Below are 60,793 nucleotides of genomic sequence, written 5' to 3'. Positions count from 1 at the left end.
TAATCACGTTTTCTAATTAATATCTCTGAATCGCACTTTTTGAAATCACAAATCTAAACGGACACAAAGTATCTTCACTTGTTCCGCCAACTGGATGGGGTTAAGGGGAGTCTCTCCATTGGTCACACTATTTCTCCGAATCCAAACAAGATCAAGTACAATGCTTCGAACAACAAAAAAGTAATGAGAACATATCTATCGGCAATTCTTAACATCAAAATGTAACAAAGAGATAGGAATGGAGTGGCCAAGGAGAGTGCCATTGATTCCGCCAATTGTAATAACTACTATTGAAATATCTTTTTCAGCAATGAATACTGTCAAAACTTGCTTACACAACCGAATAAATATTGATTTATACAAAATGTTGGTGCTTAATCAAACGTTGATTTATAATGCATCCTTAGATAGCAACAATAAAATGCTTGTGGAATTCTATTTTTTTCTGGTCAAATACAAAGAAAACAAGCACAAAACCAAATAAGAAAGATATATATATATATATATATATATATATATATATATATATGTACTAGAAGTCTACAAATTTAAGTTCTTAAATGGTTGGGAGGTGCTACAAATTAAAATGTTGGTATGAAACCGCACCAAATCCGCAACCAACTAAACCGGCCGAATTTATGACGAAACTAAAAACGCAGCCGTCCGATTCGCTTTGGTGTCTAATATCATCACCGTTAATTCACAAAAGAAAGATGACAAGGGGCCCACCCCAGTCGTCCACGTCAAAGCGGCACACTTGGAGGGAAACCTCTCTCTCAGTCTCTCTCTTCTCAGAGACAGGTTGGGTTGTGGCTGACTGCCTGTCTTTGTGAACATTGTAGTTGTGGTTAGTTAAAACGGCGATGTTGATGCTCGCATCGTAAACATCGAAGCCCCCAAACAAAAAACAAATAGAAAAAACAATCTCTCTTTTTAGATCCCTCAGATTTCTCAGAAGCTCTCTTCGATCTGATCGCCCCACGTTTTCATTTTCCACTCTTCCCATTCCATTTAAACTAACCAAACAATACACTTCCACACCACTCTGTTTTCTGTTTTCTGTTTTCTGATTTCTGCTCTGTTTCCCGAAATGGCGTCGTTTACGGTGCCGTGCCCTAAGACCTTCTCGCTCCCCCGCCTCGGATCGACGGTTCGAGATTCGGATCCTCGCGGGTCCAGCCCCAGACCGTCCGTGTTATTCGGATCTTCGCTCGGTGAGCCGGTATGTTCGTGCTCCTCGATTTGAATCTTTGGCATTTGGGTTTGCCACATTTGTGTTGTTCAACTCAGCTTATGATCATATGGTGGTTTTTTTTTTTTTTGAACATATAATTATTTGATCTTTCCAATTTTCGTCAATACTATTAAACTGACACTTGGGAACAGTATGTACATGTGGGTTTGAACCGTTTTCTTTATTCAGTGTTCTGCGAGCAATGCTCTTTGAGAGAGTCTTGAATGATATTTGAAGTGTCATGTCTGAAGATTATGTAAACTGAAAGTAGTTTTTGGTGCAGAAACCAGTACTCTGAAAGCAATGCTATCTGCTCTGATGTAATAGTGGGTTATACTAATAACGTTTATAGTAGGACCTACTATTCATGTATTGTTCTGGGAGTATTGAATAATCTGTTTATTGTCATGGTCGAAGATTGTGTGAATTAAAAAGTAGTTTGGGGTAAATTTTATCATTCAAACCTATTGTTCAATAACTATGAAATGTTGTAGTTGAAGAGTATGTAAATTAAATGTATTTGTGCTACATACACTAGCAGGCTTTCGATGAAAGAAAAAGAAAAAAATAAATGTTCTTCCATTGTCATGGTGTTCAATGAAGGTAAACTTCATTTTTCAAGAGTGTTGAAAACTCTCAATTGTCTGCTTTTTACCTGTCAATAGGATTTGGTTTTTATGGAAGGTTTTTGAATAACACTAATGCACCTTACATGAAGATTTTAATCGTGTTCAGGTTCATGTTTCATAGACTGTTTTTGCTGCAATTTTTTTTACTCCTGTTGTATTATTGTATTTTGCAGAGGCAATCCAGAGTCTGGAAGGTGTGTGCACTGCTTAATCAGGTAAGATTTTTCTCAATAAGCGAGAATGTCCATATTTAAGTAGATGTGCATTATGGGAACCTACTAAAGCTATTTTAATCCCAGGTTACTGCCGAGAAATCTTCAAATTCGTCACCTGTACTTTCCACAAAGCCTGGAGTTGCATCATCACAAGCGAAAGATGAGTCAGCAGATCAATACAGTACTCCGGATGCATCATCAATCTCAGCATTCATGTCTCAAGTATCAGACCTCATCAAGTAAGTCAGAGAGCCTTTGGTGCATACACATACTCGCGTGTATTATTCACTGCTTAATACATATTAGACACTTCAATCTTGTTGTTGAAGTTTATATCATTTTCATGAGCAGACTTGTGGATTCAAGAGATATTGCGGAGCTGCAAGTGAAGCAATTGGACTGTGAGATTTTAATAAGAAAGAACGGAGCTTTGCCGCCGGCAGCGCCTGTTTCTAGTGTGTCACCACATCTAACCCATCTGATGCTCCCATCACCTCCACCACCAGCTGCGGCAGCTGCTACTGCTTCTGCAAGCCCTCCTCCTTCAGCACCGGTATCCACCTCACCTGCCCCTGCAAAGGCAAGCACTTCATCGCATCCACCACTGAAATGCCCCATGGCTGGGACCTTCTATCGCTGTTCTGGACCTGGCGAACCACCATTTGTCAAGGTAAGTTTCCGTGTTTGTGAGCCTACCCCTTGAGGGCTAGTCCCTCAAAAGACATGCCAATAAGAAATCATGTCTTTAACAAATTACTTGTTCTTATAGCTTGTGCATGTGCATGTGTGTTTATATATACTCCACTATTCGCTATAAGGATAAAACAATACCCCACTCTTATTAAAATTTTGCCATTTTCCAGGTAGGAGATAAAGTCCAGAAAGGTCAGGTCATCTGCATCATCGAGGCCATGAAACTGATGAATGAAATTGAGGTATCCATTCCTTCCTTTATTGTTCAAACCTAAGTGGTTTGGTCCCTACATCATACCTTCATTTTTAATCTTTATTTACCCCTCTTATTGATCATTTTTAGAAGGACAACTTTCTTCATTCTTCATCTTGGATATGGAGAATTGTAACTTCTGTTTGAAATAGAGAACATCGGCTTGAAGTAAAATTCTCAAGTGACTTAAAACTTTCACATATGCATTGTTGTGCTAAAGTCTTTTTCCCCCCATTGAGATTGGAGACTTGTTGCATACTTGGAAAAGGCTTGATGCCCTGCATCTGTAATTACTAATGCTCATTTTTGCTCCTCAGGCTGATCAGTCTGGAACAGTAGCAGAGATTCTTGTAGAGGATGGGAAACCAGTTAGTGTAGACACGGTGATCTCTCTCTCTCTCTCTCTCTCTCTCTCTCACACACACACACACAAGCACATACACCAACAGTTCATACTTGATTCATTTTTACGAATTTCCTGTTTTATCCTCGCAGCCTCTTCTTGTGATTGTACCATGAGTTACTTGCAAGGGCCTCCTACAAACGTGTTGGTGATAGTCGCTCTTTCGAGTCCAAGTTTCATTTTCAGAATTTACTAATGTCTATTACTCTGTAACTTTAATTTAATAATGGTCATGTTTAAGTAAGGGTCTTTTCTTTTGACATTATATTTAACATTTATGATTTACCAAAGGCATAAAAAAGCTCAATGTAAGAGATGGAACATAGTATTTGCTTAGTTCATGGGTGTATGGAAAGTTTGTTATGGAGTTTGTCATTATTTCTTGCATCTCTTGAACCTTAGCTACTTTTTTCTTGGGAAAATTATACTTGCCTCCTTTAAACTTACACCCAAATTGCAATGTCCTTCAAACTCTAAGAATTTGCAATTGACCCTCCAAACTATCTATAACCCTTTCACTTATCCTCCATCTGTCAAGACTTTTTGTTAAATCTGATGGAAAATGGGTAAAATATCTATTATACCCCTATAATTTCTAAGAAACTATAATTACGTCTTTAGATTAAAAAATAATAATAATAATAATTCTCTGGCCATGGAGACCTACGACTTGACCATTGGTTTCCCCTCACGTTAATTTTTTTTTTTTTTTTTTTTTTTTTTTTTATGTGATGCGGAGGTATTATTGTCATCAGTGCTATCCATTTCATGATGGACGAAAATATAGAAGTACTTGAGTTCAAATGGCCACGCTTTTATACACTTGACTGAACACCACAGGAAATTTTGACTGGAGAATGAATGGCGATTAGTGCCGCTCTTCTTATCATATCCTAATTAAATATGGGGGAAGATAATGTTAAAAACTGACTTTTAGCATAGTTGTGCCACAAGACCAATCTGAGGTCAAAATAAGTTTCGAAGAAATAGAAGTCGGACAAATCAGCAAATTCTCCAAATAAGCTTCTTCCACGTCAGGTCTCAACAATCGTCGCACTGTAGCATATTAAATAAGAGAAATGATTAAAACACTCACACTACGTGAACTCCACTCCATTGTGCCTTGGTGTTGTGTCATTGTCGTGTAGTGTGAGTGTAAGGATCACTCCCCTATTAATAAAGGCTATGGGCTTTATTACCATACTGATCATCAGCTTATGAGCTCGAGATATCAAATCTAAGCCATTCTGGATAAAGAAAGTCAACAAAAGCAAACCATGTTACGATGAACCAAGAGTTGAGCTTGGAATGTCAAAGCAATAGAGAATTGACATCTTAAGTTTAACAACACAAAAGAAGCCTATATTATCTCAGCCAGTTTCTCTAGTCACACAACACAAGTTATTCTGCTTGTATCATACCAATCAAATCTAACCCAAGAACAACTGGAGTCAAGCCGATTAATCACAAATAGCTTCCACCAAATATTGCGAATGCATAGCTTCACACTTTTTTCACGTGTTTAATGAAACACCTTCCAGATTCTTGGGAAAAGAATGGATTCATCCTTAATGCAGTGTAAGAGGCGCTAAAAATGAAATTTCTTTCTCCTAAAATAACCTCAAGTTTCAAAGAGTCATTACAGAAGGGAACAAGATTTTTATTATTTTTTATTTTAATTTTGGAAAAACTTCACTTAAGTCTAGACTTCAAAACGTCTCAAACTAAGGTATCAATTCTTCAAAACATCCGTTAAGATTTGCTGTTAAATCCTCCGTCAAAATTCTCAAAATATCCGTGTTTATTTTTATAAAAAAAATTATAAAATTTCTCAAAGATTCAAGCATGAGTATTTTTTAAAATTCCGTTAAATTTTAACCAACACCTAAATCCTAGCAATTTTTTTTCTTCTTAAAAGAATTAGGGGTATTTTGAGAATTTTGACAAGATTTAACGATAAATTCTAACGGAAGACCTGTTATTGAGACGTTTTGAAAAATGGATACACTATTTTGAAACGTTTTTAAGTTCAGGTACCTCAAGTCAAAAAGGACGATAGTTCAGTACCCTTAAGTGAAGTTCTCCCTTTAATTTTTTGTAAGTAATAAGGGTTCTATTAAAATGAGAAGAAGCTCGGGAAAAAGAGTAGCAATAAAAAGATCATATGATGTACAAAATCAATAAAAGGAAATTCTGTTCGACACCTTGGACTCGATCATTCTAAAGAAAGTGGATTTCATTAACAGAAAGAATGCTGTGACTATAATGCCAAGAAAATTACAAAATGGGGACAGCTAGAGAAGGCGCTCCTCAATTAGAGCCAGTACTTACTATCCAAAAGGCCATTAAGCGCCTTTCTTTCCTCTGTTTCCATATTTCTATTCTTTTCTCTCCTATCCAATTTCTATTCCTTTCCTACTTAAATGTACAAGTTAGCCTACCTGTCACATACTTACAACTATTATCGTAGTCTACTTCCTCTACTGTTGTTACCCTTCCTGCCACTATTACTTTGCCTGCGAACCCCACCTGTCCACTCTTCATCATCGTTGTAGTCTTCATCATCCTCACCACCCATGTATCCAGGTTTCCGCCCTTTTCTGGGTGTAGGGCGCTTCCTCTTGATATTTGCTGTATAAATCGAGTAATCAACAGTATCTTCCTTCAGAGAACTCTTGAATTCCTGTGCAGTAAGAAACAGGGTCAATAGAAAATAACAACCACCACCAACTCTCAGCAAGCACGGTCAGTCCAATGAAAAATGCATGCGAGAAAGTGTAACACGGGTCCTCAAATCATAGCCCACCCTACCTGATATCTTTGTACCAATTCTTGGTAAGTGGTAGGCAAACTGGTGGATGTTCCGCCGATGTTAAGGGAAATGTTTTGCCTGGAGAGAACCTCTCCCGGTTTTACAGGTTCATTTGGAGAAAACGCCTGGTTTGAAAGTACAAAATATTGAATAAACACTATGTTCTACAACTCATCCAGATTGAACATACGTATTGCTGTCAAATCATGGAAAAACACGAACTGTATATAGTTTTACCTGGCACCGAGAATCATTCAAGCTATAGACAATTTTTAGGTGCCTCTTTACCTTCAGAAGAAGCTGCAATGCAATAGCTGCCAGACAGTCAGCCTGCATAAGCACCAGGCAGGATTTAAAAGAAATTAAAATCAATGTGTATCCAGCCACAATAACATATAATGAAGCAAACCAAGTACGAACATAGCTTATACAGATACTGGAACAAACATGAGAAAGTTCTTTTTTCTTTTATAAAGTAAAACATTCAGAAAGACACTCGCGCAAACATTTTTATGCTTGTCAGAAACCAATTAACTCTTTCTAGTTCAAAATCTTATGATTCAATTTAGTTTTAATGCTACCTGAACTTTCTGCACGTCATCTTCAGAAAGAACACAAGAAACACCTGAGCCGATACTGCGCGTCTTTTCCCCCCAAGAGGTACCATGATTTGAGACCAACTGATCAGCTGGATCTTGTTGAATACTCTCATTCAAATCCATTGACATCATATGGTTGAAAATAGGCTGACCAGCTGGTTCATGTTGAATTGTCCCATTCAAATCCATTGAAGCCATCTCATTGAAATCAGGATGAACAGCTGGCCCTGGTTGTCCATTCTTATAAGATACCTTCTCTGCATATCTTTGTGACAAATGCATACACAGGGCTTTCATTTTTGCCTCAAGTGCCCCAGCCCTAACTTGTATAACTCGGTTTATAGCATATATCAAATATAGTGGCTCATCAGGTGATGTAAATGGTAGTAAAGCAAGTATTTCAGAACAGTACCTGCCAAAAGAAACAAGCTTATTATTCCACTCTAAACAACTTGCAAAGCAGAACTCTAGGAATGGCACCAACAACAGAAACTCACATCATGAAGGGGACTATAGAATCATTCCAGGTTGGGTTATCAAACTTTCGCACAATTGAGGACATGAATTTATTTCTTGAAACCCGGTTTCCACGGATGAGCTTGTAGATTCTAGAAACTCCAAGTCTTGCTTGAGCCAAAGAGACACCATCAGATTTCCCCTTCACATTTCCTGGGATCTTGGATTGGACTTTCAGGTTCACATTTTCATGAATACCACTAATGGATTGTATAAAAATGAATGATTTTTGAAGGCCATCCCCCAAACGGCTTTCAAAAAATGCAGGGTACCTGAAAAGACTCTAAACTTAGCCAGGACAGAGGAAATTTGACAGGAAAGAGAACTTAAAAAAAAAAAAAGCATTTAAAGGAGATTACTTTTCATTCATATTCATCAGCAAATGGTGAGCCAACTTTGAATTCGCCTCCTGTGGATCTGTTTCAAGTGCAATAAGGTATGGGACACAAGTAATAGGATGAACAAGACCTTGGCGCAGCACAATTTCAACGATCTATTTTGGTAGCATTGCAACAAAAATGGAAGAAAAAAAGAGAGAAAATTAGCCAGTGATAGCAGAAAATACCAGAAAATTATGACTTGAAATTCAACTATTGATTAATCAAGAGAGGTTCAGACAATCACATTTCTTAATGCTCCCTCCATTCCAAATAAGTGAAAACTAATTAAATTAGAACAGTGGAAGAGCAGAACCTTCAAAGCTAGGACAGCTCCCAAACCACAATGGTGGAGGTTCAAGCCATCCATGAAAAATTGAGCTCATTTGGCAATGCTTTTTAGCTAAAAAGCAAAAGCATTAAAACACAACTCAAAACACAACACACTCAAAACTACTTTAACTTTTATGTCACATCACAACCAAAAAGCAAAAAACACCTTCTAAAAAGTTGTCAAATGAACCCATTGTATTTAATTTCAGTTTTACAAAAGAGTGATCCCAACAGCAGGCTACAAAAGTCATTTTTCTGATCAGATTGTAAGCTTTTTAATATGCCACTCTTTGAAACAATTGCCCAAAAATCACATACGAGAAATAAAAAGCATATTCACTTTTAAGACAAGCCATTTGACAGATTTATGCTATTATAGCTCATGAATATACTTTTCAAATACCCTCATTAAGCATACGATATTCTTCCCATTTCTTTCTCTTTTTTCATGATCACCTGCTATAAGTCATTGTGATTCAAGCTCCAGAACATACAGGAAGAAAAATAGAGATGCCAGGTTCTCACCTTAAGAGCCAATTGGCGAACTTGTTCATTGAAGTCCAAACATCTACCTAAAATATTCTCCCAATACAGCTGAACTATACCCCCGCATATGTTGGTATCTCCTGCACCCGCAGCAACAGGCACACTGTGGCCACCTTCTACAGAAGAATGAATTACGTTGTTACTTGCTTTATCTGTTTCCATTTGACTTTCCGCATCAAGAAGATATTCGTACACGTTTTGCAATGCTTGCATCTGGTTGACAGAATGATTTAGCAACATATTGAACATGGTAGCACAAGTTAAAAATTATCATTATTACCTTGATACGAACATCACAGCCAGAAGACAAAGTTGCCTCTAATATTTTCCCAATATCTTTTTCCAACATATATTCAGGCCAACCAATTAGAACAAAGCCTAATGCCTACAAAAGTTATAAGGCAACATAAGTAGAGTTCGAAATTAAAAAGGGGCGCTAGAAGCACCAAGAAGGGCTCAGAATGCGTACCTGCAATGATCTAACCTTTACAATGAAATCCTCAACAAGTAGATATTTTTTGAACAAGCCAAGACTACCGACAACATCAATAATTTTGTTACTATGGTCACTCAACAAAGATTTGCCATAGCGGATAAGCAATCCAAGGCAAAAAAGGGACCGCCCCACTAGCTGCAATAAGAAAAAAGAATCAAATTTTATCTTATAGCATATCTTGATTCCGTTGTCTCCATATCAAATATTTACACATGAAAAATGCAGCAACAATAACATGCTTAAATCATATCATGAAACTTCTATTTTAAATCTAAAGCTGCAAATATGCTACACTTTCAGAAAACAACAAGATGTAAAAAGACATTGAAAACATATTAAAATAAAGATAGTCAACCTTGATTCATAAGCAGGTAAAATACGAGGGTAAGAAGTTGACAAAAATCACACAAATAATTCACCAGTCAAAAGAAAATTTATTAACGTAGGGACTCCCACAAAAGTACATTTATATCAATACCAACAAGGACCACAATCTGGGAATAACTACAAATTCAGGCAAGCATATCCCAACAAACATATGACATCCCAATCTGAAACTAAGAAAACCTATTACATGTTAACCAATTTGTGCATACTATGAGCAAGCAAAAGGCTCGCTTTGTTAAATCTTTGTTTTATGTTCTCAAAACAAAAACATTAAAAAAAACAATCCAAAACACAAACAATTATCACCTTTAAGTCACATCAGATTACTTTTTTAAACCAAAAACAAAAACAAAAAAAAAAACACCTCCCAAAACACATTATCAAACAGAGCATAAACTTTTCCGAAAATGATATTTTATATCCAATGTTATTTATTGAAACCTAAATTCATATACAGACCTCTGAAAATAATTAAGATAATCTCCACGCATACACAAATCCAAAGCTAATGGAAGCCTCTCTTGGGGAACCTCACCACTCCCCAAAATTGTCTACATTCAATAAACGGTATGGAATTTGAAGATGAACTTCAGGTCTTGCTTTGCTTTAACCAAATAGGAGACAGTTTCATCACATCACATCACTGGAATCCTGCCTGGACAAGGATTTGCTAGAAAAACCTTTTTTTTTTGTCATATTTTTCTACATGTCAACTAAATAATGACACAGTGATGTAAACAATCAAAGTTATATTTGATAATACAAAACCTAAACACAAGCCTGGCATTTGAGCCAAGTCAATAACCTAACTAACCAAAACTTCAAAGATAAATCAATAAAAAGTAGTAAGCATTAACAATGCTCTTTATGAAAGTTATTTTGTCAGTTGTTGAGGCTTCTGACTGGGTGGTTCAGAAAGCCAAGAGTTTCCGACATATTAAGGGGTTGTCTTGTGAATGTTTTGAGAAAGAGTTGTCGGCGCTGCTCACTGCCACTGAAGCAAGCAGAACTCAGAATGGGCTGGCTAGTCCCTCTAATCCTCTTACCAAGTCTAGGAACAGAAGACCGTGAGTTGAAGCGATTTGCTTGTTCTGTCAATTATGACAGTAAAGGATGTTAGTACAGCAGAGGAAAAGGCAAGGGAAGAGGTCTAGCGTGCTCCTTAAGAAGCCTAAGATTTTGTTTTGGTACATGTGAGGGTTGAATGAGAGGGATAAAAGGCTGAGGGTCGGGAATAGAGAATGGAAGGCAGAAGGCAGATATTGTCTGTTTGCAGGAAACTAAATTGGAGTGTGTCTAGAGCTGTTGACACGCAGTCCATGGGGTTGTCATCATGTGAATTGGTGTTATTTGGGTTCCTTAGGGGCTTCTAGAAAGAACCTGTTAACGTAGGATAGGAGGGTGGTGGAAAAATAAAAAAAAAATAAAAAAAATTGGGTGGGGGGGATACTCTGGAGTATGTTCCTTTAGAAATGTTGATGACAACTTGGAGTAGGCTTTCGCCGGTGTTTATGGTCCTAATGATGACATTGATAGGGGAGTGTTCTGGGATGAACTTGCTGGGCTGCTTAGTTGGTGGAATGTTTCATGGTGTATCTAGGCCTGGGGTGATTTTAACATCATGAACTTCCTGAGCAAGAAATCTAGCGGTTCCCGTTTGTCCCCAGCCATCTTGGAGTTCTTCGAGTTCATTTTTGAGCAAGGCCTTATGAACATCCCTCTTGTCGGCGGTGGTTTCACGTGGTTTAATAATTGTGATCCTCTGATGTGGTCCAAAACTGATAGGTTTCTTCTCCTTCCTGACTAGGAGGCCCACTTTCCTAATGTCTCTCAGCAAAGGCTCCCTAGAGTTTTATTGGATAATTTTCCTTTATTGCTTGATTGTTTTGATGTTGTCAGGAGCAAAAGGTATTCTCAAACTATGGCTTAAATCTAAGGGCTTTGGGAGAGAGTGAATCAATGGTGGTCGTCTTATAGCATTCAAGGGTCCCCTAGCTTTGTCTTGGCGCAAAAACTAAAAGCCTTGAAACTCAATTTGAAAAAAATGGCATGAGGAGTTTTTGGCAATGTTGAGAAGAAGAAGAATACTCTTTTGGTTGAACTCCATGAGCTTGATGCTATTGCAAAAGAAAGAGCCCTATCAGAAATTGAGGGCCCTTTGGTTGAAGGAGGGAGCCAAGAATACAAAATTTTTCCACTGTGTGGCAAATTCAAATAAAAGGAATAACACTGTGGATTCCCCAGTGGTTAACGACTGTCTCTTCAAATTCTACAAAAATAAGTGAGCTATACTTCAATTTTACACATCTTTATTCAAAACAATTCAATTGGCAGCCTAAACTACGAGGCTACTTGGTTGGAAAGAGCTTTTGAAGAGAGTGAGGTCTTTGAGGTGGTGAAAGCTCTAAACGACAATAAGCCCCAGACCCTAACGGTTTTTCTTTGGCTTTCTTTCAATCTGGTTAGGGGGTTCTTAAAGAAGATGTCAAGAGCATCTTTCATAAGTTCCATGCTCGGGATAAGTTTGAAAGGAGCCTCAATGCCTCGTTTATTGCCCTTGTTTCCAAGAAAGCTAGAGTGGTGGATATCAAGGATTTTCGTCCTATAAGTCTTGTGAGCAACATTTATAAAATTATCTTTAAAGTCCTAGCTGACAAGTTGAAAGCAGTATTGGAGAAAGTCATTTTCAAGTTCACAATGCTTTTATTAGGGGGAAACAAATTTTAAACCCAATCCCTATTGCTAATAAATCTCTTGATAGCAAAATTAGATTAGGCGTCCCAGGTGTGATTTGCAAGCTAGATCTAGAGAAAGCTTACGATCATATTAATTAGGACTTCCTTTTGTAAATATTGAGGAGGTGTGATTTCAACGAGAGATGGCAAGAATCGATAGCTCATTGCAACAATACGGTGCACTTCTTTGTCTTGATTAACAAAACTCTCTGCTTTGATATTTTTTTTTATAAGTAAGAAAACTTTATTAAAAAAGCGAAAAGCGCCCTTAAGTACACAAGAACTATCAAGGCTTCTTTGATAGTTCTCATAGCCTGAGACAAGGGGACTATATCCCCTTTGTTGTTTGTTGTTGTCATGGAGGTGTTGAATAGAAATGATGTCTGTCACTGTGAATAAGGACCTCTTATCAAGCTTTTCAGTGGCATCAAGGAATACTTATGTGATCATTTTGTCTCATCTCCTTTTTGTGGATGACACTTTGATTTTTGTGGGGCTAATCTCAAGCATCTTCGTAATTTGCGGTGTCCCTTACGTTTTGAAGTTGTTTCAGGGTTGAACTAACTTGGCTAAACCATTGTTAGTCCCCCGTTGGTGCAGCGGATGATGTCAAAGGCTTGGTCAGTATCATTGATTGTAAGGTGTCATCTTTGCCTATAAAATATTTGGGACTTCCTTTGGGGGCTCTACTTAAGGCAAAATCTATTTGGAATGGTATTATTGAAAAGATGGAATGACGTTTGGCAGGTTGAAAGAGGCTTTATCAGCCAAAGGGTGGTAAGATCACATTGATTAATAGCATTTTCCAATTTGGATCACATTGATTAATAGCACTTTCCAATTTGTCTAATTATTGTCTGTCCCTTTTCCCCATCCCAGTTGGAGTTACTAACCATATTGAAAAAATTCAAAGGGATTTCTTGTGGGGAGGAGTCGGTGATGAGTAAGTTGATCGAAGATTTGTACTCCATTGTATTTAGGAGGTTTGGGTTTAGGAATCTGATGTTGTTCAACCGAGCCCGGTTAGCGAAATGGCTTTGGCATTATGTCACAGAGAGGAAGGCTTCGTGGAGAGCGATGATGGAAGCAAAATACAAGAGCTTGTGGAGTGGGTGGTGGCCCAATGCGGTGCATGGGTCCTACAGGGTGGAGGTGTGGAAAAACATTAGAAGGGGGGGTAAGGAGGTTTCTTTAGATCTGTGAGATTTGAAGTGGGAGACGGGCCTAGGATCCAATTTTGGCATTACATGTGGGTTTGAGATATGACTTTGAAAGGAGCATTCTCGGTGTTGCTTAATTTGCTCGCTTTAAGGAGGCTTCAGTAGCATACCAATGCAGTTTTCAAATAACACATCAGTGGAATGTTACCTTTATCGGGGAGGTACATGATTGGGAGATGGAGTTGGTCACCTCACTTTTCAACTTCTTGTACTCTACTAAGACGTGGAGGCAAGGATAGGATTTGTTGATCCCCTTCCAAAAGATGAATATTCAAAGTAAAATCTTTTATCATGCGCTTAGTCCCCCCGCTAACTATTCTTTCCCTTGGAAGAGCACTTGGAGAAGCAAGGCGCCTTTGAGAATGGCTTTTTTTGTTTAGACAACAGCATAAGGGAGAATCTTGACCTTGGATAATCTAAAAAAAAAAAAGGCACTTCATGGCAATGAACTGACGTTGCATGTGTAAGAAGAGTGTGAAATCCATTGATCATCTTATGCTCCATTGTGAAGTAACCAAACAAGGTTTTGGTTTTCCGCCTTTTCATAATAGAGTGGGTAATGCCGCAAAAGATGGTAGAATTATAGGCAAGTTTGAGAGATCGGTTTGGTAGTCACCATTTGTTTGATGCGATGAATCTAGAGAGAAAGCAACTCCTGAAACTTTGAAAATTACGTGAGAACAATGGCAGAGTTAAAAGTTATTTTGTCGAAAACCTTTATGGGTGGTTTATTGCTACAAGTAGTTCTCGCTTTTCTAATTTTCGGATTTGTGTTCTTTTTCCTTCCCCTAAATGGGTCTCTCTTGCATACTCTATGCACTTTGGTTGCGCCCCTTTGCACTTTCTATAAAGATTGAATTACTTATTTAAAAAAAAAAAAAGCATTAGCACTGCATAGAATCCAAATGCTAACCCTCATAAGAAAAGTCAGGCACTCTGCATTGAGAACTTTTAAATGCATTGAGAGCATCAATTAGAAAATCTCAACTTAAACACTCCTCTCAGATACACCTATTTCTGCAATTTTCATGTCTCACTCCAACACTGCACCCAACAGATGAAGCTATTTTTCTTTGTTCTAGTATTCTTAATAGCTCAAAATCTTCATCAAATCTAATCCAGTTTAACTCGTACACGGGTATAAAACATGAAAAAATAAAAGGTTAAAGCTATTTGTAACAACGAACATGCAGTCAAAATGATTGAAGACATAAAATAGTAATTTCACCACCAACCTGCTTGTTATCAACCAGCTGAGCATCCAAACGTTTGAAGAACACCTGAATAAGATGCTCAATCACAATAGCACCTTTTCCTGCAACTTTGCCCGCAGAGCAAAGACACCTGTGATGGGATACGATATTAGCCATAGAAGACATTCAAAACTGCAAAACTTTCTCCAAGGAAGAAATGACACAAACAACAAGCATAAATATTCCCAACTCAAAACAATAAAAATATCTCCCAACCACTTTTTCTCTACAAAAACTATTTTAAACCAACTCTAATTGGCCAAATCAACTAAATACCAAAACCCCAAAACATAAATCTTATACAAATATATATTATATAGAAATAACAATTTGTCAATGTTATGGACGTGTTGGGTAAGATGGTCTCTGCTGCAGTGAGTGAGGGGCTTTGTTGTTTGGCTTTTCCGTGGGGATGAAGAATGATGGTGGGATTGATATCTCTCACCTTTTGTTCACGGATGAAACCTTAATTTTCTATGGGGCTGTCCCAGATGATATCCGCCTTTTGCATTGTTTGTTCTTATATTTTGAAGTTGTCTCAAGCTTGAAGATTAATTTGACTAAATCAGAATTAGTTCTTGTTGGTAATGTCAACAGTGTAGAAAGTTTGGCAAGAATTTTGGGTTGCAGGGTTTCATCTTTGCCTATGAAATACCTAGGACTTCCGTTGGGTGCTTCTTTAAAAGTCAAATCTATCTGGAATGACATTATTGAGAATATTGAACATCGGTTAGCTAGTTGAAAGCAGTTGTACTTGTCCAAAAGGGGTAGCCCTGATCAAGAGCACATTGTCTAACTTGCCTACTTGCTTCATGTCACTATTTCCCATTCCGGCTAGTGTTGCTAACCAAATTGAGAAGTTACAACGGGATTTCTTGTGAGGTATGGGTGATGAGGTTAAATTTCGTTTGGTAAGCTGGTCCAAGGTATGTTCTCTGATTTCTAAAGGGGTTTGGGGATTCGAAAGTTGCTCTTGTTCAACCGAGCTCTTAGGGGTAAGTGGTTATAGCGTTAGGCTTTTGAGAGAGAGGCCTTGTAGAGAGTGGTGGTGGACCATAAAGATGGAAGTCAGAGGGGTGGGTTTCTGGAAATACATTAGGAGAGTTTGGAAGGAGTTTTCTAGATTTACTAGATTTGAGGTGAGTGACAACTCCAAGATTAGTTTTTGGAAAGATGTGTGGTGTGGGAAGCTTCCCTTTAAGGAAAGTTTTTCAGAGTAGTTCAACATTGCTTGCTTAAGGTATGCTTCTATGGTAGATCTTCTTCAGGTCGTTAATGGCTATCCTCAGTGGACAGTAAATTTTGTAAGATCAGCGCTTGATTGAGAGTTGGAACTCTTTACTTCGTTCTTTGATCATGTGTATACCATATGCTTGAAACAGGACGATGTAGACAAGCTTTGTTTAAACCCTCCAAGAAAGGGTTGTTTGAATTAAGATCGTTTTACAATGTCTTAATTCCCCATAAGAAGTTAAGAACACTCATTTCCCTTATTTGGTAGAGTAAGGCCCCTTTGAGAGTAACTTTATTTGCTTGATATGCCACTTTAGATAAGATTCTCACATTGGATAACTTGGGGAAGTGGCATATCATTGTGGTGTATTGGTGTTGTTTGTGTAAAAAAAAGTGGGAAAACCGTGGACCACCTGTTACTCTGTTGCGAAACAGCTAGTGCCTTATGGAACTCTATCTTCGACTTGTTCAGTTTAGCTTGGGTCATGCCTCGTCGAGTGAGAGATCTCTTCGCTTGTTGGAGAGGGTAATTTGGTAGTCCTCAAAGCGAAGCTGTTTGGAGGATGATTCTGCTATGCTTGATGTTGTGTATTTGGAGAGAAAGAAATGAAAAAAGCTTCGAAGATAATGAGAGTCGAAGATAGTAAGAGGACGGAGGTGGAGTTGAAGGCCTTTTTCTTTAATAGCCTTTTCCTTTGGATGATTGTTTATGATTGCAATCATATTTCTAGTTTTCATAACTCTTTTGCTCTTTTTTCTTTTTCTGGTTAATGAATTTCGATTACTTATTATTATTATTATTATTATTATTATTATTATTATTATTATTACTATTATTATTATATATCAAGCTAGAAAAGCTTCAAACGCGTTATAATCCTAAATCAGAATAAGCAATCAAACACTTTGCCATAAAAGAAACATGTATTGAAGTAATAAACAAGAGTACAAATAGAAAAAAAAAAATATATGCAGTGTTTACATTGATATAAAAATATATGCACACAATAGACTAGCACAGCTAACACGTAGATAAATACAGGCATGCATGACTTTGTAAATAAATATATATTACTTATCAAAAAAAAAAAAAAAAAGCTAGAAAAGCTTCAAAAGCGTTATACTCCTAAATCAGAATAAACAATCAAACAATTTGTCATAAAAGAAACATGTATGGAAGTAATAAAGGAGGTTAAAGATAGAAACAAGTTTGCAGTGTTTACATTGATATGCAAGCAATAGATTAGCACAGCTACCACGTAGATAAATACAGCCATGCATGCCTTTGTAAATAAATAAATATATATAATGCTGATGCAAAGTCATCGCTGATAGTTTTTGATAAGTCAATAGTCGGAACAGCTTTTTGAGCCTTTCTGTATTCCATCAAACTAATTCCACAGTTCCAGAATGGGTTAAAAATGCGAGATCACATGTGAGTATGCAACCAAAAATTTAATAATGCAATTGCAATCAAAAAAGAATTAACAAAGAACTGAGAACTTGACGCTACTTGATGCAAGCATGGACAACTGTCAGGAAGGAATGCCGAACGATCATGTGCTTCAAGTCTTGCTCAAGTTCTTCAACAACACTTTGAGGTAATTTTCGAAGCAATGGCAACACAGAATCAATTATAAAAATTACACTCTCCAGTAACTGAGCAACCATTCGATTATCAACCTGAACACAAGCAAAAGCAAGTTAGAATACAGGCATGCTGTTTTTTCCATTCTTAACTTACTACATAATGCACATTTTTCCATTAAAAGAAAACAGAAATGGAAAACATTGGGAAAATCAAAGGTAAATTGACATGGTTACATTCTAAATGGCTCTTGCAAATAGAAATGTCTAACATAGGATAAGTTGCAAGACTCTCATTATAAAGCATGGTTGTAAAGGTAAAGCCAGAGATGCTTCCAGCTATCTATTGACTGGTGACTCTTTTGAATCAACAGCATTAGTAATAAGCAATAAATACAGAGGAACTAAATTCTGACACAACACACACACATGCACACACAAATAGCTACTGAAAGTTCGAACTTCTAACTCTTATTTAGCTCTCTAAAACATGTAACTTGAATTCATATTTGAAAATCCTATTCAAGGCAGACTCTAGAGAGCCATTTCATAATTTTAAGAGCCAAACAAAAACAAGTGATTTACAGGGAAAAAAATAAATTGACCCTTATATCATTAGGTAATATTGGCCCCACATTTTTTTATTTAAACAAATCAAAAAGCGGGGGATAAAGGCAGCTCCTCAGGCTACCCATACACTACATCTAATACAGACATGAATTTCATTAACACTACCCAGAAACAGACTAGATTGAATATGAATATTTGCAACAGATAGATAACCTGAGTCTTAAGATATGGCTGTAAAGTAACCACAAACTGTGAAGGATCAGAGGCAGGGGCACAGAGCGTTGGATCCACAACACAAAATGCATGCAAGACCAGCACATAAGGAAGTGCACGCACCTCCATTTCCTCATTGTTCATTTCCTCAACCTGTCCAAGAGTGAATGTCTCAACGTACTTTTAACAAAGTATCAAAAAGTTTAATGTGTCAGTAGGCAATAAAAGTACCTGCAATATCTTTTCCAGTAAGCACTTGCACATCAACTCACAACGCTTGCGCACTGATGCAAGGGACACAGGGTTGATACCAGCAGCTTTAGCTGATTGTGGAAAAAAATCAAGAGCTAAGTTGCGCTTAATGACAGCGACAAGAAGTTGGTGATTTGGCATCCTTCTCAACATCTCAACAATCTGCTCGGTTTTTTTAGCCACCTCCAGTGGAACAGAACTACCATCTCCAAAAAACTGAGTCTCAGAACCAGAAGGTTCCTCGAACCAGAACTCATAAAATGTCTTGCAAACAAGATCCTGCAGAAGAGAGAATAATAAAAGTAGGAACTAAATCCAAACAAATAAATGATAGTTTAGTATATAACTCAATAACCACTTCCCTATGCAGATATGTAATAAATCGAATGGCATAATATCTCATATTCACAGTGATATGCCTAGAAAATACAACAGAGTTGTCAAAGGAACAGAAAAATATGCAATCTGAACTTATTATCTTTTTCAAGCATATTTCACTTTTTTCTGGTTGATAAGGCAAAAGATAGCTAAATCATTATGAAAAAAAAATCATTCTTCTCAAATCACGGTTCAAAAGCATCTTCTTATATGATCTGCAAGTATATTCATCGATACTTCGAAAGGGTCCATACAGGTTTTCATAAAAATATTAGCACCCAAACAAAATCAACAGTTGCAGAATCAATTATCAAGCACTACAGAAAAATCATTCAAAGCTATCAAGTAACAGTCATGTAAAAGTTTAGCACCAGAAGGAATAAATAACAGGTCTAAGCATAGCATCCTGCTAGACATAAGTTCTAAGGTCTATGACTCACATTCACTACACGGCCAAGAGAATACAGTGTCTGGGTGGCTTCTAAATTAGGAGTCATCAGCGGAAACTTGAGAGGCCTCAGGTGAAAGATAACTGTTTCTGCCCTAAGGAATGGCTGCTTTAATTAATGGCTGGCTATTCAATTAGATCATCAAAAAGGAAGCCTAAGAAAACCCCAGTAATTGAATCTAGAGACCATTTTCTTTTTGCCCATCAATGTGCTCATCCAAGCAGATTTGATCAATTATTTTAAGAATGGAAATTCACAATGAACCATTTGATGCAATGAACCACTTGATGTAGGCATTAAAAAAGTAAATAATGCTTTCAGGGCAAGCAGCTTTCCATTTGTGGCAGCTAATAATAGCACAGGCTTTTAGATATATCATTTACAAAAAGGGAGAACCGCTGGAGCCCATAAAAATGTTTTTTAGCATTAAAAGCATGTAATGAATGGGATTGGTGCAGATGTCAGAGCAAAAAAAATAATCAGAAACATCATTCTTTTGTTATAAATATGAATCCATCCATTCAAAGGTAAGAGTGACTTATTGAATATTGAGCACAAGGTCAGGAGAGTCGCTTGACATGGTTTGGACATGTGCAACAGAGACCAGTTGAAGCACAAGTGAGAAAGAGTGATTTAATTCAAGTTCATGAAGTGAAAAGAAATAGAGACCTAGAAGAATATTGGTAAAAGTAATAAAATATATATATATATATATATATATGTCAACTAGGAAAACAACAAAGAGTGATTTTAGATAGGATAGAATGACAGAAAATATTACATATGACTGATCCTAATTAGTTGACAAGGATCCAAAGTCAACACTGATTTAACTGGGATTAAAGCTTAGTTGAGTCGAGTTGCATTTAGTATAGAAATTTGAGCTGCTGTTTGTGCTTGCCTTGCTATGTTTTCTGTTAGTTGAGTGTCAGTAGAGTGCATGCAGAGCAGCATGATGGTCTTGTGGAAGGCCTTAACTTTTATACTGTCATTAGATAAAGTAGTCCATTCCTCCCATCCCCACGTCCCAAAAAAAACACATAAATTATTGTTTTGAAGTTACCTGAATACTTGATTCATCGTCACTAACACGAGAAATGATCTCAATGCATGCACTCGTAAATTCAGAGAAGTTTCCATTTGAAGTGCACATATCTCGAATAATTTTGATCGCTCGTTTTCGAACACTGACTCCAGTATCTTTGATTCTTTCAGCAACCTTCTCAAAGTACTACAAAAAACCACCAACTTTGGATTAACAACAAAGCAGAATGCAATGAATAAAGAGACTTAAAGTAAACATACCTGCAAACCAACATCAGGATGTGAAGCAATATGCCTGCCTACAAGTTCCAAAGCTGCTTCCCTTACAGATATTGCAGAGTCACAAAACCTTCCTTCAACAGCCAGCTGAACACGTTTATCACGCAATACCTCGGGATCAGCTTCTACAATAATACTAACCTGCTCATAATATCAAATTTTATTAGAAGAAGAAGAGCAAAACGGCAAAAAAAAAAAAAATGTTAACATAACCTCACAAATTACTTAATTTCTATTAAAGGCTCAAAGTTCAAAAACGAGAATTTTCCACTTACCGCTTTTAGAGCCTTAGCCCGAATCACAGGAGAGTTCTCCCTCAAACTTGCCTGGAATCAATCATATTGTTAGAATGACCTTGTATTACCTGATAAATCATCAAGGAAATAAAATATTTGACTAACCAGAAGCATATGAAGAATCTTATCAAACCCTCTGGAGAAAGAGTTATTTTGTCCCAATGCCAAAGTAATCTTCCTGACTGAATCCCTTGTCAACAATGAAGAAGCAGTTCCAGAATCACGCACTATTGCTTTTGATTTTAATCTAGCAAGATAGTAAATGAACTTCTCCTGAGATTTTGGATCATCCTTGTACCACAAACAGAGATAAAACCTGCACGTGTATATACATGTATCATCCCTTTGGTATCAATGCAACCACAAACTCAAGGAAAGAGATCTAATGGCTACAAACCAGCGAACAAAGAGATGCACGTCATCAGAAGAACCAACATCTTGGAGGTAATTCAGTAGCAACTGTTGAACGATTTCAACTTTTGTAATTGGATCAGAGGCTTCAGGATTTTTTTCTGAGTATTTGCGACTCTTTTTCCCATCATCCTTGCACTGCGACTTGCAATATGATTGTAATACGAGAAGTTCTTTCCTGCAAAGGCAAATCTGACACTGCCAGCTTCTGTTAGGAACTTCATGTTCTGTTACTCCCATGCAATCAGCATGAAACAATCTCTGACAACTTTGACATATAAAGAACAATTTTTCAACCCTTCCGTCCAAACAGATAGAACATGCATCTTTTGGATATCTGTGGTCAACACCATCAGCATTGACCAACTCCTGTAATACCCAAAATTTGTCCCTCCTGCAAACGACAGCATCACGCTTCAATCTCGCCGCTATTGTACCAAGAAGGTCAATGGCCATTGTACGTGCAGAGATGTCTTTAGATTTCAGTCCAGCATTCTGGAGTAGCAAGACACACAGAACCTGCAAATCCACAAATTCCTGCCTTAGCATGGAAACAATCTTGTGCATTAACAAAAGTAATAATATCAAAATAAATGGTACCTCCAAAACCTGAGCTGAAGCCGGATATTCAGGTAAATTCAATGTTGTCAGCAAATCCATAACAAGATTCTCCATCATTACTTTCATCTCAGACGCATCTTGAGTCTTCAGAGTTGCAAAACGCTGAAGCACACGGGTCCAAAAAAGACAACATGCCTCTGTGGCCGCTTCATGGCATTTGGTTGGGTAACTACAATCAATTGAGACTTCTAATATGGAATTGCCACTTGATACCTGCCTTAAAGCTTCAGGAAGGTTTGCACTACAGTGAACCAACTGAATCAGCAAAGCAGTTACCATCTGAATCTGTCTCTGTTCTTCTTCAGGTAGGTGATAGGATCTTAGTGCTCGCTTTGAGGATGGTAACTTCCAGAGCAGCTGAAGTATTTCATCCATCACATAAGTACGATGCTGAGTGTACGAATAGAATATCTGTATCACAAGTAAAGAAACCAGGATAATGTTGTATGCAGTAGTATGGAGGTAAGTAAATCACAAGCTGTCAAGAAGAAACAGAAGGTACAGAAATGTACCCCACTGATTAAACCAATCGCTTTCAGTTGCAAGAGCTGGATATTATCCACCAAGAATGTTGTAAAGCTCGTCTTCACAAGTTGTAAGATGCAACTATCAGATAACCTCTCTATTAACAACAAATCCTTGAGTAAACCAAGAATAGTGCACATTTTCTGAAGAATAGTATTCACAGCAGCGGAGACCCTATCAAAGCAAACACATGAACTATAAGAACACACCTCAATTCAGTTACACTAAAAAACTCGCCTTAATATTGAATGCAGAGGAACAGCATATTGATAAGCACACTTGTTTAATGACGATTTCTTCACTTTAACAGTCTTAGTAATCCGTCGCTTCTTGCTTGCTGAACCAAAGTCAGCATCAAGCTCTTCATCTTCATCACCTGAAATAACATGTGAAGAAATGTAGCTCAGTTAAAATAGTACCAAAGGAGCCAATGGAATGTAGAATGATAGAGCGAGGCACGAAATCAGTACAATACCAACTTCTATGAAGAAAGGATGGAGATGCTGGTATACCAACTAATATGCTGAAAATTACCCCAATTTCAAAATAAAAGGAATAGGAAAAGCAGGTTAAAAACAAAATCCAGCTTTCTTATAAAAATCTAAAGCTAACCTTCAAGTTCCCCATTTTCACTTGGTTTATGCAAAGCACGATATGATGGATCATAACCACACATGATATCCATTATCTGATGCCTGGAGAACTCCAGAATTCTTTCAATTATCTGGTATTGAACAAACAATAATTAATAACCAATCAATGCAACATATTAAATCACAAGAATACTCCAAGCACTTAAAATATATGAGAAAAACCATCAAGATCAACACTGCGAACAACAAGAAAACTAGATAAGAGCCTTTACCTCTTCTTTATAAAGCTGCTTTTGCATTTGCTCATTGCCCATTACTGCTAAAGCTGCATGAATGGACTCCAGAGCACAAAAAATCGATGAAACTACATCTGAATCTGACTGGAACATTGCAGAAATAATTAATACAAAGAAAAGCAAGAAAACTAAAGTTTCTAATAATTTTAAGAAATGAAAAACAATGACAAAATGTTGATGAATTTAATTAAAGCTACATAGCTTGAGTCCTAATATGGCCCACAAAAGCAGAAATAATAGGAGAGCAGATAGTTGGAGAGGAACAGAGCTCAGACTTAGAAATTATCTGAATGCCCAGCAGTTCCAGTCATACTAAGCAAAAAAACCTAAAGAGGAACAGCAATTCATATATATAGTATCTTTTTTTCTTTTTTGCCAACAACAGGTACTGAACCTCAAAATTACACACCTCTACAAATTGACTTTGAGAACATGCTAGGCTTAGGGTCGCACCTTGGATTGAAATGCTTTTATGTTAGGAATGAAGTTAATACAAGAACCAAGATTCCAGAAAATAGATATGGTAATGCAAGCACATCTAGGAACGATCAAGTGATAAAGAGAAGTCAACCAAAGAAACCAAGGAGTAGTAGAAGAAATTAGCAAAACAATGCCTTTCTATCTCATAGTAAAGAAACAAATTAGGAATTAGAGCTCTTAATTACATAGGAAAAAAAATCCAAAAAACATTAATTCCAGACTTCAAGTCAATCTTCAAGATATGTTAAAAAGTATCATGTTTACGCATAAAGAACTAGAAGCATCATAATTCACCAGCATGGAGCGTACTACTTATTAAGCTACCAAGACTATTAACGACTTGCTAGCCAAGGTGAAAATTTTGGAAAACATCAATGCATTACAAGGAATTTGCTGTTAGAATTTGATTAGCTGAGATACGTTAGCTCCAATTAAAAAAAAATGAAGGAGAAACAAAACTAAACACAATGAGACTGGCAACAAAAATGCAAACATTGAGACTTGCATAAAACCCGCAAAGAGGATGTAAAGTAAACCATCCCAATACAGGAGGAAAATTACATACTCTAAATCACTGCAGAAGAATATAATTATGATAACAGGCTTACATGCTCGCAATCTTCAATGGACAAGCCTTCTGCTCGATGTATCTGATGATCTAGAACCCTTAACAGCCTAACAAGAATATCTACAGGAACCAAATGTAGGAGTTTCTTTGCACGGATAGACATTATTTCATTTACAAGCATTCTAAGATCAGAAAGAGGCAATGATAACCACTCCGCTTCATCCCGATCATCAGTAGGAATTTCGGCTCTGCCACAGAACTCCTCCATCAACTCACTAAAGCTCCCAATGGTGGCGTCTGCACAAAGGCATACACCAAATTATTCACACATATACATAAGAAATGAGAGAGAGAGAGAGAGAGAGAGAGAGAAGTATATGAAAAAACAGAAAACCAGAACAAAAATCAACCTTGAAGCTCAGCGGGATCCACTCCAACCGATGATGAGAAATCATTAGTACCTTTCTTCCTGACTTTTGGTTTTCTAGAAGACGGAGTTGATACACTCTGCAATTTCATCTTCTGGATCAGTTTAAAAAAAGAACAACAATCAATAATCAATTTCTAAAACCAAATTCGTACATACATTAGGAACAACATAGTCAGGATGATAATTCTGAGTTGCACTATAATCTCTTTGAGCTTGACTTGTAATAGGTACACTTTGCTTAAAGGGCTTCTTTTCTGATACTGTACTGCTAGAGATTTGCTCCTTAATAGGACCTGAGAAACTTGAACAATGCAATAAACAATAAGGATAGCAAAATCAAACTTATTTATGAAATCACCACAACATCAGAAAGCAACGACCTCTGTTATTTTTCTTTAAAGTATGAATCTGAGAGAGATGGCCTATTGAAGAGAAGAAAGTAATTTCAAAGTACAACGCAAAAGAATACTGCAATACAGGATGCATAACAATGTACAATACGGGATGCATAACAACATAGATTGTAAATTCTGCACATTCATTTTCCATCAAGCCCTCCTACTTCACTTCAAAAGATCCGTTTGGAAACAAATATTGCTTAAAACAAACAACAAACACTACAAATAGAGTTATAAATGGAAAAGTAACAGACACATGGGAACAAAATAGCAGGGTTTTTTTATAAGTAATAAATGTTTTATTAAAAAAGCGTAAGGCACCACTAAGTACACAGGAACTACCAAAGTAACCTACAACAAGAAAGAAAACCCAACAACCCTCAAAAACCCAAGCCCTCAAACCCAAAACCATCGGAAGACCCCAACCCTACACCATGTGCACATTGCCTTTCCTACGCGGGGAGGACACGCTAGAATCACCGTACTTGATAGCGCTTACCAAATTCAAAACTTTCCTCCTACCTTTGGTCTTTCGATGCTCTGCCTTAACTCCCCGATGGAAGTCCTCTTCAATGAATTCCATAATTGCCAATGACAGATCCATATCCTCATCACTATCCAACTCCCAATCCAAGGCCAAATCGGGAGGTAAAACACCCAAAGTGTAAAGAGAGTCGCCATCATCCCCATCCCAAATCTCATCGCCCTGTTCCCACACAACCACCTCCCCAGACGAATCAAAACCTACTGGCCGCTTTTGAGATTGGGTCAAACTATTCACCATGAAATCCTCTCCCTTAATGGCGGTAGGAGAACCCGGAGTTGACACACCTTCCTTAACAACCGGATTCGACGCAGATACAACCAACACTTTATGAGTGACAACCGGGCTCAAGTTGAGAAACCCCCGCCGAAGAAAACCCCTCACCGGAGAGGGAGACTTACCCATATCCTGCACGGGAGGCACAACAGCTACTTTCTCGACAAGATCACTCAGAAGCAGAAATAGAAACCCCGGCCCTTGAGCTGGCCTCAAAGCTTCCATAGAATCAGCAAAAAGATTCTCGTCCAAATGCACTTCTCTAGCTTCCCCAGCCTTCCGGTTATATTTCTGGAACGACTTAGAGTTCGACAACACATGAAAAGAGGAACACAACCTCTTTCCCAACTCAACTGCCCCAGAAAAAGACTGAGAGGAGGTGATGCAAGACTGAGAATGAGAGGATACTTGCAGAGGCAACACATCGGAGGACTGAAAAACCGAGCAAGCAACAGCCAAAGAAGAGGCACCCAAAGAAAAAGACCCAACAACATTACTTACCGATGCCGGCATTGAAGACAGAAACACAAGAAAATAATTTTCCAAAATTTGCCTAGTGCAAAGATGGCAATAGGTCCCACACTATGGCATATCCTTAAATCTGTACCACAATGGGTCTACTATACACATCATTTCCAATTCTAAGGCCATGTCTCTTGTTTAGTAACAGGCAACAGCATCTTCTCAAATTACCACAAACGGCTATTTTTCTCCCTTTGTAAGGAGGAATGAGGAGACAATTAAGCGGCAGTGCAGATTTATAACAATTTCATGCACTACAATCATTTCAAGCTTAACAGGACCATGCAATTACAATTTGTGGTGCAGTGACCAAAAAAGATTGCTCTGCAAAAGAAATATGATCACAAAAATTTGAATTTGGTGACGAAATTTTCAGTTAAAAAAATAGTACAGAAATTATATTCCCAGCGTTTGTAAGGGCAATCAGCCTATATCGGTTCCATCCTCGATAACACATTCATTCTTCTTTGTTACACAGAAAAACAAAGACAAACAAACTTTCCTCATCCATCATCAATCTACATGTAGTTCCTCATATCCCATCATTACGTTTTGCTTTATTCAATCCATCTTAGCTTCCCATTTCAACAATTTTTCTTAATTTCCATCACAATCTATCAGAAAGCAATATTATTTTTCATATTTTATTTCTTCCTCTCAAACACAATATCATGGCAAGACCCTGGTCTATGCGTCAATAGCAAATCAAAATCAATGGAAACAGATAAATCACACAATAAACAAAAAGCAGTCTATGATGTTCAACTTCTACTTAAGTTTATGAGCAAAAATGGCAAGAAATTTCGGCTTTTTTTTATGAATAATTCAGATCTTATTGAGAAAAAAAAGGTTAAACCCTCGTACCTATAAGCTGCTACAATGTAAAAAACAAATCAAATCAACTAGATTTGTTGAGACAAAGTTAGGAACATTAACCATCCCAGAGATATCTCAAAAAAGAATATTTTAGAAAGAGCACGTTTGTCTCACTATCCTCGAAAAGACGCTGATTCATTTCTCTCCAAATGCACCACATTAAGAGGGCAGGAATAATTTTCCAGATTGCCTTTTTGGGATGTCCCCTCCCTTGTACTATCCAGCAATGAAGAAACTCTTGGATGTTGCTAGGTATAACCCACGAGACTTAAAAGGTTAAGAATCAATTGCCAGAGAGCCAAAGATATAGTTTAGTTACAAGGTTAATCCCAATACTCTCAAACCCTAGAACCCTAAACACTAGGTTATGCTTTCCTTCACAAAGAGAACTTTCGTCGTACCAAACCCTAAAAAAAAAAAAAAAAAAAAAGAGTAACACCCTCATAAATAGCCTAAAAGAGTGCAAGAGAACGAACCATATGGTAAGGACAGATAGACCAGACTAGAGTCTGTCAACTTGGGCCAAGCTGAGTACGGTCAGCCAAGGGGAAACTCCCAATGGTCCCCAAAAACTGAAGTACGGACATAACATGTGCAATCCAGAACAGGATTAAAACATAAAAACGCCATGACAACAAATCACACACTGCAAAAGCTCTTCCTCACTCCACCAAAATCTCTAAACATAATTATTAGGGTGACATACTCTTCAAATTGCTCCTGGATAGCATATAGAAGATAATGAAAATAATTGCTTTAATTATCTTCTAGAAAATTTTATTCATCAAAAAAAATTATCTTCTAGAAAAGTTAAATGCACTTGCTCTCACATTTTCTACTCCTAGTTTTTACCTTCATTCACTCCTTAACCTAAAATACACATTTTCAAGTATAAGCTTCTTTTTGATTTGTTAATTAGACATGCATCAAACGATCTTGCACCTATGGCCTACTCTCTACCATGTTCTTACAGGCAAAGAGGTGGCATTGCAAAACGGGGTGAAGGGTGAGGCAATTGGTTCAAGACCCACTAGAAAGTTATAAACAAGTCTAACTTACCTGTCAAAGACAATGGTAAAAATGAAAATCAAATTTATGGCAGTTTCTTCCCTTACTCTAACTTATCAATAAAAGTTCTTCCCTTATTCTAACTAAAAAGAGATCACTGTTTGGCCAATTCAATTTAAGAAACAATCCCGAAAGTCCTAACTATAGATAGAAAACATGATAGCGGCATGATGACTGGCCCATCAAATTTCCACCATAAAACATCATCAACATAAATACACCATCAATGAAAGTTGTTTCAATTAACAGATAGTAGCATTACATTGAAGGGAAGAAACGATAATCAAGTACTTTGTTACCTGCAGTACCGCACTCAAATGCTTCTGGATTGCATTGTAGAACTTGGAGATGTAGTTCTAAAGGCTCCACATGGCCATATGGAGCTGCCCTTGCATCGTTTTTTAGATTCCTGTAGATGACGCCAAATATGAGCAAAAGGAACAACAGTGACTGCAATCATAATTATATGAAAAAGGTTACCCTTAAGAATAACAATAAGGGCAAATTACTATCTTATCTTTTGAAAACCGTTAGTTACCTTCCTGTTATTTGGAGTATAATGATATCATCAAAATTTTTAATCCAAGTAAACGAATTCTCCAATTTGAAGTGCAAGTTTCATATGAAATACAAAATTTAACCCTTAGTTGGCCCTCAAAACGGATAGAAAGAAAGTTTTCCATTTCCATATTGAAGAATAGAATTGTTCTGCTAACTCTTTCAAAAAGCATTAAACTCCAACTGTGGACAAATTTGGGGTTTCAAACAATGCCTGTGTGACAGAGAACAATCCATCAATTGGTCTAAAAAGTATGATGATTTCATTTTGGTCCAAACCACATAGAGGTTTAGTGCTGATTTCCAAAAGACGTGGATCTTTTTTGTAACTATCTATAACCACATGGAGGTAATTTGTGATTTGCCCTAACAATAAATACAGGAAACCCACAAACTAATGTGGCTGGGGTGCTTTACACGAAAACAAGACATTGAGTCTTTTGTTCTAAAATCAAGTAGGGACGTACAGTTCCAAGACAATTCCAAGTAAACACAGTTTGTTTCAAGTTGCCAATAAAATCTTCAGGTAGCTTCTTTTCATTAATGATTCTTCTATTACAAGCAACAGCAACTAGATAGCTAGGTCGCATGCAGCATTTACAACCTGAACTAGTTATGAATCAAATATTAATTTATGAAAAATAATTACCAAATATGTCTTTCCCAAACATATCCAACCATTCAACTTTTTTTGTATTCCACTTAAAAACGAAAAGAAATTAAAAATAAAATGAAAACATTAAGAGTACATGCAAAAGTGAAACAATTTCAACTAATATCAGTTGCATTTTCACAAGACTTCAACCACTTTGTAAAATCATGATTTTGAATTACAATCAAAAACGATGAACTAACAGCTAAAAATCTACATTTCTCACACATAATCACCAAACTCACACTTGTAACATACTTTAAACAATGAAAATACGTTAAATTCAAACTGCTTATAAGCTAAGCCACTTCAAAGATTCAAAATCGCGAATTACAAAAACGAAGCACGATATTCAAGCACAGGTATGATAGTGAGCTAAAACTAAAGTTTCAACTACTTCCTCTTACTTCCAGAGACCATATTTTTCGGCAGCAGACATTGGCTGTGAAAAATGTTAACAGGAAACAAAGAAAAAACTTACAAGTAAGACACATCTGTTTGGCGAAGCAGATCGGCGATTCGAATAGACTGAGCGAGAATCTCGCTGCGATTCAGCGACTTCAAGCTACCACCGCCAGGATCGTCGAAGAGCCAGAGGTCTTGATCGGATGCGCCGCAGAACACCGGGAGCGAAGGCAAAGGCAAGCACGGCGCGACCTCCGAGTGTACGGTGTTCGAGAGGCCGATTCCCCGGTTGCCCCAGCCGGAGGAGCCCGAGCTCAAATCGGAACCAATTGGATTGCTCATCGATTGGTGAACCGGTGAGTCCGCCGCAATCGGCAGTGCCAGAGCATGTAGGAGTGGTACGAAGCGTAATAACGTGGAAATCCGGTGGCCTTTTGGAGGGAATTAGGGTCTTCTTTTTTTTGTTTTTCTGAGTTCAGAGAGGTTTGGAGTTTGGAGCCCTAGAGGAAGAAATTGGAAACAGAAAATGAGAGGAATTTGGGGAAGCAAATGGCGGGGAATTTGGGGGGGTAAAATTTTTAGGATTTTTTGGCGAAGTGGATTTGGTTTTATAGGTCTGAAAAATGAGTGTCAGTTTCGGAATCACGAGATTGCCCCCGGAAGACTTTCGAGCTTACGTGATAGCTTGCTCGGGAAGGGTTACTGGATTTGGATTAAGATAATTCACAAATTATAAAATCCAATTATTAAATTTAGATTAAATAACTAAAATTTAATCACGTCAATATTTATTAATTAAACGTAATATTTATACGATAAATTTTAATTATTTTAATTTAAAATTTGTATATATGATTAAACACTTAAATTTTTAAAAAAATTGTACCATACTCCTCGAGAAGAACAAACACAAAAAATAAAAAATAAAAAACGTGTAAAACGTGTCACGTAAATTGAATACGTAGACTCAATAGTAGTTGTCCTGTGCCTTTTTAAACTTGTCGATATCATCAAGACCCCTGTGAAGTAACGGGAACAAAAAATTCACAGATAAGTATTAAACAAAAATTAAGCAAAACTTGAGGAAGATAAAAATAGATTAGTGAAAAGGATGGTTTGATAGTTTTCTCAATTTTCATGTAATAGTTAGATAAGGTAGGTTTAAACCACAACAAGATCGCTATACCCACAAGCAAAACTATCACTTCTGATCTCAAAAGAAAAATAAGCAAACAATCCTATTAAAAAAATAGGGGTAGGCTCCCAAACAGTAGACTAAAACCAAACTAAAACAATGTTTAAATATATACAAATGGTAGGAAATAGAACAAATAAATAACTCAATTCTTTCAAAGAGCCGCACAAGGCGGTTTCAAATGTGAAATGACAACATATCAGGACAAGCCAAATTGCATCCCCACTTGAGACCTGCAACAACCACCAAAAGATGGTAGGAACAGTAAACACGTTGTTAGGGTTCGAAAATAGGATTGTAGGAAAAAAAAAAGATACTAACACAATTTCAAATACAGTAGTTTCCCAAAACGGAAAACAATGATCCAAGTAACATAAAAGAAACAACAGTAAAAATAACAACACAGATCCAGTTGAGGGGAGGGACTGGGAGCCGCTAATGGCGGCGCGTGAAGACCATGCACCGCCCCTAGAAAGCCTCTCTCTAGCAAGGATCGTAAGGGACCACCAAGAGCTATCGAAAATCGAGGTAGGGGAAGGATGGAGGGACATGCGTGGTCACCACGCATTGGAAAATTAGACAAACTCCTTAACGCATGCATGCCACGCTTCGATGCGTGGACAGCAGAAGAGAACGCGGTGACTATCGGTGGAAGCGAAAGACGTCGGTGAACCCATTGAAGAGGTGGGTGTCATTCAAAAATTGATGGAATAGCGTATATCTAAATTCAAATATTTCGACCCAACAACTTAGCTAAAAATCACAGTATATATGGTGGAGGAAGGGAGTAAAAACCAATGATAACTGTGTTGAAGCGGAGGAAAGCAAGTAAAATACCTCGGAGGAGGTGGATAAAGCTAAAGCAAGCTCTAGCAAGATAAAGGCTTCAACAGAGGCGTTAGCAAAGTGAGAAAATGGGAGAAGATAAGGAGAAAAGGGAGAAGAAGATTATGCTTTCCTCCTCCCATGGTGTTTGAGCAGAATGAATTATCAGAGATCAACAGGAAATTTTAGAGAAAAGGTAGAGCTTATCTCTCTAGGACAATGTTAATTCTGTGGTCCTCTCATATTGTCTAGTATATAACATTTCTTAAAGAAAACTAGAAGGGTAAAAAATTAATTTTTAAGAATTTATTTCATAAAAATATATAACCTTTAGAGAATTTATAAAATTTTGGGATAGTATAGTTCCACCCTAGCTATAACAGTCTCTAGTTGATTTCATATACACACTTTTCTCACAAGCACTTGGGCTGTAATTAACCTGGGCCAACTCAACTATTATATAGGATCAATTAATTAGGTAGCTCCAAAAGAAAACAACGTTTAACTCTCTTTCTCACCTAACTCCTCCATCCAGAAGTTTCTTTACTAGTCTGTTGTTCGCGGGGAAGGGAGGCTCTTTGCCTCCCTTCCCCGGTGGTGGTGTCTCCTAGCCTTCAAGGGCTATGGAGTTTTTTGTTCCTCCATGATGTGTATCAGTGGAGGTAGTTTTTCTCCCAGCCATTAGGGCTGTGGAGCTTTGCTTCTCTGAGTCCTTACTGGGCTTTAGAGTTTTGTCTTGGTTTTGTTGGTTTTTCTTTTCCTTCTTTCCGTTTCTCTGACAGGAGGTTCATCTTGAGGAGTCCGGTGGGGAATATTGTTATTGTTGTGCCGCCGGTGGAGCGTTTCCAGACTTTGTTTGTTAAGCTATTTTTGATGTTAGATCTACGCTTATCTATCAGCTTTTGAGAGACACGCGCCATTCAGATGGGTCCACCGGCGTTTTCTGGTTCCACCGTCCTTTGCTGCGGCCGTGTGGGTTACCGGTGACCAGCGCGTAGCTGTCACGCGTCAAGGAAGTCTTCTCATTGAGTTGTGCGTGATGGTCACGCTCTGCTTCTTTTTGCAGAGCAACGGTGGTGTCGGGACTCAGGGAGGCCGATCTGTTGTTTGGTAGCTCCGAGGGAGGCGTGTGTTGTACACGCGCCGGTTTTCGCCGATGGCAGTGTCCCTTCCGACGACTTGAGTTGATTTTTTGTTAGATTTGTTTGTGTATTCCTTAGTTTCTAGGTACAGTTTGCTTATATATGGCTCAAATTTTATTGAAATTTTATTTGTAAATGAGGCTTAATTGTAATTTTAGTAAAGTTTGAGATTCTGCATAGGAAGCTATTTTTTAAGTCAGATTATTCTGGCTTAAGAGTATGGGGGGTATATCCCTCATTTCTCAAGATGTAAGCCTTTTGGCTTTTAGTATTTATAATAGCACATGCTATTAGTTAAAAAAAAAAAATTAGGTAGCTCCAGAAAAGAAACACGTTTGAGGATAAGTCACCCTTTGACCTGTAGTCATTGCTTACTATAAGCTCTAAATTTAGGAGCGGAGCCAACTTTTAGACTTTTGGGGGACAAAATTAAAAAAATAAATAAAATAAAATTGAGAGGGCCAAATATTTTTTATTTTTTATTTTAAAGAAAATTATGGGTAAAATTTATTTATTTATTTTTTTGAGATTGTTTTTCTTTATTTTTTTGGGGAAAACCTTTTGATGTGGGAAGTCGGGAAGCTAAAGGTAGGTTCGCCCGGGCTCTACCGACTACGAGTGTGTTTTGCAAAAAGTTTTAAGAGGAAAAATAATTAAGAAATTGATTGATGTGATATAAAATATAAATGAATTTTAAATTTTTGTTTAGAAAAAAGTAAAGAATATTGTTTGTTAATAAAAAAAAATATGAAATTGACTTTTTAAGGAGAAATGATAAGAAATAGTTACCAAAAAGGCCAAACACCCCTTTGAATTCGTTTAATACAAAAGCTTGAAGACACCATCTTGTCCAACCATAGAAGTGGAGGTAGAAATTAAGCTAAGACAATATAAGGGTGCATTTGGGATTGTGATTTCACAAATAAAAAACGTGATTTTAAACTAAATTGCATAAAATGAATCGTTTGTGAATCACATTTTAAAAAAATTGCAATTTAAAAATGCAGAAATATGTTTTTTTTTAGATTGCAAGTGAATGTTTTTTGAAAACGCATAATTTTAAAGGCTAACATGTAAATTTGTCTAACAATTAACTACATTTTTAAAAATAATTTTTTTTTACATTGCAAACACAAACGACCATAAAGCATATAGAGGTATGAGAGATCACGTTGTTTCTCTTTTTTTTTTTTGGGGGGGGGGGGGGGGGATAAAAGATAGATCATGGCATGGAAATGGTTGTATGAAAACTACTATAAAAGGCGAGTCTCGATAAGGTAAAATAAGCTTTTGGCTTCAGCTCAAAACTCTTATCTAAGCATTTTTCAATTCTCCATCTTAAATACTTACCGACTTAAGTATCAAAATTATCCTCCGCCTATGCTCCGGCATACTCCATTGCTCACAATTTTTATTTTTATTTTTTATTTTTAATCTTTTACAAGTGTAAATACTGTTACAACAATTTTCATCAGCCATCACCAAATGCATGTTTTGCTTTGTTTATGGAGGTGATTCTAGATAGGAATTTGTTATTTGCACAACAAATGCACTGAGCTTTTCCCTTCTAGATAATTGCAAATTTGAAAGTAAAGGGCAAAAAAAGGAGGGAAAACTAGAAAGTAGGTGTACCCTCTCGCAACTGATAATTTTTTTAAACTAGTTAAAAAGCATACGATATTGACGTACTCTCGATTAAGTGTGGAATGGGATGGATTAAATTGTCATGAGGCTGCTGTACCAAGTCATAGCTAGACATCAAACAAGGAAAATAATCACCTGCTCTCAATAATTAATATCATAAAGTTCACATAGGGTTGACTCTTTACACATTTCTTATACCCTCACACTACATGGCCCTACCTCATGTAAGAGGGTGAGTGTATAAGAAATTTGTAAAGAGTATTTTTTTTTTAATAAAAAAAAATCTTTTCCCTATAATGATGGCATCCTAGCGTTTGCAAGCCATGAGGGAGGAACATTTTTATTTTTTGTTGAAACAAATCCGGTGTGGAAAGGACCAAATTCCGAACGTGAGCTCGGACTTCAAATCTATTGATGAGATGATGAAAGCGGTAACAATCATGTGTGGTAGCCACGAAAGGTTGGATGTAAGCTCAACCAATGCAATAGTCAAGCGTGATGTGTAGCAGAATTTCACTGTTAGCCGATTTGGTGATGGCAATTGGATGGTGACAAATGACGATCAACAATGGTGACCAAAGATAGTAGTTGTCTGCGACGATGGTTAGAGATGGGCCGAAAATTGGGCCAACAACAACAATAGGCCAGTAATGAGGTCATAATTGGTCAAAATAGAGTCAACTATAAGCTAAAAAATAGGGTCATCCTGGACTGATAAATGGGCTAATAATGAGCTAAAAATAGGTATAAGCCAACAAACAAGGCCACCAATAGGCCGAATGTCTGACAAAAAAAAACAAAAAACAATAGGCCGAATGACTGGGCCAACAAAGAGCAAACAAATGGGCCAGCAAACATGGCCAAAAGATTGGCCACATGGGCCAAATATAGACCACTTCAGACTCTCTTTTTTCTTTTCTTTTTTCCAACTTATTTGTTTCTCGATTTCTCTCTTTTTTTCTTTCGAGGGAAATTTTTTTTTGAGATAAACGACATGTCGTTTAGGGTTCAAATTTGTTGAAACACCTAAACAACTTGTCATTTACAACAAAGAATGATGAAATTTGCCTGCGTGTGGTGAGCGTGGCATGACTGGGAGAAACTTCTGGTAGCGCTTGTGGGCGCGTGAGACTTCCAATTTAGTTGATTTTGGTGGCCAGGACTGTGTAGATTGACCGATGAACTTTTGATTGAAATAGTCAAAAGCTTGATATGATTTTCAAAAGACATGGATTTGAAGTAAAAGATTATTGAACAACTTAATTTAGGAGTCCCGGGAGGGAGGCATCAACGGGAAAAAGAAAAAGAAAAAAAAAAACAGGAGTCCATAGGACCATTAGGGATTGAAGACCGGCGTTATCCGTCGACTTTAATACTATGAAGATCGAAATTTATAACAAAATAGAAAATTAATGAAATAGTGGAGGAAATTGAGAACATGGAGATAAGAATTTTCGAGTAGTTTGGTGTTAAACATGCATTTAATCCCACACTTAATTCCTTGTTGATATTTACATTTCAAATTACTCATATTTATAAAAAAAAATTAATTAAGAAAGTTAAAAATAAAGATAAGTACGATAATCAAATCAAATCATCAAACATGATTACAATTAATTTTACGAAGTAATTATTCTATAAGAAATATAAACCTAATATTCTTCTTCTTTTTTTTTCTTTTTTTTTTTTATTGTTTTGTTTGAGCGACCATAAATTAACCTAATATATACTTATATTGATATCGTATTCTTTCTTTTTTATTTTATTTTGTGGAAATACTTGTGTTGCAAAGGGGAAAGTTTTTATTAATTGATATTCCATATTTATCGAAACCGGTGAAACGTTGACATTCGAAGTTGGATCCTATTGAATCTCAAAACTATGATCCACAATTAACTGATCACAAACAAGAAGACCAAGTCAGCTAGAGACAACAAGGGTTAACCACTGCAACTGCCAACAGTGCAACAGTTTTGAATAACTTGTAACAAAGCTGGATCATACATGCATCAAGTACTGTGGCTTGTGACATCCCATCTGATTATTCAATCCGGACCTCATCAATGTGGAAAGATTTGTTCCCTTTTTAAGTTCCACGATTGTCGAAGCTGCGCGCGTCTGCAATAAGAATAAATGTCCGATTTCTTACCTTATTTGTTTCCTCTCGTGCGCCTATAACTACCATCTTCTTGACATTGCTTAGAAATGCAGCACAGCAGTACTATCTCTCTCGTCCTAGCTAATAGTCATGGCCAGGTCTCAAAACTTGTTCACGTGTGTCATATTCATGGCTCTTTTTGTTAAAGCCATGAGCAGAAGAATGATCACCATTGATGGGCAAATAGATAATAGTTGGTATAGTGCGCATGCAACGTTCTACGGTGACATGTCCGGTGGAGAAACCATGAGTAAGTACAATATTTATACTTGTCATGCCTAGGTTTCGAGAAAACCCACTATTCATTATAATATTTAGGAGATTTGATTCATGGTTATATGTATATATATATATATATATATATATATATATAAGTTTCCAATATATAAGATTAATTAATTTGTTACGTACATGCAAATTTGTGTGGCATGCAGAGGGTGCTTGTGGATATGGGGATCTTAACAAGCAAGGGTATGGCCTCCAGACAGCGGCACTAAGCACTGCACTATTCAACAATGGAAGCAGCTGCGGCGCTTGCTTTGAGATCATGTGCGTGGATGATCCACAATGGTGTGTACAAAACGCAGGCACGATCAAAGTCACGGCCACCAATTTCTGTCCTCCTAACTACAAGAAGCCTGCCGGGAATTGGTGCAATCCCCCGCTCAAGCACTTCGACCTGTCGATGCCCATGTTCACAAAACTTGCACCAATGAGAGCTGGGATTATTCCAGTCAAGTTTCGCCGAATCCCATGCAACAAGAGAGGAGGGGTTAAGTTCGAGATCAAGGGGAATCGTTTTTGGTTGCTCGTGTTGTTGTACAACGTTGGGGGTGCCGGCGACGTTGCTAATGTCAAGATCAAGGGCTCTGGAGCTAATCAGTGGATTCAAATGACACGCAGCTGGGGCCAAAATTGGCAGACTGGGGCGGTGTTGGGAGGGCAAAGGTTGTCTTTCCAAGTGACTACCAGTGATGGGAAAACGTTGCAGTTTGATGATGTTGCCCCTGCTAATTGGCAATTTGGTCAAAACTTTGAGGCCAAGGCTAACTTTTAGAAAATCCAACAGCAATATCAATTCCTTTTTGTTTCTGCATGCCTTGAAAAGATCGAAGCACGTCGCTAGTACGTAGTTTGTTTCTAATTTATGAATAGGGTAAATTTTACAGTGAGAGTTTGAATTAGTTTATATTTGGATGATTAAGGGCGTCTCTATCTAGGCAAATAAAGGCAACAAACCACATTTTGATTGTACGTGTCAGTTACGTTTATTGAGAATAAATTTGATCCGATGAATATTGCATGAATATGAGATGAGTGAAGGGATATGTGTTTATTAGCACACGAGAAAGCATATATTTTTTTAATAGCATTAATAAGAAGCATTTGCTTTAAGAACACATGTTATTTTATTATATTGGTTTATAGCTAATTTTTATGGTAAAAAAAAAAAAGAAAAAATTGTCAATAAAGTCAAGATAACTCCTTATTTACAAAAAATGCCACATCGATCATGTTCATCCTGTTTTACTATATTTGGAACGTAATATGGTTCTGAAACATGAATTGCATATGGACAATTGTAATAAGATCTCAATTATGAACAATTTATTTTTTATTTTTTTAAATATTTCAGCCAATCACTCTCTCCTAAAACCGATTCCTTGTATCTTTTGGAGGGTGTTAGGTACTTGTGCACAACAATCCATATCGTTAAGAGAAAAGTTTCATGCACAACAATTTTGCACAACTTGTGCACAACACAAAACATATGGGGTGGGATCCACTACATGAATCCCACCCCATGTGGTGCACAATTATTGTGCACCAATCATCTCTATATGGTTAATGATATTTCAGCATTTTTTTTAATTATTAATCATATGGATTATTGTACACAAATTATGCTACGTTTTGTATTTTAACCAATTAAAAAGTAATATTTTTTATTTTATGCACTAATTTTTCAATACAAACTCAAATAGATTTTCTATTATGTTGTTCTGTCTCGCTCAATCTTGCAGTGTAGCCCAAACTGTAGAATCTTCTCTACTCCTACAAAGATCATAAACCCCAACTCGATAGCCCCAAATCGATAACAAACTGTAAAATCTTCTCTGCTCCTACAAACCCCATCACATGTTCACACTTCTTTGTCTATGCGAGAGTAGGAGGAGATCCTCATCTTATGAACAGTGAAGAGCCCAAATCTTCTCTGCTGTGTGATCACATGTTCGACGCATATCCCCCGGCCAAGAACCCCCAAAACAGCCAAAGTCCCAACCGTGAAAGTACAAAAGCACCTCCTCGAAAACCCCATTTCTCTCCTCTTTACTTGTGCTTTGCTTTTATGGTAGTGGGTACCCTCCAATGTCGACGCTGGAGGACAGATCATCGCCGGTGAAGACTTCGGTGATCTCGAGAACGTACACCTCCTAGCTTCTTATGAGGACGACGATAGCTTCAATAGAAATTGTTACCCATCTCTAGAAATCAGACAGGGAGGTGCAAAGAGATTGGGTTGAGCAAGAAAACAAAGAGAGAGGAAAGAGAAATAATAAACAAAGCTAACATTTTGTGAAGTGATAATCCAGCTTTGACTTTTCACTATAGCAAATTGATGGTTTAAATAAGCAAATGAATAATTTGTTGGAGAAATTTTTTGGCTCGATCATCTCATCTAAAATTAGACAATATAACAATATAACAGTTTTAGAGAAGTCGTTGGAGATGCTCAAAAAAGGAGAACGTATTAACCGTTAAGGTAGTTTATTTGTTTAGAGGCTTTAATAAAATGTTCCACAATTAATGTTTTTGCTAGCAGCCTAATGTAGAATTTATCAACAGGATCTCTTTTATATCTCAAACATTACCATCATAAATTCATAATTGAATGAAATTCACGTTAAGCGTATCGAGTATAAACAGCACCGCGATGGATGGCTAGTGAACCAGCATGGGCAAGATTTTAAAATTGTGGTAGTTTACATGTTTTCCTCCAAATTCAAAAGATATTTGAAATTTGTAAAGAGCTTTAGATTGAGTTTCATCCTTGATTCAGTTTGAGAAATTGCGTAATGCAGGAGGATAGAGTTACCTTGTGTTGTTCAACTTACCTGGATAAAACCTATAGACTTGAATGCTTTGTTGAGTTTTGAACTACATTATACAAATAACCTAGGGGCGGGTATTGGTTTGGTTCGGTTATATGGTTTTCAATTCAGTTAACCGACACATTCGGTTAAGTCGGTTAAAAGGCAATCGGTTAAGTTGGTTAATGAAACAACGTCATTTTAATTCAAAAGAAAGAAAGAAGAAAAGCAAACAAAAAGGTAAAACAAAACGACGTAGTATCAATTCGGTTAACCACCCAAAAAAAAAAAAAAAAAAAAAAAACCTATACCGACTACCGAACCGAAATAAGTCGGTAGGCGGTAGTCAGATATTTTGCCCACCCCTAAAATAACCTGCAACTACCTCATGGCTCCGCTGAGTTTGCAATTGATCAAGAATAATTATCTATGCATATCTGTCACCCCAAGGCATTGGAGAATGGAGACTAGAAACAGAATGACATAAGCTGTGACTAGGCATGACATGCTGATATAAATTAAATGTGAAAAACTGACTGTAGCTAGCTAGCACATTGGAATGATTGGATATGCATAACTGCCGGTTTCATTGGAACCAGAACGCATCCATCTAATCTTCTCAATGACATTCAATGTCAAGCATGATATTATGCAGTACTATAAGAAGAGAAAATATATATCTTAAAGCACATTGAATCTAGCACTAGTTGAGGCAGGAAAAATAGAATCACATGCCATTTAAATCCTCTTCGAGGCGAAGTTACCCGTCCATAACTTGTTGAATTATATACCTATAAGGAATCATTACCAGCTTAATCATGAACAAATAGGTAAGTTTGGTCCCTCAAAATAGGAACCATTCACCTCATAAGACTTGAGTGTCGACAGAACAGGAAACAAAATTTCAAGAAATTATGCCATAATAATGACTGTCCCTGTTTCTTTAGAAGGGGGGAGAGAAGAAAAGTGGTAAATTGAAATTGCTCTTTGAAAAGGAATAAGGATAGAATGAACAAAAACTCAAAACCGATAGTTGAATTCAGCAAAGATATTATTACAAAGTTCAACACTTGTTCATTAGACAGATCGAATACAATTGACCCCACTTGGGTAAATGATTAATATGACCACAGAATGTGCAAGATTTGAATACAAAGATTGTTCATATTTATTAATGCAGTGAATAGTAATAAAATATGTACAGACTGTGAACATGCAAGAAAACAAAAGACATAGTACCTCTCAGGCCAAGTCTTTTCCCATCCAATTCAATGTCGTTCTTCTTGTCCTGCAGAGTCCAACCCTTCACTGCCAATCAAGCATGTCTAATAACCATAGAACCTCTTCCTTGGAATTTGCAGTATCACAGAAATCCATTTCAATCCCGAAAACATCAATAACATCTTCATTTCCATCTTCAATGAAAAGCAAAGAGAACCAAGCCCGGGCACCTGAAATGAAGGGGTGGACAGGAGAGAAGTCTAAATAGTCAAATGCCATGGCCCTATATGCTGTCTGATCTATATACTCAAACATGGTTTTATTAATGATGCAAGCAACAGTATTGGAATCCTTGCGCGCCACAAGCACCGAAACACTAACAGTCTGGCTCAGAGGAACAGTGAATCTTGGCTTAACAGGTAGTCTCATCCTGAACTCAGGGCCCTCCAGGTGAAATCTAAGCACATCACAGATTCCTGGTGGTGGGATCTTGAAACCATTTTGTAAGACCTGGCCTGGGACTACTTCTGAAAAGATTAATCTATCCTCAGTCCAAATGTCAATAAAAAAATCCAAATCATCAAAGGACAGCTTTGGGGGGGGAAGGGTTCGACAATGCTGGCGTTTATAAAAGGTTTGATAAAGCTTGTAGTAGGTTACAGTTGGAGGGCTACGCTGCTTGCAGATCGAAGGCCATCTCTTGGCACATATGCATTTCCAAAAGTAATCATCTCGGGCAATGTCTCTCCACTGCTTACATACTGCCATACAAGAAGCAAGGTCTACACCCTCCAATAAAGGAAAAACAGCTTTCAAAACTTCTTCGTATGTCATTTTCAGTTATCAAACAGCAAATGAAAGCAGAATAAAAATCTGCCACAGCAACCATTTATGGCATTTGAGGGCCTAAAAGCAGTAGATTACGATACCTTCCCTGTGACAGAAACAAAATGACACTCAAATATAAGAAGCAATCATATAGATACAAATATGGTCTCAAGAACTATCACAATTGAAAAAAATAAAATAAATAATAATAATTACAACAATAAAAATCAGAGAAAAATGGAGCATGCAATAAATTCAAAGAAACATTGCTGTGACAATAGACAGTTGGTACAATAGTACAAAATTAAGGATTCAACCTCCTCCAAGATCAAGACTGTTCGATTGTAAGGATAAAAGAGAAAATAGTTACTTTTCAAAGCATTTAAGCTTTACATCAGAATTTCATCCCAAACTGTTACTGGCTCATTAAATAAACACATTGAAAAAACAAATGATTCTACTCTCAGTACAACTTCTGCAAATACCCTTAAATCCCCACTTCTGCAGCCTATTTCCAGTAGTTAGCCTATTCTTCACTGCAAGCCACAATATGAATGCATGTCAAGAGATTGCCAGAGGGAACCAGATTAATCTCCACCACTTCACTTCTGGATGTTTAGTTCTAATGGCATTCCAAGTTTCTGAGCTAGAATAAGTTCAAGATTTAGGTTATGACTGGTACGCAGAGTGACTATTCTATTAGAAAAATGAATAGTTTTTTATTTTATTTTATTGAAAATGGAAGAATTTGGAATGAAATAGCCTTGGAATAGCCATTCTCATGGCCAATTAGGGAATGACTATTCCACCAATCTAACCAAAGAAAAATGTTTTCTCCAACACTCACTGCAAATTTAATAAAAGGCCTGGCTGCATCTCGAAGTTTCAATATTTTCCTCCATCCCCAAGAACAATTGTGGAATTTTAGCACACCAGAAACTTCTTCCCTTTAGTAGGTTCTGCTTAACCCAATCCACTCCTAACGATCCAGCTTTAGCAAAGAGATTCCACGTGTCTCATGATGGCTGCCTTGTTCCATTCCTCAACCCTCTTAAGGCCTAAAGCTCCCTCCTTTTTAGGTACACAAACCACATCTCAAGCAACTTTTTCTCTAGCAGGCTAGCAGCTGATGAATCATTTCCAGACCACAAAAATCTATAAAATTTCTGTTTGATTGATCTAATAACCTTTTTAAGAAGAATAAAGATACTAGAAAAATATAAATTTTTGGAGAGCCAAGAGTTAATTCTAGCGGTGAATTTTTCTATTAACGGATTACAATCATGAGCTGCAAGTTCCCAAATATCTGACTGGCAATTTAATTCCTTGAATTGCAAGCATTCATTTAGCACATTCTTTGTTTCAAAACATAAAATACCATGTTTTGTTGAAATATCATAAATGGAAGAACTTTAGACACTTGCAGTTATAATTAACACTCCAAAAACGTACTCCTACTTCAATCCATTGAACCCATAAGAAGTAAGAATACTTATAAAAAAAGAACCCATGCAAAATAAGAACAGAACACAAACCACTAAACATTAGTAACATATAACTAGATTAGTGAAATAAAAATAATTGATTTTCACTATTTCAACCATCGCTGATTTTCACTATTTCAACCAACGCAGAGAAATTCCTTACAGTTCAAATAAAGATTAACACCGTTGACCATTACTTTATTTCTTTCTTTCTTCAAAATTTCGTAATTGGAATATTGAAATCGACTAATCCAAGTATTAGTCTGAAATAAATCAAATCTCATAAATATGTCACAGATTAAGCATCGAAAAAAAAAAAGAAAAAAAAGGAAGCAGCTGAAAATCCCAAATTTTACCAAATCCAAAAGTCCAAAAATGAAAATTCGATTCAATGAAATCTAACTCAACCAAGAGAAAGAGAGAGAGAGAGAGATCAAACCTTAGATCGTGATGAAGAAGATGGCCCAAAAAAAAATCGAGAATTTAGCTAAATATTGTGAAAGTTTCAACGAAAGCGAAACGAGAAAGAAGTGAAATTTGGATCGTCAAGTAGATTTGTGTACCTTGCTTCTCGGTGGAATTGGTAAAAACCCTAGAGTTAGTTGGAGATGCAAAAGGGGAGAGAGAGAGAGAGAGAGAGAGAGAGAGGCTTTCGCAGTCTAAAAATAAGAGAAGAGTAGAGTCAAGCCGACTCAATCGTAGGCTTGAAAAATATAAAAAAGAGTTATAAATAAACCCTTATCTTAAGCCAATGATTAGGAATTTAATTAATTATTCGTGGCTGTGGCTTTCTGAGAGTCACAGACTCTCACATCACGATTCTCTACAATTGAGAGAAATTGAAGATGAGTGATTTTTTATATCTAAAAATATTTTTAAAATTTCACATGAAGTTATAAAAATATCTTTAGGCGTAAAGAACTGTCCGCCTCTCACAGTCACAGCTTCGTGCTCTTCAATTTTTACCCCTTAAGAGTTCTTTGTAATTGTGTTTTATTTTTTTTGAATAGATATAGAGAGTTTCTTACATCCGTTTTTTTTTTTTTTTTTTTAAATTTTTTTATTGTAGTTGCCATTTATTGCATTAAGTTAAAATACATTGAGTATAATTAAGTAAGATTTGGATAGGCTTTTTAGCATTACTCGTATCCCAAATATGAAATATGAATTCATGAGAATAAGCTAGTTTTATGTGTTTAATCCTAATAGGCCCTTTGTTTATTGTTATTATTATTATTATTTTTAACTATCTATCTTTTAATATTTAGGAAAAAATGTAAAATTATGGTTAACCTAATTTTACATTTTTAATTTTTAATAGAGGAATGAATTATTAATTTTTAATGTGAATAAGAGAGGTGATGAATAAATCATGTCATTTCACTTTTATTGATAATGCGATGAAAAATCATGTACATCTTATACGATTAGCTGAATTAGATTTAATAGAAAATTTTAAAAATATTAGATTTATTATAATTGCAATGTGCAGTGAATAAATTGTTCAAAATGAGAGTGTAGGAATTAAATTGACACCCTATGAAAGTCGAAGAGAGATATTTAGGGTGCGTTTGAGTATTGAATTTTGAGAATTAGAATTGAATTCTAATTCTATTTACAAATATCGAGGTAAGAAATTGTGTTTGGGTGTTGAATTTTGAGATTGAAAAATATTATATTTTAATGGTAAGAAATGATTGATAGTTTAAAAAGTTGTGTATAATGATTGGTATTTTGAAAAGTTGTGTGAAATAATAATTTATTATATATTGATTATTTAATTAAAAATAAATAAATAATTTTTTTTTAAAAAAATAATTGAAATCAAAATTAAAAATTAAAAAAAAAAATGAAGCAAGGGTGGCTGCCGGTTGGCAGGGGGTGGCCCGGCCACCCCCAGGCAATGGGGGTGGCCGCGCGCCACCCCTAGAGGAGGTCGGGGGGTGGCCGTGCCACCCCCAGTGGTCGGGGGAGGCCGCGCGGCCTCCCCCAAGGGGTGGCAGCCACCCCTCTGTTTTCTTTTTTTTTTTAATTTCTTTTATTTTTTTATTTAAATTATTAATATTAATATTTTTTATTTTATATTGATTTAAATTATTAATATTAATATTTTTTTAGTCAACTTTTTCTGCGTTGGATCCCACCAGTAATTTCAAAATTCGGGTCAAAATCCGGGTTTTTGGGTGGGTGGGCGGGCGGGTTTTAGAAAAAACTCGAATGGAATAAAATTTCATTTCTAATGCCAAACAGTTCATTATATTTTTCTTTAAAAGTAACATTTATTTATGGAATAACGATTATTTTACTTCCCAAGGAGATTAGATGGTAACAACTTTATTTAGTAGCTATGTCTACGACTCCGCTGGTGCACATAGTTGTAACTTGTGTAAGATCTAACTGGAAGACATTTGTCATGCTAAATTGTAGAAAGAAAGAGATTTCCTACATGTATTGGAAATTTGGGTGGACCGGTTCTAGCCACTCACAATGATATTGTTTGGACTAGCCCAAATTCATTGCTCTATGTATTGGTCCTGGGCTTCAGGCCCGGCCCAAATAACTGCTAAGCTGCGCTGAAGCTGAAAACTTTGTGAAAACAGTTCCTTATTTTTCGTTTTCTGAAAACAATTCCTTATTATTTGAGGGGTGGGATCGACTCAAATTAGTTGTTTTTTTTTTTTTTTTTTTGACATATCCACGTAAGAGGGGAGAATGCTTAAATTCTCTCAAATTAGTTACTTTAATTTGAGAGAATTTACAATTAAAAGAGATTATTTGTGAGACTCACTTAATCAAATAAAAATTAGACTGTCAAATTACTTATTCGCTCGAGTCTCATTTTAAAAAAGAAAGATGAAAGAACATGAGGTCCCATTTTCTTAAAGAGAGCCCCTTCTATCAAGCCATGGCAGAAAACTCTTGTTTTCTGCCCACCAATTACATTTTGGCACGTCATTTCAGGAAAAAAAAAAACTCAAAAATTTCAATTGCTGTTGAAACACCGGATCTTTTGCCCCATTTCCTTCTCGAAGAAGTTGAGAAGAAAGAGACCGCCCCTACCCAAGCAGACATTCCGCCACAAGCCAGGCCGGATGCCGCCCGCACCGCCCAGGCCAGACCACGCCGACACCGCCCAGACCAGACCACGCTGCCAACGCCCGTAATGGACTCGCTGCCAGCACCGTCCAGGCCGGAACACGCCGCCAACTCCCGAGTCGGAACACGCCACCGAACGCTGCTCCTCCTACGGATCGACGTCCACCCGGCCGACGGAATGGTTGGCCCGAAGGCCACCCCCAGACCTCGGGGGTGGCCGCACGGCCTCCCCACGGATCGGGGGTAGCCGCGCAGGGCCTGGGGTGGCCATCAGGCCAGCCCTAGATGGATCTAGGGTTGGCCCGAAGGCCACCCCCAGACCCCGGGGATGGCCGCGCGGCTGCCCCATGGACCGGGGGTAACCACGCGGCCACCCCCCAATGGCTGAGGGTGGCCGCGCGGCCACCCCCGGCCAACTTTGGGTCCAAGAAGTTGCCGATCCGTTTGTCTTCTCCTTCCCGTATATGGACTACCCATCACATTCGTCTTCTCCTTCGAGTTCCGACACCGTGGAGTTGCCGATCCGGCCGTGGAGTTGTCGCCGAGCTCAAGGTCCGGCGTGGCCGCGTGGGGCAGTGGCTGGGAGGAAGATTTTTGGTTTTTTTTTTTTTTTTTTTTAAAGACTGAAGGAAGGAGGATGATCCAGTGTTTTTGCCTACACTTATATTTTTTATGTTTTTTTTGTTTCACACTGATATGTCAACTTGCTATTAGTGGGCAAAAAGGTAGTGATTTTTGCCACCACTAAATAGAAGTTATTCTCTTTCTTAAGATAAAGAAGTATCAACAAGCAATAAGAAGCTATAATTTCTAATGAGTAATGGGAATGCATTAAAAGACCCATGATTAAATTTGGATGAAATATGATCAGTACGGTCCACGAATGCAAATCTTTTCCTTTTGCATAATAATATTGGAAAAGCAAAGAAGCTCTGGGCCATGTTGCCACATGGGGCATTATTATATATATTGTTTTTTATTTTTGCTAGAAAAAAGTCCTACTTGCTTGGGTCCAAAAGTGCATTGGTAAATAGCCAAAGCCAACGGTCCCAATATCAGATTGGCTGCGGCTCGAGTCTTGGTGCAAAATGACCCAATACGAGGACTGAAACCACATGCCTTTTTTTTTTAAGAAAAAAAAGAAAAATTAATAATAAGACAAGGGTTATAAGAGAAAAAATAAACGAAACGTGGTGAGCTTCCAACAGCAAAATTCAAACAGAAATTAAATGCAATACAAAAAAGAAAACAAATAATAGACAACAAATCCAATTTAAAAGGGCATCACAAAGCGGTAAACAAGAACAAAATGACTCGGTTTTGAGTTCCAAACGGTAATTGCAACAACTTGCAGAAAAAGCACGGCTGGAAACCGCATGCCTTAATTAATCAAAGAAAGAGTCTAACATATGGATCTTGTATATACAAGAGCATGCAGCAAATAGCCATGTTTGTTAATGACTTTGTTATATTTTGTTTTAAACCCTAAACTAAATTGAAGCCTAAAGCAGAGAATTCGAACTATAAGGACATGCACAAGACTCAATGATGGAATTGGACAAGAAAAGAAGCACCCCACAAGGCCAGAAATGGTTCACGTTAGACAAAACCAGTGGGTCAAGGGCTTGCAACCAAAAAGGTTGAGTGACCCTGACCCACGTTGCTCATGGCAGCCTCTGCCGACCGAAAAACAAAAGGAATAAAGCAACAAACCTGCACATGATTCACACAGCTGAAACTCCAAAAAAGAGTGTTGATGAACCAAAAAGAGATGTTACATCACATCTATGTGTAAGTTGAAACAATGACCTTTTATTTATCTATATATAAATCCGAGCCAAATTAAAAAAGACCTTCATGATCATGTTTGTCTCTCACTTCCATTGCCACACATTCTCATTCTTTTTTTGACCTAGCTAGCTTGAGAGAAAAAAGCAGCCACTGATAGAGAAGCTAGGTTGGACACGCCTATGTTTCTAAAGGCAGTCACATTAGTTCAGTTTTCATTTTTGCTAAACTCATGAATAATAGCTTTTATATGTGTGCAAGCAAATTCTAAATGCTGTTCTAATTATAAAGCTTCTAATTATGAAGGGCTAGCCCAGCAGAGTTGCCAAGGGGAGTGGCTTTAGTTTTCAAACAATTGACCAGCTTCATTTTCATCTGATTGTTTTGCTTGATCAATTTCAAATTAAGTACATAATTTCAATGTATGTCTATTTGTGTGGAGTAATGCTACTGCTATTCATACCCATTTCACTTCGATTAACATGACGTATTTTAAGTGGCTCTCTTATGTCAGCCACTTAAAACATTTTACATCAACCGATGTAAAATAAATATTATGATAAATGAGTACTATGTCTATGAGAAGCCTCTCATAATATGAGCATTATTATGTCAATTTTTTTTTTTTTTTTTTGTGTGTGTAAATAACGATGTATATTGTACTACTATATTTTTTAAAATTTTAAAATGACGCGACAACATATTTACTATGTAGCAATATATACACAATTATATCAGTAAAATAAAATATCAACCATGAAATATGATTATTCTCTATTTCAAGGGAAATTTAGAGGACCCTAACTATTTCACTAAAGAGAAATACTACGTACATGGACTCTCAAATGCATATTTTTTGACTTGATTTTCATTGCTATGTCAGAAAATGCACACTTTAAAATGTGTTGTTAAAAGTGCATATAGTATTTCTTTCACTGATCTTACTTTCTGTGAGATTCAAAATAGATTAGACTAAAAAAAAAAAAAAATCAAGGTTAAAGTTGAAAAATAAACAACTTTCTGCAAATAGTCCCCCTGGTTATATATTTATTTATTATTTTTTATAGAGAGTCCCCCTGGTCTGGTTATTACTTCAGCCTAAAAGTAGTTTGTAGGTTGAAATTATTTAAATAATTAGAATGAAGTCAGATGCACTACATACACATGTCACACATGCCGGATTTGAAATAGCTTGAAATCCAAGTGTAAACATGTGCGCCAAATCAGGTAAATCTAGTTATATATATATATAGTTAATAAAGAAGTAAATAATATAATTAAACAAAGTGGGTTTGTAAGGAGGGAGAGGGAGGGAAAGAGTGCAAAAGGGGGCTGCCACTCCATCAGTTCCATGCAGGGAATGTGCAGAACATGCTGTACATTTCGTGCTGCCCCACTGTCTCTCCTTTGTCACATGCTCTCTCCCCTTAAAGCTACACTCCGAAACCCCTTATCTGCATGTTCTTCCCATGTGCTTTCTCTCCATCTCTCTCCCTCTCTCTCTTCCTTCCAATAGCCCCTTTTTCTGCCTTGCTGGCCCATTTCACCTCCACATGCACCATTTAGGGAAGTCACAGCCCCCCATTACACCTATCTTGCAACTCTCTTTTTGAGCAATTGGCCAAGTTGCCCTTTGCCTATTATTTTTCCTATCTAAGTTAAAGCCTAAAGGAGAGCTTTGCCTTCCTTCTCTGCCTTCTATTGATCAGGATCATTCGACTCTCAATTTTCAATTACTTAATTAATCTTGCTGTACTTTTTACATTATGATCTAGGTAACACCTATTTTCTACATTAAAAAGAAGATGAGTAACCCATATAAAGTGGGTGGTTTATAAAAAGTCATAAGTGTTAAGTCTCATATTTCTTAGTTATTATGTAAAAGTGGTTTTTTATAAGAGATTTTTTACCAGCATTTTTCTTTGAGCTGTTACAAATGGTGTTAGATCCTAGTTGTAATGTGAGGCCATGTAGTACTGGAGCACCGCATGACGTGGCATTGACGAGGACGTCAGGAGTTAAAGGGGGGAAAGTTGGTAATGACTCTGTCCCACATTGAGAAGATGATGAATAACCCACGTAAAGTGAGTGGTTTATAAAGATAGTCATGAGTGCTAAGTCCCACATTTCTTGGTTACTAGGTAAAACTAAACTTTATAGAAGCAAAGAAATTAATTAGTCATTTTAAGGTGATAACACAAATGTAGCTAACACTTTTTTTTGGACATCTACAATTTAAGTATATATAATAATGCAATAGATATACCTTCGTTGGATAGCATAAATAATCAGAATGATTGTACTTGATCGGATTAAACCGAATCAAATCCGATACGCGAATACGAAATTGTGGATAAAATGTTAAACACGGTATGTAAAATCAATTTCTCTGTTTTATAAGTAGACATGATTCAGAGGGTATTCCAGGAATCAGGAACTTAAAGGTCCCGGAGTTCACATGTTCCGTGCAGACGGGCAGGCTTTCTACCTCTCTGGCCCGCAAGTGGTGCTCTGCTCGGCTATTCCCGCTTTCCCTTTTGCAATTTACACACGGAAATGGTGTCCTCAATCTCATTCCGCCAAGATATCTTCTGGATATTTGTAGGGCCTGGTGCCCTAGAAATCGGATCCTCCAGTCACACACACTGTGCCCCAATTAAACGATCTAGGCCATTTAACTCTTGGGGCCATAAAGTACGTCCTCCTTACCCGAAAAAAGGGGTAAAAGCAAATCTAGATTAAAAATATCTAAAAGATTTTTCATTCAAAAAGAAAAACTAGGACATTTATAACACTGTCAGGTTCTGATACCGAATTCATTGTTAAATTAATTTATCTTGCTCAAATTTGTAAATGGAATTATTATTATTAATTTTTTTTAAAAAAAATTGGGTTATTTTCTAATTCAATATTTAAAATTCTTCATAAAAGCATGTTAGCATAACAAAGTTGGAGGAAACTCCATTAAACTGTCAAAATTTAATGAAATTTATAAAAATACTTATGTCTCAATTTTTAATTATATATATATATATATATTTTAAAAAGTATGGATATTTTAAATTTTTTGATAAGATTTAACTAAAATTTCTAATCTATAGATAAAAATAAAAGATAAATATATTAAATTGATACTTTTTAAAATTTATAAATATAATATAAAATTAAAAGTGATTAGTGTAGATATCCTTCTTTCTTTCGATTACACTCTTTTCTCTTTTGGGTAAGTGGAGTATATTATAAATATTAAATAGTCGAGAGAACAAAAGATAAAGATAAATGAGATTTGAGAACCATGAGTAAAAAGCACTCTCTCTTGGGAAAATTACCATAACCGGAAAAGAAAAGAATGAAAAGAATAAAAACACAGAGAAAGCCAGAATGGCATTCCCGTAAAACAGAACAAACCAAGTGGCATTCTCTTAACTGGCCTTTACTTATAGCCCGATCCCTGTCCTCCTCACACTATACCTCTCATCTCCCTCTCTCTCTCTCTTCCTCTGAGAGATCGACAATGAGTTCAACTGCAGAGAAGCGCAAAGCCTTGCTGAGAAGAACAAGAAGAAGACTGACAAGAAGAACCAGCTCAAGAAGACGGCTCCAAGCGCGTCCTTGTAGAGCTCGGAGAAGCTTCAACAATGGCGGGCGCACGTGCTCCAAGGTCTCAGACAAGTTGGAGGCCCTCAAGAACCTCATTCCAGCCCACAATGGTGAAACAGTAAATCCCGACCAGCTGTTTAAAGAAACTGCGGAGTACATCGTTCTCTTGAGGACCCAGGTCGTGATCTTGCAGAGACTCGTTGAGTTTTATGGGTCTAGTGGGATGAACAATGTTGTATTATAGTTTATCTTCTTTGTTATAATTTAAATTAAGAAATAGAGAGGGTATTTTGGTGTTATTATATTTTGCATGGTCTGTTTGGCTGGGGAGAAAGTTGAACAAAATGGGGAAAGGAAAGTTTGGAACTTTTAATTAATAGAGAGATCTCTGGCTCAAGTGGTTGCCATCTTCTTAACTCTCTCTCTCTCTTTCTCTTTTGAAGCTACTTTTTTCTTTATTCGTTGTCTTTAGGTAAGTGCTTTAATTGGTGGTTAGAACTTAGGATGGGAAGATTAATGAAGAACTACTACAATTCAGCACTACTCGCATTGAGATTTGGAATTGTTCTTTCTTTTGGTGGATGCATGAACTATGAAGCCATTGAAATTGGTTAACTTATTTGTTTGTACAATCGATCTGCATCAAGCAGGGCCAGGGCCTCTTTCTTTTTTCTGTACATCTAAACCACGAGTTGCACGCACCTCTTTCTTTCTTTTCTGAGAATTTAAACTGGAAGAATATTTGGAATCTAATAGGCAGCATTTAGCAGCCGAGACATTATCACTGTGAGCATGGCGGGGTGCAGTCATTGCCACTGCAAAAGAATGAAGGGTATTCTGATATTTTCAGATAATATCTCAGTGAAATGGACAGCAGAGCTGCTGTCCTTCTCCCAAGCTGTGGCATGCTGTGATTGTGATGACAGTGACAAATTCACTCAGCAGTCAAGAGACCCATGTGCAAAAGCCAATTTTTTAGGGGTGTTTGCCTGTTAGGATGCCCGAGACTTTCTCCACCATCCTCATGTAATTTATTAAGCATTTGATCAACCTATTGGTTGGAATAAGTTCTTTCAATTTCGTCCATAAAATTGTATGTCTTTTAACGTGCGAGAATGCTACAATCTTTAAGTATCTTATATTGTTATATTAAGTGTAATATTAATCATGTATATATAGACTTTTGAGTTCTACTTGAAGTTTGTATAATTTGATATTAGATCTAAGAACCATGTAACAGATTTGAGTTATGAAAATGGCGGCATATAGAATATAATAGGCTGCCGTGGACTTCGGATTCCAAAGCGTGGTGGTCTGCTACGATTATAAGTATTTCAAATGTATATAAATTATTTGACAAGTTCTCTCTAAACATTATATCAAGTTGGTTTTTCGGTCCAACGAATTTAACTGATGAACCTCCCTTTCAATAACTGATTTTTAATGAAAATAAAAAGAAGCAAAGTCAGTTATTTACATGATCTTTATAAAATCTGTACTTGTGATTTGAATTTTATAAAATAGATCCTGTAATTTGCTTTTATATACAAATGATTATTCCATACAGCATTTTTTTTTTGAACAGTAGAGTAACCATTGCATATCTCATTACTAATTTACTCAACGAAAAATTGATCCCAACAAAGAGGATCTAGGGACACAATTGTTCCTCAAGTACAATGCTACTAACACTCTTAGGAGTCTCTTCCAACCAGCACAAATCAACCTTATTGTTAGTTCCTTAACAAGTATATGGGCAGCTGAACTACATTAACGTGGAATAAAAGAAAAACTAACCAAACGGAAACAACCCATCTCTTTGTGAATACTAACACTAGGAAAATGATAGATGGGGGGACAAACAACCGTCCTCCATCACCCTCTTTTGTCTTTTTTAATAAAAATAATATATAAATTTGTTCTTTGATGTCACATCAAAGGACAAATTTTGATTTATTTTGCTTTAAAAATAAAAAAGAGAGAAATGAAGGACGGTTGTTTGTACCCCTATGTATTACTGCTCCTAATACTAATGCTAATTATATATCAACACGTATGTCAGCCTATGTCGGCATCACATGAGGGAACCATATTTCTTAAACAAATAGAGTTCAAATCACATAGACCTATTTTTCACTTTTTAATTTAACAAATATAACAAGTATAGAAAAATACCATATTTTTCTATATAGTTAAACTATCAGTTTGGGCCTTCAATGCTTGGACCGCTTGGCCTAGGGATGTTAGAATCTGATCCATAAGTTGGTGAAAGGCCATCATAAATTCTTAATCTATTATAAAAAGACAAATTTTCTACGAGTATACATATATAAAAAAGATTAACAAACAAACTAAAATATAACATACTTAAAACTATTTTTATTTTTACTTCAGAAATCAAATACCTTGTAGCACTGCCACTTGTCATGTGCCATGCTCATTGCTCAGTAGCTAATCCGTCGCCACCACTCAAAAAAAAGGAGCGACTTTTTCCAGCATTTTATTTTTGTTTGTTAATATACCCCCCCACGTCATTTATTGCTTCTTGCTGGCTAATGCCTAATGCATGATGTTGACAAATCTAGCTATCCGCCATTTTATTAGTGTTATGTGGAGCCAGCTAGTAATGATCGATCTCCTAGGCTTCAACGCGACCGGCCAGATTTGATTAGTCTTTCTAATGCAGGGTGAAACTTAATACGTACTGGCTTTGAAGAGATTAAGGCCTAATATGGCGATGCCCACCGGCCCTTTAAATTTTTCATTTTTCAATAGAAGTTCATCTAAAGGTTGATGAATAGTATTATGTCGGCCGAGTAAAATGAGAATGAGATGCGAGTTGAATATAATGAATTTTATGGATTGATATCGCATGTAATACTTAGAGCAAGAGTTGCATGTTGTGCATAACTCAAATTTTGGCAGTTTATTTTAATGAACAAGATTATTACGTAACACCGGATGTTAAAAATATCAAACTCTCTTTCTTTCTTTTCAAAGCCTCGCCGCCATTGTTATTAGCCTTACTGTCACCCCCAGTCTCCCACCACCACTATCAATATTGGGGGTGGCCAACATACCTTTTTTCTGTTCTGGGAGTGATCAAACAACCCACTTAAACCAACCAAGAGGACGGCTGACAACTCGAGTGATGGTGGCGATGGGAGAGTGGTAGTTAGGGTAGAGATCATGAGGTTGGTGAGAAGAGAAAAAAAATTTGGATTATATATATATGTTATTCACCTTTTGGTTGGAGTTTTTTTTTTTTTTTTTTTTTTTAAAAAAAAAAAAAAAATCAAATATGGGAAAGAGAAGGGTTACATTCAACTATACAAGCATACAGAAACAAGAAAATAGAGGAATTATGAGGATAAAGTCCAAAAGAACCATGACTGGCTGCCCAATTATTGGAGTTAATACATTTTCTTTTTAGGAATAATATTTGGCCACCTATTACATAATTATGGACCACCTTTGTCTTTCTTCTTCTTCTTCTTTCTTCCCTTTTCCTTTTTTTTTTTTTTTTTTTTTTTTTTTTTTTTTATTTAATAAAAACATAAATAATAAACTAAGGTAATCAATAGTTGTGTCGGCATATGGGGTGGCAAAATAGAGATATGTTTATGCTAGCTTCACAACAATTGTACAACAATGATGATGTGTTCAACATTTTTAATTTTAATTTTTTTAAAAAGAAAAATGTTAGATTTACAACACCAATACAACAAGTGCACAACAACCCCTCACATGGGGGGTTGTTGTGCACTTGTTGTGATGGTGTAGTGCAGGAATCAAATCCATTTTTAAAAAAATGTTGGACACAACAACATTGTTGTGCAATTGTCATGTAAGAGTTGTGCAAATAACATATTTCGGCAAAATATCATTTCTCTATTTTTTTAGGAGTTGTGTTATTTGCATACACACATTGTACACACACTCACAATAGGTGTGAGACTCATGCATGTGAGACCCATCTGTAAAAATTATTTTCATTTGATAAATGATATTTGTACATCTATTGTACACACAAATACCCACATATAGGTTTTACAAATTCAATGATTGATTTAGAAAAAAGATGTGTACATGTAACATATATGTTTTCATTTTTTGTAAAGAAGTATTTGGTATCATTTTCTTACACATCTCTTGTACATCTTTTGTAAATTTATCATTAAATATGTGGAATGTAACCCACGTATGATCCCATTGATTTAATGGTAGATTTGCATATTTCTTGTACGGAGTTGAAACGGAGATGAACAGGAAATATACAAGAAAATGAAATCAAACATTTTTGTTTTTTAAGCCTAACACTAATCTCTTGGTAATAATAATTTAAGGAAATAATTTATTTAAACTCTCTCTCTCATCTTTCTTAAAAAATAATCATACGTAAAATACCTTTTAGAAGTTTTCAATCAAATTGTTAATAATTTATTCTTTAAATTAAAATTTAAAAATTATAAAAACAATCAAGTGTAAATTGGAACCTTTAAAAGCTTTAACATATTCACTTATATTTTTTGGTTTTTATTTTTTAAACCATTATTTTTTTTTTCTTTTTTTCCAACTTGTATATTAGTATAAAATCAAATGAACGATCCAGGACTATGAAATTATGATATGGAAAAATATCATTTTAGCCCTCCAAATTACCACATGTTTTGCGTTTAGCCCCACAAACTGTCAATACTCCGACTCTGACCTATCAAACTATCAAAACCTTTAAAAAATGCCTCATTTGACGAAATATACCCATATTACCTTTGCCACGTGTCATTTTTAATTAAAAAACTAAAAAAATTAAAAACTAAAAAAACTAAATTTTTATTTTTACTTTTTTTTTTTTTTAAAAAAAAAAAATAGAAAATATGGGGTTTGGGGGTGGCCGAGCGCCACCCCTCGATCCCCAGGGGTGGCCGTGCGCCACCCCCTTAGCGCTAAGGGTGGCTTTCGGGCCATCCTGAAATCCATTTGGGGTGGCCCGAAAAGCCACCCCTAGGGCTCGGTGGGTGGTGCGCGGCCACTCCTGGCCACTGCGGGTAGCCGCTCGGCCACACCTGGCCCCTGGGGGTGGGTGCGCGCCACCCCCTGACCACTGGGGTAGCTCACATGCTACCCCAATTTCCTCTTTTTTTTTTTGAAAAAAAAAATTTAGTTTTTTTTAGTTTACTTTTTTATTTTTATTTTTATTTAGTTTTTAGTTTTTTTTTTTTTTAAAAAAAATATTTTTTAATTAAAAAATGACATGTAGTAGGAGTAATACTGGAATATTTTGTCAAATGAGGCATTTTTCATAGGTTTTGGTAGTTTAGGGTGTCGGAGTCGGAGTGTTGGCAGTTTGTGGGACTAAACGCAAAACGAGAGGTAATTTAGAGGGCTAAACTGTAATTTTCTCTTATGATATATACCGAATGTATGATATTCCAATTTTTAAAATTCCAATGAGGCTTATTTTTTTATTGTTTGTACGTGTCGACATAACATCACTATTTGGTAGCTGCTTTCATTAAGTCGTAAGCAACTTTTATATTACGGCGCCATTTTTGTCGTAATAAACCTGAACAACTGCCTAAACCCAAGACGGCATCTCCCAGCGACTCAATAGCTTCGAAGAAGTTCCTTTCAGTCTCTGCTTCCTCATTGTGGAAAGCTAGTCCATCTCAGCCGCTCGCTTGTCAATCCGTTGAAATCAACGAACCTAAATCTAACAGCGTTTCTAGAATGAACGAATATATAGGTTTTTATGATATGGGTATAATATATATATTTGTTGACTACATATGTGTGGTTTTCCAATTTTATCCTATGGCTCATAATTCAAATTCGGTTCAAGTTTATTAAATTGATATTTGTCTAAAATAAATATAATTTTTACTTAAATTATGTAACTTTTACATACATTTTTGACTAACATCAGAAGAATGATTTGATAAAAAAGGTTCTTTCCATCCGATCTAAAAAAAAACTTTATCCAGCTAGCTTAATAATACTTGAAGAACCCATTGAAAGGTCCAATCTAGGATTGTGCATAAAACGGGTTTATTTTTGCTGCTATTTGTTTTCCCACGCCAACTTGTGCACGGCAAAATTTCTGGCAAGGTTATTAGCAACGACATATATATTAGCGTTGACTTTGTTATCGACACTAATATTAATTTTTTTGAAAATTAGAGTCGACTAGCTATCGGCATGGACTTTCAGAAGTCCACATTGATAATCGAATATTAGTGTTGACTTTTCTGTCTACGCATAATGTCGCCGCTAATGGTCAGATTTCTTGTAGTGCTGTCCTCTTGTAATTTTGTCAACATATATATATTATGGAAGAACAATACAAAGACAGGAATAACTCTAATAGGAATGGTAAAACGGTTAAGGAAAGAAGAAGAAGAAGAAAGAAACGTAACGGACAAACTCAAGGTTGAAGGCTTGAAGGATTGAACTAATTAAACATGAAAATAAAAGTCTATGCCTTAAGCCATTCAACGAAGTTATTGAGATTTTTGTCAGAGCAGCCACCTTCTTTGACATTGTTTGCAGCCATTTCCTGGAGATCCAAAGCCCTTGCTTTGAAGTTTTCATCACAAAGCAGTTTATCCACCTTCTTCTTGATCTCTCCTTGCGTAACAATCCCTGATCTTTCGTCTCGGTTAAACTTCAACCCAACCTTCCAAACATCACAGATGTAGCTCTCATTAGAAGGCTGGTCAGCAAAGTAAGGCCAGCACAAGAAAGGGACCCCGCTGCTTACACCTTCTATTGTTGAGTTCCAACCGCAATGGCTCAAGAAGCAAGCAATGGAAGGATGGCCCAGAACTTTCTGTTGAGGTGCCCAGCCGACTAACCTTCCCCGGCCGGCTACTCTTTCTAGGAATCCTGCCGGATATGCATAACTTGTTCCTTGGGTGATGTCTGGCCTCACAACCCATAGGAACGGCCTGTTTGATAGTTCAAGGCCTAGAGCCAGTTCCTGGAATTGGGTCTGGTCAAAAACTGTGAAGCTGCCAAATGCAACATATACGACTGAGCGTCGTGGCTGTTGGTCGAGCCATTCTAAGCAAGCCGTGTCTTCCTGCCAGAAGTGCCCTGCTGAATTCTGGCCTCGGTTGCTTGCCAAAAGTGGGCCTATTGGTATAATCTCTGGAGCCATGCCGAATGCTGCTGGCTCAAGGTCAGAGGACGAGTTGCAAAGCAGCCAGTCAGCGGCTTTCAGATAGTTGTTGTTTTTAACAATAACTTCGAAAATAATTTTCTGGCTGGTTAAGTCACCGACGCAGCTCCAAACAAAGTTTGTTGTGCTCATCGTGGGCATGTTTGGTGCCAAGTGGATCAGCTGGCTTTTTGTTGTAGTTCCTGCAAAAAAAGAGAGACATAAAGGATCGATCATGTTTATCATTATATGGATCAGTGAACTCCTCGCAGTAGCATTAATTTGTGTCCGGCCTCGGAAGTGGAAGATAAATGTATGAATCTTGTACCATGATATCTCAACTGTTTGTTTGGATTGGGAAATATAGTTCATAGGAGACAAACCGGATAAAGATAATTACTACTATTAACATCTAGCTACTTACATTTTGTTTGTCTCTGTGTGTGTTGAACTAATATTCTTATTCAATTTGTGTGTTCCTTCTCAGTTTATCCCAGCTGTTTTTACACCACTTTATTTTCAATCTCTTTCAATACCCTTATTGTTAGGATTTTGCGTTAACTCAAACAGCTAATAAGTGAAATGTCTTTTATAGTTCCGGTAAAACTTATAAAAATACAAATTTATCCTTAATTATTATTATTATTTTTTTTTTAAAAAAAAAAACAAAATATGTATAAAAATAAATAAACGAGTGGCCATGGGTCAGTGCAATGACCCATGCAATTTTTCATTTTAAAAAAATAAAAATAAAAATAAGAGTATTTTGATTATTTTGACATCTTCCATTAAGATTTAATAGGAAATACTAAGGGAATGAGATATTAAAATGGGCTAAAAAATAAAATATCCATATTACAATTTTTGATAATTTGGTAATTAATAACATTGCAAAACCGTAAGTGAAGCTTTTCCAAATTATTTATTTATTGTAAGATGTCCAAAGTAAAAACATCATTAATTATTTTAAGTGTATGTAGCCATATTAATTCCTAGCTCTTCCAAAATTATTCTTGAATGACTGCATGATCTGCTGCTTAAATTTTTCTCAAGCATGCATTTTGCTTTTTTTCGATCTTCCCAAGTTTTGTTATGATCATGAGTCGATACTTCTTAATTTCCCAAAAGATTTAGGACTCGTTTAATAATGCTTTTTTCAAGTTTTTTTTTTTTTTTTTTTTTTTTTTTTAGCAGAAAAACAAAAGAATTAGAAAATAACTCAAAACACAAAATATTAAAAAAAAAAAAAAAAAAAAAATTTGCAAAACGAACTTTTCTCTGCTTCTAACAGCACTTTATTCATCTCGAAACATGAATTTGCATTAATACTATCAGA

The 60,793-nt window shown here is 36.6% G+C and overlaps 6 protein-coding genes across 7 annotated transcripts in view; 3 read left to right on the top strand and 3 right to left on the bottom strand.

The window, feature by feature from the left end:
* The first annotated feature begins 772 nt into the window (after nt 1-772).
* Nucleotides 773-3,814, top strand: LOC133860850 (biotin carboxyl carrier protein of acetyl-CoA carboxylase 2, chloroplastic). The gene is made up of 7 exons (XM_062296479.1): nt 773-1,222; nt 2,037-2,078; nt 2,163-2,317; nt 2,430-2,748; nt 2,942-3,013; nt 3,342-3,407; nt 3,520-3,814. Exons 1-7 carry the CDS (start codon nt 1,091-1,093, stop codon nt 3,541-3,543), a joined length of 810 nt encoding a protein of 269 aa, XP_062152463.1. The 5' UTR covers nt 773-1,090; the 3' UTR covers nt 3,544-3,814.
* A 1,831-nt stretch (nt 3,815-5,645) lies between these two features.
* LOC133859620 (sister chromatid cohesion protein SCC2) lies at nt 5,646-30,881 on the bottom strand. The gene is made up of 28 exons (XM_062295086.1): nt 30,302-30,881; nt 28,910-29,019; nt 25,083-25,219; nt 24,907-25,003; nt 24,537-24,793; nt 23,425-23,532; nt 23,172-23,283; nt 22,839-22,935; nt 22,547-22,733; nt 22,014-22,445; nt 21,400-21,932; nt 21,108-21,318; nt 20,982-21,032; nt 20,689-20,847; nt 20,447-20,614; nt 18,536-18,835; nt 18,305-18,457; nt 17,448-17,617; nt 14,684-14,792; nt 9,080-9,241; nt 8,891-8,995; nt 8,590-8,823; nt 7,714-7,847; nt 7,336-7,626; nt 6,821-7,250; nt 6,477-6,569; nt 6,239-6,364; nt 5,646-6,110 (listed from the first exon to the last, which is right to left on the bottom strand). Exons 1-28 carry the CDS (start codon nt 30,565-30,567, stop codon nt 5,889-5,891), a joined length of 5,454 nt encoding a protein of 1,817 aa, XP_062151070.1. The 5' UTR covers nt 30,568-30,881; the 3' UTR covers nt 5,646-5,888.
* Nucleotides 30,882-37,351: 6,470 nt separating this feature from the next.
* On the top strand, nt 37,352-38,246 carry LOC133861222 (expansin-A25-like). The gene is made up of 2 exons (XM_062296956.1): nt 37,352-37,439; nt 37,624-38,246. The coding sequence occupies exons 1-2, from the start codon at nt 37,352-37,354 to the stop codon at nt 38,244-38,246; spliced, it is 711 nt and encodes a 236-aa protein (XP_062152940.1).
* Nucleotides 38,247-41,296: 3,050 nt separating this feature from the next.
* Nucleotides 41,297-44,509, bottom strand: LOC133859619 (F-box protein At5g39250). 2 transcript variants are annotated; one of them, XM_062295085.1, is made up of 2 exons: nt 44,378-44,509; nt 41,297-42,436 (listed from the first exon to the last, which is right to left on the bottom strand). In XM_062295085.1, exon 2 carries the CDS (start codon nt 42,334-42,336, stop codon nt 41,587-41,589), a length of 750 nt encoding a protein of 249 aa, XP_062151069.1. In that variant the 5' UTR covers nt 42,337-42,436; nt 44,378-44,509; the 3' UTR covers nt 41,297-41,586. The 2 variants fall into 2 exon arrangements, with proteins under 2 accessions (XP_062151069.1, XP_062151068.1); XM_062295084.1 differs by having other exon boundaries at nt 44,254-44,497.
* Nucleotides 44,510-52,179: 7,670 nt separating this feature from the next.
* On the top strand, nt 52,180-52,714 carry LOC133861634 (transcription factor UPBEAT1-like). The gene has a single exon (XM_062297425.1). It carries the CDS (start codon nt 52,213-52,215, stop codon nt 52,540-52,542), a length of 330 nt encoding a protein of 109 aa, XP_062153409.1. The 5' UTR covers nt 52,180-52,212; the 3' UTR covers nt 52,543-52,714.
* A 5,884-nt stretch (nt 52,715-58,598) lies between these two features.
* LOC133859618 (UDP-glycosyltransferase 83A1-like) overlaps nt 58,599-60,793 on the bottom strand; it is a 2,832-nt gene continuing 637 nt past the window's right edge. The window contains exon 2 of the mRNA XM_062295083.1: nt 58,599-59,660. Coding sequence (XP_062151067.1) covers nt 58,774-59,660 — 887 coding nt within the window. The 3' untranslated portion in view covers nt 58,599-58,773. The remainder of the gene's footprint in view (nt 59,661-60,793) is intronic.

The sequence above is a fragment of the Alnus glutinosa genome, chromosome 2, assembly GCF_958979055.1.
Source record: "Alnus glutinosa chromosome 2, dhAlnGlut1.1, whole genome shotgun sequence".
Lineage (NCBI taxonomy): Eukaryota > Viridiplantae > Streptophyta > Magnoliopsida > Fagales > Betulaceae > Alnus > Alnus glutinosa.
Note: the sequence above shows the minus strand (reverse complement) of the source record. Positions and strands in the feature narration are given on the sequence as shown.

Bases quoted from the DNA above. Each gene is read 5' to 3' on its own strand.
- LOC133860850 (XM_062296479.1), top strand. From the start codon at position 1,091: ATGGCGTCGTTTACGGTGCCGTGCCCTAAGACCTTCTCGCTCCCCCGC. The intron at 2,079-2,162 runs GTAAGATTTTTC...TTTTAATCCCAG, and splicing joins TGTGTGCACTGCTTAATCAG to GTTACTGCCGAGAAATCTTC. The intron at 3,408-3,519 runs GTGATCTCTCTC...TTATCCTCGCAG, and splicing joins AACCAGTTAGTGTAGACACG to CCTCTTCTTGTGATTGTACC.
- LOC133859620 (XM_062295086.1), bottom strand. From the start codon at position 30,567: ATGAGCAATCCAATTGGTTCCGATTTGAGCTCGGGCTCCTCCGGCTGG. The intron at 25,004-25,082 runs GTATGTACGAAT...ATGAAATTGCAG, and splicing joins CTGACTATGTTGTTCCTAAT to AGTGTATCAACTCCGTCTTC. The intron at 18,458-18,535 runs GTACTTTTATTG...ACTCTTGGACAG, and splicing joins TACTGGAAAAGATATTGCAG to GTTGAGGAAATGAACAATGA.
- LOC133861222 (XM_062296956.1), top strand. From the start codon at position 37,352: ATGATCACCATTGATGGGCAAATAGATAATAGTTGGTATAGTGCGCAT. The intron at 37,440-37,623 runs GTAAGTACAATA...TGTGGCATGCAG, and splicing joins GTCCGGTGGAGAAACCATGA to AGGGTGCTTGTGGATATGGG.
- LOC133859619 (XM_062295085.1), bottom strand. From the start codon at position 42,336: ATGACATACGAAGAAGTTTTGAAAGCTGTTTTTCCTTTATTGGAGGGT.
- LOC133861634 (XM_062297425.1), top strand. From the start codon at position 52,213: ATGAGTTCAACTGCAGAGAAGCGCAAAGCCTTGCTGAGAAGAACAAGA.